The sequence below is a fragment of the Rhododendron vialii genome, chromosome 12a (genome assembly GCF_030253575.1).
Source record: "Rhododendron vialii isolate Sample 1 chromosome 12a, ASM3025357v1".
NCBI lineage: Eukaryota > Viridiplantae > Streptophyta > Magnoliopsida > Ericales > Ericaceae > Rhododendron > Rhododendron vialii.
The window spans coordinates 17954945-18027033 of record NC_080568.1 but is presented as its reverse complement, the minus strand read 5'-3'; the positions used below and the strand labels follow the sequence as shown (position 1 = coordinate 18027033).

At 37.5% G+C, this 72089-nt stretch overlaps 3 protein-coding genes across 13 annotated transcripts; all 3 read right to left on the bottom strand.

Annotated features, from left to right (window-relative positions):
* Positions 1-12232: 12232 nt before the first annotated feature.
* LOC131310037 (DNA polymerase zeta catalytic subunit-like) lies at positions 12233-58592 on the bottom strand. 9 transcript variants are annotated; one of them, XM_058336823.1, is made up of 16 exons: positions 57972-58592; positions 57337-57889; positions 56692-56715; positions 55073-55558; positions 54869-54949; positions 54304-54425; positions 54127-54214; positions 53933-53998; positions 53578-53653; positions 49555-49656; positions 48910-49054; positions 44210-44376; positions 43157-43264; positions 41847-42052; positions 41101-41401; positions 38479-39334 (listed from the first exon to the last, which is right to left on the bottom strand). In XM_058336823.1, the coding sequence occupies exons 12-16, from the start codon at positions 44351-44353 to the stop codon at positions 38930-38932; spliced, it is 1164 nt and encodes a 387-aa protein (XP_058192806.1). In that variant the 5' UTR covers positions 44354-44376; positions 48910-49054; positions 49555-49656; positions 53578-53653; positions 53933-53998; positions 54127-54214; positions 54304-54425; positions 54869-54949; positions 55073-55558; positions 56692-56715; positions 57337-57889; positions 57972-58592; the 3' UTR covers positions 38479-38929. The 9 variants fall into 9 exon arrangements, 5 of the variants coding, with proteins under 5 accessions (XP_058192806.1, XP_058192807.1, XP_058192809.1 ...); XM_058336824.1 differs by lacking the exons at positions 53578-53653; positions 56692-56715 and having other exon boundaries at positions 54304-54949; XM_058336826.1 differs by lacking the exons at positions 53578-53653; positions 54869-54949; positions 55073-55558 and having other exon boundaries at positions 54304-54442; positions 57972-58591.
* On the bottom strand, positions 29024-33515 carry LOC131310038 (uncharacterized). 2 transcript variants are annotated; one of them, XM_058336828.1, is made up of 4 exons: positions 33236-33515; positions 30474-30719; positions 29596-29719; positions 29024-29433 (listed from the first exon to the last, which is right to left on the bottom strand). In XM_058336828.1, the coding sequence occupies exons 1-4, from the start codon at positions 33346-33348 to the stop codon at positions 29260-29262; spliced, it is 657 nt and encodes a 218-aa protein (XP_058192811.1). In that variant the 5' UTR covers positions 33349-33515; the 3' UTR covers positions 29024-29259. The 2 variants fall into 2 exon arrangements, with proteins under 2 accessions (XP_058192811.1, XP_058192813.1); XM_058336830.1 differs by lacking the exon at positions 33236-33515 and adding an exon at positions 30949-31114 and having other exon boundaries at positions 30474-30747.
* Positions 58593-65398: 6806 nt separating the features above from the next.
* LOC131310036 (uncharacterized) lies at positions 65399-69515 on the bottom strand. Of its 2 annotated transcripts, none has more exons than XM_058336821.1 (2): positions 69094-69515; positions 65399-65713 (listed from the first exon to the last, which is right to left on the bottom strand). In XM_058336821.1, the coding sequence occupies exons 1-2, from the start codon at positions 69440-69442 to the stop codon at positions 65697-65699; spliced, it is 366 nt and encodes a 121-aa protein (XP_058192804.1). In that variant the 5' UTR covers positions 69443-69515; the 3' UTR covers positions 65399-65696. The 2 variants fall into 2 exon arrangements, with proteins under 2 accessions (XP_058192804.1, XP_058192803.1); XM_058336820.1 differs by having other exon boundaries at positions 65631-66273.
* Between the last annotated feature and the right edge of the window lie 2574 nt (positions 69516-72089).

Genomic DNA, 72089 nt, shown 5'->3' with positions numbered 1-72089 from the left:
TAATCTGATGGAATTACTTATCTCATAGGATTATAGCCCCTCGACATTAGTCTAATCAAACAAACGGAAGCTTAGATTATCTTTCATGTAAAGGAAACCTTGAATAAGTCAAAAAGAATTGACAGAAACCTTAATGCATAAAAGGGGGATGTACAATGAGGACACTGGAATTGCTTCCCTTGCTTTTAAAACAGAACTTCAACCATTATTTTTCTGGCAGGATATCAAGCATGATATGATATATAGAAAAGGAAGACCATTGAAACAAAGAACAACATCTAAAATGACCAGAAATACAACCATATGATTGAGAAACACCTAATCCAAATCCTGACTGTCGTAAGCTTGAAAGTAATCACATAAATAGAAGTCAGATAACATACAACAATATAATAAGCACCAAAAGCGGATGGGAAGCAGAACCACTAGGTATCCAGCACGCCTCTTTCTCAATCCATGTTCTAATAAGATGAGTTGGGGCACCATCTCGGAACCATGCAATTATGCAACTTGGATACAAAGTAGAAAGAGTCTGCACTTGCTTCTGCACTTCGGACATCTCAAAGAACACAAAACTTGCCAGTCTCTGCACAACCTCACTTCCAGGGGCCATTCCCTAGCTCCATGATGCTGACAAATCGAGAAGAGAATAAACTTTTTAACCATCAAGTAGATAGTTTTACTAAAACCAACAATCTTCCCAAGAAGTTAAAAAAACATGCATGCAGTCTACAAGAGAGAGAGAGAGAGAGAGAGAGAGAGAGAGAGATGGAAGAAGGAATTAGACCCAAAGGCCAATATTGGGAAGGAATTCTTTGGCTAATGAAGATTCAAGAATTATGCAAGGCATTGGGAAAAATTTGGCCAAATTGAGCAGTCCACAGAAAATTGCTCAATTCACCAGAATCAGTACAACTCGGTATATATATGTATGTGTGTGTGTGTGTGTGTGTGTATATATATACATATATATATATATATATATATATATATATATAGAGAGAGAGAGAGAGAGAGAGAGAGAGAGAGAGAGAGAGATGGAAGAAGGAATTAGACCCAAAGGCCAATATTGGGAAGGAATTCTTTGGCTAATAAAGATTCAAGAACTATGAAAGGCACGAGGTCATTGGGGAAAAATTTGGCCAAATTGAGCAATCCACAGAAAATTGCTCAATTCACCAGAACCAGTACAACTCAGTATATATATGTTACAATTCAGTCATCAACACGTGGTATCTAATGCAAAGTCTCACTCTCACTTCAGGATTTTTGAATTTCCGAATATTCTGTCTTGGGACTTCTTATAAACGTATCATAACTTTTCACAAAAGGTTTGCAGCTTAAAAACGTAGAAAATTAACTATGAACAAATGTTGTCCATAGTTCATGAGAGTACGCAGACATTGCAATGAAAAAATAATATCCTAGACAAAGATAGTCAAAATGAAAGGATGAACTACCCTTGTAAACTGCTTAATCGAGGGTTCCATTATTGTCGATAGAAATGGAGGTGTTTGATCTCTCATTCCATTGCCAAGTTCATCCGATGATTGTTGTTGCATAGCATTCTTTGAGAAGTTTACCCACATAAGAAGGCTAAAGCTTGGATAAACCCACCGCATAGCAAGAACCAAGTGCCTGCTCTCATTTTCAAACATGCATTCTCTTTTGACAGCCCAAGCATTTTTCCACTACAACAACAATGGCCCCTGTAGATAACCAAATGACAATTTAGAGGAACTATGTTTTGGGCCTTCGTTATGCTGCGGTTAGGTTTACATCTTCAAGGAATTCCATGGTGGATTGAAGGGCAATAAAAATCTTGATAAGTACAGCAAAAATACACTGACAGGAATTAAGACTGAAAAACAATGAAATCTCTGTAATAGTAGTAGTTTTTCCAAACCCATAGGTTCCATTAATAATTCATACTTTAGTGAGAGGAACTTTTCCTTCAAATATAATCTTCAGGCCGTCTTTATGTTGCACTGATGCATATTGGTGTTAAAAGCTTATCAATTATATACACAGATATACACAAAACTTCTTATAAGGGCGCCCTTACCGTATTAAGGTAAGGGCGCCCTTATAAGAAGATTTGTGTGTGTGTGTATGTATATGTATATATATACATATATATGTGTATATATATATACAGAAATCTTCAAGTAAGGACCTTATATGCGGACCTCCCATTTCTCGCCTTTCCCGATCTGATATCGATGATCCGAGCCGCTCAATGTGATCAAAACGTGATTTTAAAGGTACCCAAGAGAAATTGGCAAAAAAAAAAAAGAGACCGGGAAGAGCTTGATTTGAGCAGTTTTTATTTGAACTGTTAGATAAAAAACAAACAAAAACTGCTCGGATAAAGCCCTTCCCGGTCTTTTTTTTGCTGATTTCTTGCGGGTACCCTTAAAATCACGTTCTGAACACATTGAGCGGCTCGGATCATCAAAATTTGATCGGGAAATGGAGGTCCGCATTTTATTAAAATAAGGTAGTGCTTATAAGAAGGGGGCTCTATATATATGTATATATATATATATATATATATATATATATATATATATATATATATATATATATATACACACACACACAGTCTGGATCTCCTAAGGGGTCTCACACGGGCTTACCGTGCGGGACTCCCCTTTCCCAATCGAATTGCGACGATCCGATCCGCTCAAAGTGATCAGAACGTGATTTTAAGGGTACCCGCGAGAAATCAGCAAAAAAAATGATCGGTAAGGCTTGATCAGAACAGTTTTTTATTGAACGGTTCAGTAAAAAACTGCTCGGATCAAGCCCTTCCCGATCATTTTTTTGCTGATTTCTTGCGGGTACCCTTAAAATCACATTCTGTACACATTGAGCGGCTCGGATCATCGCAATTCTATCGGGAAAGGGGAGTCCCGCACGGGATCCCTCATTATATATATATATATATATGGAGGAATTTTCAAGTTAGGGATTTTCATTTCCCGATCAAATTTTGAAAATCCGAACCGTTCAATGTGTGCAGAACGTAATTTTAAGGGTCCCCGCGAGAAATCAGCAAAAAAAATGACCGGGAAGGGCGTCATCCGAGCAGTTTTTTTTGAACCGTTCAATGAAAACTGCTCGGATGAAGCCCTTCCCGGTCATTTTTTTTGCTGATTTCTCACGAGGACCCTTAAAATCACGTTCTGATCACTTTGAACGGCTCGGATCATCGAAATTCAATCGGGAAGGGGAGTCCCGCATTTTAATAAAATGAGGGATCCCTCACCGGAACCTAACTCTATATATATATATATATATATATATATAACGGGGCGGTTCAAGGGACACCCAAAAAAACACCTAAAAAAACACCCAAAATCTCAATCTCATAGTTCCCGGTCGAATTTTTATGATCCGAACCGTTCAATGTGTGCAGAATGTGATTTTAAGGGTGCTTGCGAGAAATCAACAAAAAAAATGACCGGAAAAGGCTTGATTTGAACAATTTTTATTTGAACCGTCCAATAAAAAACTATTCAAAACTGTTCGGATCAAGCCCTTCCCGGTCATTTTTTTTGCTGATTTCTCGCTAGTACCCTTAAAATCACGTTCTGATCACATTGAGCGGCTCGGATCATCAAAATTTGATCAGGAACTATGAGGTGTTTTTTTGGGTGTCCCTGGAACCGCTCCGTATATATATATATATAGAGTCTTGGACTTTAATCCAAACCAAGGGGATGCAATACAAGGTTTTGAGCACGATGGTATTGCATTTTTTGCCTAACCACAAGGCTTAAACATAACCAAAGCAAAAATAGAAAACTACCAAAACCAAACCAAACCAAACCAAGGTATGTGAGTTGGATGTGGAGTGAGCACTAATCCAGCAGCTGTATATCCATACGTTACAGTCTTGCTTAAATGGATGCTGCCTTTGCCTGGAAAAAAGCTAAGAAAAGTAAGGAACTCGTGTATTCACATGCACTCATAGCTGCAAACTATCCTTGATAAGATACTAAAAAGTAAGATAAAAGGACAGGCTCCAACTTCCAATGGGCATAAGGGGAGAAATACTCAAATTACACCTTAAGGTACTTACCAGTTACCACAGTTGCAAGAAGCAGGGTGGAAGTAATGGAAGTTTCAAGGGTGGGGCATCTATCAGAGTGTTGCATTATATAAAACCTATACTACATACATGTTTTCTCGCTCAGTTGCAACATAAAGGCTAAAATATCAATATAAATTGGAGATTTTTCAACAATCAACAATTGTTTTTCTGTAAACATCAAGGAAACAGGAAATCAACGTATATGTTGATGTCAATATAATTGTACGGGTACTACATGTTCTTTCCTTACAAGCTCTCTTCTTTGTTTATTCAAAATGGATGTATATTAGAATTTCCATCCTATTTGGGAAATGCCATTTTGACTTGATGGGAGTGGGAGTGTGAAGCGGCCTCCCAACATGAGGTTTCTGCAACTAAAGCTACTTAAGAAATAAAATTGCATGTAAACGAGCAACTATGCCTAATAGAAACCTAGAACTGGAAAATCACAAGAGGTTATTCTCCACTTTGATAAGAAATATAATTCATTCATTGTTGTGTTTATATATCTTTCAGAGCCAACAAGAAGTTATTCATAAAATACAGGAGGGAAGCAAGCAGCATGTATGAGTGACCACATGACTACACACTACAAAAGAACAAAAGCCAAGGGATGTAATAAAAAGAAATAAGGAGAAGCTAAAACAAAAAGAGAACAAAAATGAGAAACCCTCTTATTTCACCTACCATCAGATTATTTCCAACTATTATCTTCACTATACATAGCCAAGTCTCGAACAATATTCTCATTCTGAATAAATTTAAACTCTCTCATTCAAGCTTATGAAATAAGCATTAATTTCCATTTAAGGCAAGGGTGAAGAAGTGAGGCTGCACCTTGAGAAAAAACTTGCTGCAAAGGGGACCAACTTCAACATTGCTTGCTTCAACATAATTCTAGCGGATACTACTTCATCTTACGTGTGGTAGTAACACTTTAAAACCTGTATCACAGAATGGAATATATGTTTCGCAGGTATCTAAAATACAGAATATTCTTAAAAACCAGTCAAAAGCAAGGGTCGACACGACAAAACACATTTCTGAACAACAGAAGAAGTGAAGAACCAATGGAGAAACAGAAAACTTATTAAATGAATCAAACGTGTTCACCTGGACAAAACCCACCCAGTAAACAGCAAAGTCAAATTACTTTTGGTAATTTTTTTTTTGGAAGGCAAAAAAAAAAAAAAAGACGTGAATTTTTTTACTTTTGGTATTAACCAAATCTAACAGTATTATCGTTCTAACAAGACGTGAATTTTGTTTTAATCATTTCTTTGCACCCATGCAAGGGTGAATTCCAGAAGCACTAAAACAGGAGGAACTACTTTCCTACCTTTTTTCCGAATCTTGTTGTTTTTCTCCCTTCAGTTGGGGGCGGAGGGGGCAAAAAATGCACAATTTCTTTCCCCTGGTATGAAAAGGGAAGAATACGGTAAATGTGAACTTTGGGGGAAAAGGAGAACCCAAAATTAGGTCTCTCTCTCTCACATTTTGTATTTATATGGACAAGAGTAAAAGTACAAATATATCCCTAAGTAACAAATACATAACAAAGTAAACCCTAACTTAACACTCCCCCTCAAGTTGGTGCAAAGATATCTATCAAGCCCAACTTGAACACAATGGGGTGAAAAATCTTACTACTAAGCCCCTTCGTAAATATATTTGCTAACTGGTCCTCACACCTTACAAACGGCATACATATCAAACCCTTGCCCAACTTCTTTATGAAATGCTGATCAATTTGTATATGCTTCATTCTATCATGTTGCACAGGATTGGGAGCAATATTTACAGCCGCTTTGTTATCACAATAAAGCTCCATAGGACCACCATCAGAGATCCCCAAATCCTTTAGCAAGGTTTGGAGCCACAAAAGCTCACACGCCATGAGCCATAGCCCTATATTCAGCCTTTGCACTTGATCTAGCTACCACTGACTGCTTTTTAGTATGCCAAGTAGACAGTTTCCACCCAGAAAGGTGCAATAGAGTGACAATAATCCACTGAACTAGCCCAGTCTGCATCAGTGAAGGCTTCCAACCTCACATGCCCATGATTGGAGAACAAAATTCCTTTATCTAGAGCCGATTTGAGATATCGCAAAATACAATAAACTGCATCCACTGCATCCAGGTGCGTTGTACGTGGCATGAATTGGCTGACAACTCCAATGGCATATGTAATATCTAGTCTAGTGTGAGATAAGTAAATTAGACGGCCCACCAATCTCTGATATCTCTATATCTCTCCTTATATGTATGCTCTCCAACATTTCCACTAAGATGATGATTAGCCTCAATGGGAGAGTTTGCAGGTTTGCATCAAAACATACCTGTTTCTTCCAAAAAATCAAGAATATACTACCTAAAATAGAAGTGGTGGCAATCTCCACCAACTGAACCACCATCTACAATAGCCATAGACAGGCACACCATAACTTTGACAAGTCTAAATCTAATAACTTAGTTTTTCTTCATGTTGAGCTTGTATAATGCGTGATGGGAACGTGGTCTCTACATTGGGGTAAAGCTATGTCGAATTATCATCAAAATAGATTGGTGTCAACTTTTAGTGGCATAGAGAATGTATCACAAACACTTCTTCCAAGGAGTCCAATGTTTGCATATCACAAATTTGTATCAAGAAATAAGCCCAAATACAAGTGGCAGGGGTATGATGAATTGTGCTAACAAATCGAATATGTTCAAATAAGCAGCAGAAAGTATAAAAACACCAAGGTTGCCCAAAACTATAAGATTGAACTGGTTCCTTAAGATCCATGAACCTAATGCTAATTAACAAATCTATATAATAAGGGAGAACGGTTTTTGAATCTTATGTCCTATATAAATCCTAACTGTCACGATCCGCTCCAGCTGACATGCTTAACTCTTAGCCTAACAATGTGGCTCAAAAGGTTAACCTCACGTTATACAGTAGCCCGTCGTAACCGTTTATATCCCACATCAGTTTTCCCATAACCACCAATGTAGGACTCGCCTAGGGTGGGTTCTCACAATCTCCCCACCTTGGCTGCAACGTCCTCGTTGCACCACATGGTCCATCACTTCCATTCACCAAGCGATGTGTGACAAGTCCCGCCTAAGCACATCAAGCTCGTCTCATGTGGTACCCGCCCAAGCACGACAAGCACCTCACTTAACAGGCACACCCAAGCACGATAAGCACCTCACTTGCGGGACCCGCCTCACACTTCCGGTTGGTGTCGACTTTAATACCACCTGTCACGATCCGCTCCAGTTGACCTGCTTAACTCTTAGCCAAATCACGTGGCTCAAAAGGTTAACCTCACGTTATAGAGTAGCCCATCGCCCAGGGTGGGTTCTCACACCAACCATTAATTTGCCCCATAAATCCTATGGCTCTCTCTCTCTCTCTCTCTCTCTCTCTCTCTCTCTCATTTTCTTCTACGTTCCCTTTTTGGTCTTATGCTCCCAAATTTGACACCCCTCCTCAGCCCTTTGATTTTCTTCGAGAATGAATACTCTCTCAAGATCAGTTATGGTCACAAATCCAAGGGTAGATCAATGACTCCTCCTCCTCCTCCTCCTCTCTCTCTTTACACACACTTCCAATCGCAGCCGATTTGAAACCAGGTTGACTCCATTTTTTTTTTCTCAATTTAAATGGCTATTGCGATTGCAAAGCTCCCACCATTGTCCAATCTATCATGGGATTGTTTAACTTTGGGTCAAGGTTTGACTTTTCAATTTTGTTTTGATTTCAAATTTATTTACATTGTAGTCCTCTGTGATTCCCCCCACCCCAAAAAAAAAGACGACAAACCTTCCACACTCTCTGTACTATTTTTAAATTTTGAACATTACAAAGAGAGAAACCAGATCAAAGGTTTTCAAGTTTCTACCTTGGCTTCTATCCTATGGGTACATTTTTATTTAATGGTTATTTGTAACGTCCTCTCATATGGGGTGAGACATACACATATACGGAATTCACCCCATATGAGATGGAGTTAAAAACAACCATTGTATCCAAATCGAAAAAGTGTTTTTTTTTTAATCCAAAAACAACCGGTGTTCGATACTTCATTTAGATTGTTTAATAAGCCAGACCGTCTTTTGATTTGTTTTTTCATGATCCAGTTTTATGGAATTTTTCTCCCTCATTACGAGTTCAACTTATTAGTCTTCTTGACAACTTAAACAAATCATGTAAAAACAGAGGCGTAGCCAGGATTTGGTCATGGGGGTGGCACCGTTCAATGAAAATTTTGTTACATATTGTGTAAAAAAATATGAAGACAAAAATTTTGAGTGGAATGTCAAATAAATATGTTTTGTCGTGGTTTTTTTTTTTTGAAAAAGAAATAAATGGTTGGTTAACCTCTCTTATGGTATGCAAATACAAGACATTACAATATTAATTTTTCTTGATTCAAACAGGCCATTCTTTAAATACCTAGTCGATCAAACCATGTTATAGTTAATAAAAAATGTGCGTTGGAATGGGTCACGTAAAAATTTAATGTCCAAATAGGTCATGTTGCTTTTTCAATTAATGGGAAAGATTGAAAATTTTGTGGAGATCTATGCAAAAATATAGAGAGACAGATATGTTAGGGGTTGCTATACCAATTAGGCCCTGGTAATAGTAATAAAACTGTATAGGGCCAGAAATTGCAGTATTTAAGGTTGTGCTGGTGGTGAGTTTTAGAGAACCAGAAAGGGAAAAGAAAAAAAAAACCCAAACAATGCCGACAGGATTCGAACCCCAGCGTCTAGCTTTGTTGACAATAAACTCTACCACCACACCTAAGCATTAGGTTGTGTTTCCTTCTTCACTTCTTTTATATATATAACATTTCTATGTGTATTGTTTTTTATGTGTAAAAACAAAATTGGAGGCCAAAGGATCTAAAATTCCAAACAAATGAAATCGTGAAAACCATAAAAGAATCTAAAAAGAATTATCCAAAAATTAACTTCATGAAAAGAGGGATAAAACACCTCAAACTATCTAAAAGATAGACTTTAAAGCTCAATAGAGAAGAGAAAGGCTTGGGTAAGTATCTATTTGTCTTACTACTCTGTTCACAATTCATGCAATGCTTTTAGAGGCAAACCACACTCTAACAAACACTAAAAATGTTTTTGACAAAAGAAATGCAGACATAAGGTACTTACATGAGTAGATCTTCGGAGTAGTTAGCATCCCCGTCACTTGTCTTACTCCATTTCTTGTGGCCATAGAGACCAGACTAGTAGCTAGAAGAGCTAGTGAGAACTTGAGCATCTCATGACAGAAGATCTAGCTGGTTTAAGACCATTCCAAAAATCTGCCATCGAATCATCCTTTATAAAAGAAAGAAACTGGTAAACATTAGATATGAATATGTCCGATATTTCCTACACAAACGGGTTTATTAGATTGAGTGACTTTAAGAAGCCTCCTTGTAAACACATATGGAGTTGTCAAATAGCTATATAGCTCAATTTCGGTGTCGTTTTATATAATATTGATGCATATAACTGTAAGACCTACACCTTTATATACCAAAAAGGGAGGGCCAAATCGTAAGTGAGTAGTGCCTTACGGATCTACACGTTGCACAACCTAGAGCTGGCTGAGAAATTATACAGCATCTTAAAAGTTCAAATCCACTGTCCTTGTTTTCCAATATTATGGCTGATCAAGAAGTGCAACAAGTTAGTTCGAGGGAACTATCCATGTACAAATATGCTTACAAGAACAATGGTAATAAATGCAATGTAAGTAGAACAATCGCAGTAATACAATTCTTGTACTCCCATCAAGATAGTATCACAGTTAAAAATTCGATGAGCAGCATCTTGATCGCAAATTCAAAAGAGAACAGTTGTTAACCCAAAAAGAAATATGTAGCAGCCATCAGACTATAGAAACCTACCAAGTTGAGGAGAGATAATGCAAGTTCGAAAGATGTGAACTCATATATGTTGTTATCATGTGGCAATTGCTTGCAATGAGAAGAAAAGATTTTCATGTGTCTATGTATAATCGTTTATTCTTGCGAAGAATATACATTACAATGCGGCACCAGGACCGGTATCCACTAATTTTTCATTGCTAAGTACACATAATTGTATGAAAACAAGTATTATTACGCCAATGCGAAGCATGTGTCAGTTCCTCTAAAGCGATTCCCGTATTAAGTGCTTTATGTGCTTTTCTGCAAACATTCCCGTTTCAACTCTCATCCCCTTTTGCTACTATGTTCCACAAAGTGAAACCTCTCCATTGTATACAATCTATAAGACATACCCTCCCCTTTAGACAATTGATTTGTTCCTTCTCCTTTTTTTGTTACTAGTGTTTTTCCCATGGGCTATGCACGTTATTATTGTGCCCGTTGATTTTATAGTTAATATAAGCAAGAATACATCAAAAGTCGTAAAACTTATCTTAAACTTACCTAAAAATAAGTTGGTTTGTCATTATTTGAATTTTTTTGCATTTGTTCGTTTTGCGCCAAACTTTTATGGATTATTGATTCGTCTCGACGAGTGGAATCAAAACAGTAATTTTTTTTTTTTTTGTACTTTTACCCAACTATTTTGGGAAATAAGACTATTTTGGGAAATAAGCACTTATTTCTTAAAAAAAGTCAAACTTATTTCACTTTTCCAGCAAAACAATGGTTATTTCTCAAAATACTTGGATAAAAATAAAAAAAATTACTTTTCCGATTCCTTTCGTCCAGACGAATCAATAATCTACAAAAATTTGGTGCAAAACTAACAATTGCGAAAAAAATTCAAATAATGACAAACCAACTTATTAAAAGAACACAGGAGGACACTAAACCGGAAAACATACATTACAAGTGATAGTATTGATAACAAAGAGATTTGGTAAGTTTGATCATTAACCTTCCACAAGTTAATATAAGATGTTGAGCTCTTTCAGTAGGCTGCATAGGTAAAACTGTTGTAGCAGGGCTTCAAGTTTCCTTTGTGGACTGGGTTATATTTTTCGTAGGCTTTATTGGTTCTTTAGCTAATGTATCCCCTGCCTCAGTAGCCGATGAAGTTTTGTGAGATAGGGACATCATCTTTAGCTAATGTACTATGAAGGTTTGGGAGTGTTTGGTGGTATAGTCAAACTAGATACTTCCTGACAAATAATTTTACATATATTCAAACAATTATGAGTTTTGATCATAATTTTTTACTTTTTTTATTCTTCTCATCAAGATGAATACACAAAAATTTACTGTAATACTTACAAATGCAAGAAAATTTTGACAAAGACAAAACAATAATGTAAGCTAAAAAATTGATAAAAATGAAGTAATTTTGAACTATTTAAATTTGACTGAATTAGGGTTTGTGTTCAACCCAATGTTCTAAAACGCGGTACTCGGTACTCGCTCGGCCGGCCACCTTGTACCTTGTAGGCTGAGTATTCGGCGATTACTCGGTGATTACTCGGCGAGTAGAAATTACTTGGATTTTTTATTTTATATGTTTCCCAAATGATATTCATAATGCATAATGAGAAGTTCAACGTTCATAGTTCAAACCAAATGAAACTAAGTACAAAATTACTAGTCTATTGCAAAGTTTAACGTTCAAACCAAATGAAACCAAGTACGAAATTAATAGTCAATTACAAAGTTCGACGTTGGAACAGCAGTAGCCGCTTCGAACAGCAGCAGTAGCTTGATTAGTGTGTTCACGATTAGGGTAAGTATAAAACTATACTGAAATTACACTAACGACCCTTCAAATTTAACATATTATGCATTTTACCCCATTTTTCAGTTTTTTTTCGATTTTCTCCCCACTTCCGAGTAATCTCGTTTTACCGAGTAATCGGTACTCGCCGGGTACTCACCGAGTAATGCCGAGTAATCGCCTGGCCGAGTAATTCTCACCGAGTAGCCCTAACTCTACTCGGCTAGGCACCGAGTACCAAGTACTCGCCGAGTACTCACCGAGTATTTCCGAGTTTTAGAACACTGGTTCAACCATTTCCTCTTCCACTACTATTCTCCACATCACTACCACTATCATGCCCTGACCACCACCACCACCGCTCCACGACCCCAATTGTCAACTATGAATAAGAAAAATCGCATCAGACAACTTATATACAAAATTAAGTCGCTGGAAAAAAAAAAAAATCAATTACCAAGCTTCTCCCAAATTGATCCAAGTGGACAAATACAAATACATAAGAACGGATATCCAAGGTTTTGGATACTCTAGGTCACGTCTCAGAACAGCTATGCAATTGGAATTATCTTATAATAACATTAGAAATAAACACAACAATAGTTTTCCACCATCTTGCCAACTCCTTGGAGAAGACACTAACTTTGGACAGATTTAGCATATCATTCTTTTTTGGGTCAAAGATGTGTTCCATATTCCCATCCATGCTCTCTTTTCTTAACTGTACTTGTATCCATGCTTCAAATGGCAATTTAAAAACCGTTAACCTTCATAGTAGTTCATAACATTGATTTCTCACCAATCTTGTGTTGTTGAGTAATACAAAAATTAAATGTTACGAAAATATGTTTTTGACAAACATATCTAAGCAGGATCAATATCATATGTTTTAAGGTACTTCCATATCAAAGTATTGGTATCGTATCCTATCCTATCCATGCTTCACAAGAACCAAGTAATCCAACTAAGCTATGTTATGCCATTTCCATTAGTTTCAAGGTTCATCAGCAGGATCTTTAGCTCACTTCAAATAAAAAGCCCAGGCCACGATTTGTAATTCCAAATTTAACCGTCTATCGTTATCTTATCTAGGAATGCTCATGGTGTCCTTTTTGACATGTTGTGTCATCACCAAACCGAGTCTAAAAGCTTTACAAGAGTGTGTGTGTGTATTACACACACGCGCACGCTCTCATCACCAAACCGAGTCTAAAAGCTTTACAAGAGTGTGTGTGCGTGTATTACACACACACGCACGCTCAAAGAGGGGAAGATGCTGACAAATAACTCAACCTTTAATTTCTCAAGTTGCTGCTGCAGAGAGTGCAAATACTCCATTTCTCCAACTGTTTGGTTACTCCCAGCAAAAATCTCAATCACAATAGAATCAGGTTTACTGAAAGCAATCTTTATATGGTGGTGGTGGCAGGAAGTAATACTCTTCTATTGTTTTATCTGCATGGTAAATGTACCTTATCTCTAATAGCATAATGGTATTACAAATACTAACTAATATCACCAAGCTTCCCCTCTGTTTCCTCCCACTTCTGGAGGTGAAGTCATATGCTAAAAGTGATTGCACTCTTCCCCCCTCCATTACCCTCTACACCCATCCCTTCCCCTCCTAAAACACAATCCAAACAAAAAAACAACTTCTTAACCTCCCACTTTTCCTCGAAATCGCTCAATATAATTTGCAATAGACCAAGATTGTACCATGCACGTAAATAGGACCAATCTCTCCATGATAGGATGGAGGGGGTACGGCCATATGCTAATGAGCGATTCTTTTGTAATTGCATAGTTGACTTTTCTGTCCAATCTTGCTACTTCAAAACCATTGATTGATTAAAAACATTGATAGCCTACTTTTGTAATTGCATACTTGACTCTCCTGTCCAATCTTGCTACTTCAAAACCATTGACAGATTAGAAACATTGATAGCCTTACTATTCTTAGTTACGCATACAAGAATGAATTAACATTAGGAGGTGCCAACAGCCCAAATATACTCTCCAAACGAAATCCAATAGAAATTCAAAGTTTTCAACACATCAAGAAACTTAGTGGGAGGGAACATCATTTTGGTCTATCCCCATCCCTACAATGGTAGAATAAGACAGCTGAACAGCCACAATCAAAGGAAAGAAAACTTATCAAAAAAAAAAAAAAAAAATCAAAGGAAAGAAATATTTTCAAACAAAAGAACAAAGTAAAGAACATGGAACTTGCAAAAATCAAGGTAGATAGGCCTCTGGAAGCTCAAGACCCACACTTGCAGCAGAGTTTCCAAGTACTTTTTCATTTCCTCCAACCTATCCACGACACTGTTGTAAGAAAACAAGTACTGCACTAACCGGTGATCATTCCATTAGAATTGTAGACGGAAATAAATTAAATTCTAGTAAGTAGTTTCCTCTACTCTAAAAATGAGCCCAAAATCGCCAATCGCTCATCTTATTTTAACTATTCATCTATGCAAGGCGACTCATAAAAGGAATAAAACTAACAAAGACCTAACGATCAATCAATAGAATGACATAGGAAGAACCAAGGTACACTTCAGATGAAGTGAGATGGGCAGTGAGGTATAATGGGGGGAATGGCCTGCAAATTTTTGTCTATAAATTGTCTTTGGCAGCATGTATGTATCACATTTGAAGGGAGAGAAATGCTCGTATTTTCCAGCGGGTTAGCTCCATTGGGACTCAACTTGTGGCTAGAATTGAGAATGATGTCAAAGCCTTGCTTAGCTCATGTAGGGCTTCTAGAAGACTTTTGCTAATAGGCTCATCTGTTTCAAGTGGTCTATTAGTGACGGAGTCTTTTCCCACAGAGTGCAGCCTTAGTTTCTTGTTCTGCAATCATGCCCTTTTGGATGTTTTGCTTGTTCCTTCTCTTGTTTTTTTCCAAGTGGTCTATTAGCTCTTGTATGGTCAAGTTTGTTTTATAAACTCTTTAACTTACCCCATAAAAAGAAGTCTACAAAGACCACACCTTGTCACCTCTAAAATAAATTAGTAATAGTTGCAAAGAACAATAGTAGTTTCATAAGCAAAATAATTTGTAGAAAAAAGGGCATGTGATAAATCGAACTCGAAGAAAGGAATGAAACTTATAGTGCAGATTAACTCAAGGATAAATCAATAGCGTGATAAATAACTGACGTACAAAAAAGGGGGAAAAAGATATTAAACCATTTGTATAGGTGCGTTGAACACGGAAACTGCACAACACAAACGGCGCACGAAATAGGAGATTCGTATAAACTGTAAATATAGTGGGAACATGAAAAGTCACTAAACTAATGCCTAAGCAGATAAACCATTCGATATTTAGTAGTGTCTCGGATATGTCAAATTGGAAATAACTTAATTACGAGGATGATATATAAAGAGGTGGTAACTACTGTTAAGTGAATTGAAAATAAAACTAACCTGAATCTGCTATTGATGAGCTTGGAGATCTCAGTTTCGTAACCCTCTGCGTATGACTTAACCTTCAAACTTCATATATTTAAATGAGTAATTAAAACTCAAAAAACTCAAATCTAAAGAATAATTAAGCCAGGAATAAAATTTAACCGCATGTGAACTGGAATTCAATGAACTGGTCATCACCTTCAGAACCATGAATCCTAAGTCGGGTTTCATCCCAATCTCGGTTAAGACATGCTAGAGCAACAAAACACCAAGCCCGATCTGAATCCTCCGAAATCGCCAGTGGTGGAAGTGCGAGGCTACCTCACTGGAGTTGTTTTCTCAAAGTTGATGTCTGCCGGTTATTTTGCTCCGGTCCCACTCCACAACTAGAAATCCAAAACTCCTGTGGCCTTTCCCCTAACACCAAAAAAGCATATATTAGAGCCATATTGTTAAACCACAAACCCACAAACACGATGGGTTGTTTATTCTGATTCTTCAAAAATCCTGATGGAAAAATAGCCAAAATTGAGCTCAAATCCTTACTCACAAAAATCATGTGAACACCTAAATTATAGTTTTCAATTGGTATCTCCCAAGCATAGATTTCATTAGATACATTTCAAAGTTTCATTGTAATAAAAATAGCACACACTCCATAGCAGCCAGCTACCTTCCATTTAGATCTCAAAATAATATATATATATATATATATATATAGAGAGAGAGAGAGAGAGAGAGAGAGAGAGTCCGGTTCCCCTAAGGGATCCCGCACGGGCTTACCGTGCAGGACTCCCCTTTCCCGATCAAATTGCAACGATCCGAGCCGTTCAAAGTGATCAGAACATGATTTTAAGGGTACCCGCGAAAAATCAGCAAAAAATATGATCGGGAAGGGCTTGATCCGAATAGTTTTTTATTGAACGGTTCAGTAAAAAACTGCTCGGATCAAGCCCTTCCCGACCATTTTTTTTGATTATTTCTCGCGGGTACCCTTAAAATCACGTTCTGAACACATTGAACAGCTCGGATCGTCGCAATTCGATCGGGAAAGGGGAGTCCCGCACGGTAAGCCCGTGCGGGATCCCTCATTGGATATAAAGTGTCTATATATATATATTACATTTCATCCAACATGCTTTCTATTTCTTTTACAAGAAAACATCCACTCATGAATTGGCATCGTAGGCCGGTCAAAATGGGGACCATGCTAGGTCTTGTGATACCCAATAGAATCTCTTAAGTTTTTTTGCAATCTCTTATTTGATTCAAAATATTTGACTTTCCTGAACAATCTCGACCAGTAAAGAAAGTAAAACTTTTGACTCAAAAGTTCAGAGTTTACTTAAGGACGATAGATAGGCGCTTGTCGAAGTGTTTAATTATATACAAGGCACAAGCTGAATCTAGAAATCATCAGATTTCAAAAGCATCAACATTGATGTTTCTCACCGTGAGCTTTTAAGCAAGCTTTAAAACCTGTTCTTAGCCAAAAGTAGGAGTAAAAGAAAACGCTATAATCAAAGTTCATTATCCTAAAAGCTAAGTTGAGAAGAGATTACCATTAGGCAGGTTTCCTGCATTTAGGCGGCAGCATACAGGATACTTGGGCTTGGAAGTTGCTGAGAGTATGCCTGGACATTATCTCATACCCATTATCACCAATTTAGCCTTGAAGTTAAATCGACCAATAACCTCCTCTATTTTTGGATATTCTCGAATTATTATCTCATAATGATATAGATCAGGAAATTCTCTCAGCGGATATAAGATCATTTCTTCCCTCTTCCACTATCAAAGAGAAACTTTCACATGGAGTAAATTAAAAAGTAGACAACTGCTATTGATGAACAGGGTTGTCGTAACTGGCTAGAGCATCTTCTATTAAAGGGTTTAAAGTCCGGATATCACCGCGTTTACTTTCTCAAGACATTTCAGGGGAGAAGAAACTCGAAAGATGTATAGGTAAGCCAATACATCTTGTACCGTGGATATAGTGCCTACAGTATTAGCGTGGATATAGTGCCTACTAATACCCCATATTACACAAAGTATCTCTCCTACTCATACCCCTACTACAACTTCTACTCCTACTACGATTTCTGATTTATTTTCTTCCCTTGATGCCCATATTACACAAATTCCCCCATGAATGGGGTTACTTATTTAGTTGTTTGATCCCTTAATGAGATATCAGTCGGGTTTAGCATGGTTTGTGTGACCTTGAAAAAGTTTTTGACTGTTACAACGAAGCGGAGAAGTTTCGACTGTTACAAAAAGCTCGAGGGTGATATTCACTCATCTGCGTTTCCAAATCGCTCCATCATATTTAACAAGAAGCCCTAATGGCCTGTTAAAAGCAAAACAGGTACCTAATTCTGGAATCACGGGATCAAAAACCCTTAATTATTGAGTACATAAAGGTAACTTTGCATGTTCGTACGTGGTGAGATATTGTGTTTTCAGTATTCTCTTGCTGATTATCTATATAGAGAACCAAAACTGAGTAACCAAGCAAACGGTGACACAAAATGCTGACAAGAATTGGATGAATATAAGATTTATCTATCAATAGCATCCTGAACGCAGCAGTGAAGCTGTAATCTTTCAAACAAGTTTTATGTTGATGTATTGCAGACACTCACCTCGAAAGGCCAAGAGCAGTACTTGGCATCACAGTGGGTAACCTTTTTCACATTTTTCTCAAGTTAATGACTCCCTATCCTTTTTATATCACTTCCATGATTCCATCCACAAGTTAATGATCCAAACACAATAAAAAGGAGCAGTGATGAGTTTACAAGAAAGAGTCTATCTCACCTGCAGGTAAGCTAAGTGTCCTAAGGTAGGTATGGATGAAAATTCGTAGCTGTCCATTTGTCAGCTTCTTTACCTATCTTAAATCTGCTAGCTGGCTTTTCTGCTTGCAAAGCACCTTTAGCAGCAACATCCATGAGACCTGGACTAGCCCCCCGACCATGAAGTACAATTCGAAATATTAGTGATCTACAGAAAATGAGAATAAGTAGGCTCATATGATCTTTTCAATTTTCTGGCAGAACAAATTTGTATTCTGTGTTACTGTACACTATCAGTTCCATACCCATATACGTTTGAAACAAAAAGCATATATATGGATGTGTGTTTTGAATGTAATTCAGGTATCGTACGGAGTGCTGAATTGCCTCTCTTCCTAATTCTTGTGGCTGCAACTAACCTGTATGACTTGGTCCCATCCTTGAAGAACCCAAATACATGGCTTTCCTTACAAGCCAGTGACTGAGCTCGTAGGACCCTTCTATCTTTTTCTTGACCCTACCTTAAATTAGATTATAATAGTGGAATAGTTTGTTTTTTTTGGGCAGACTTCTGGGATTGTATAATACATCATGTATACAAACAAAGGCCAATTGGCTAATAAAGCAAGGGAGAGGGAGACTGACTCTTGAGTCTTTCTGTCTCTTGTCTTAGTGTGGTGATCTGGTTTCTTTTCCTGATGAGTGTAGCAATGAATCTTTTCTTTCGGATGACTTCCCAATCCTCTAAGATTCGAAGATAATGGAGATAGGTCTTCTTATCGTCTGGAACAAAGAGGCTTCAATTTGGAAACTTCAATCATGCACAAACATTACATCATTATCAAAGGCAGACTTCCTTTTGATTTTGAGCCTCCAAATTCAGCTCAAGACCGTAGAACAATATGGGAGGACCTGATTTCAATCAAACCATCTATGCAGTTTCCGTGGTGTGTGGGTGGTGATCTCAATGAGATAATCGCAATCAATGAAAGAACCGGATGCAACAGAGTACACAGAGGTATGAGAGGTTTAACAGATTTCATTAACAAAATGGAGCCGCAAAACCTACCAATGATGAGGAGAAGATAACTATGGACAAACTTCCAAGATGCTGCTATTCATAGCAGAATTGATAGATTCCTTTTGTCTGCTGATTGGATCCAAAAGTTTAAACAAACTCTTTGGGCTTGCCAAGGCCTATTTCAGACCATTCCCCTATTATGATTGCTCGAGACCAAAGAGACTTGGGCCCTAAACCTTTTAGGTTTATGGATGCTTGGGTGTCCAACCCAAAATGTATGATTCTAGCCAAGAAAGCTAGGAAAGACTGTCATGTTCAAGGATGGGCTGGATTCAGAATTATGAGGAAACTTCAAGCAGTAAAGTTGTGCCTACAGGAATGGAACAAGTCAGAATTTGGAGATGTTAACACCAAAATCCAAAGCATAGAGAACTGACTTCGCTCATTGGATACTGCTGGGGAACAAAGACAGTTACCAAAATCCAAAGCATAGAGAACCGACTTCACTCATTGGATACTGCTGGGGAACAAAGACAGCTTACCAACGATGAAATGAAGGAAAAGAACAAGCTGAACTCATAATTTTGAAAACTTACAAAGCTGGTAGAAAGCATACAGAGACAAAGTCAAGAACGAGATGGATGAAACTGGGAGACAGAAACACAATTTTTTCAAGTTCTGGCAAACAACAGATTCCATAGGAAGTTCATTGGGGCTATAAAGGCTGATGGCAGATTATGAGAAGAACCAAACCAGATCAAAGAAGCAGCAGTAAACTATTTTTCAAACATTTTCAGAGAAGAAAGAAGATCAAGATCAACACTGGGTGATGTGTTCCCAAGACTGATACCTGTTGACATGGCTGTGGACATTGAAAGAACTTTTGAGGAAGCAGAAATAACTGATGCAATCAATCAAGGAGTGCAGCAACTTCAAAGCACCAGGACCTGATAGTTTTAATTTCTCATTTGTCAAAAAGGCTTGGAAGTTCATGAATGCTGACATATAGGAGTTCTTTTCCGAATTTCACTCAAATGGAATGTTAGCCAATGATATACAGAACTACAATTCATGGGTCAGCTTTCCTTACCAGAATAAGATAGAACTTATCCCCGCTTCCATGGGATGCAAAACGGCAACAAATTTCTAAGAGGCGGCTCACAAAATGCAAGTTAATTGTCTGCCCTAGACTTCACAATCAGCCTCGCTACGACAAGTCCAACGTTTCTGTTGTTCTTTAAGATGCCATAGAGAAAAAGAAATGGATTTTAATCAAAAAGACTTTAACCAGAAAACCATTCTAGATTCAAGGATTTTCACTTGGATTGGTCACTCAAAATGATCACATGCGGTGTCATCACTTTTTTCTTTCTTCTCTAGAGTTAATTAATTGTGCCAAAATAGATTGCCCTGCCAGGGAACCTAGTGGAAGGAAGAAATGGAGAGAGTATTCAAGGATTTATCCCACAAAAAAGGCTCACTACAAGCACACATACGAACATCTTTTGCTGGTTTAGTTTCCAATACAAGACTAACAGACTAAAGCAGCAAAGAAATCTTACCTTAAAATCCTTATAGAAGCATATCTAGAGTTCCTCCACTGCACCATTAGAGAAAGACAGCAAAGGTGTAGCATGGAATGGAAGGCATTTTGAATAGCAGAAATAACAGCTCCAAGAGGATACTTCTCAGTTTTTGAAGGCACATATCCTGCTTCACTCAGTACTTTCTGTTGTCATAAATTGCACGATATAGTTATTAGTTCAATGAATAAACTTTTAAGCACAGAAATCGCAACATAATATGAATGAGTTGCCCAATATCAAAGCTAAACTGCACAATATCATCAACATAAAAAAGAGGTTGCACAATCAGAAATAATGACAAAGCATGAATGTGTCCTTAAGACTAACTTCCACCCATCATCACCTTCCTACATACAAGGAAATATTTTATCCCACGAAGAAAGGGATACTTAGGCTCCGTTTGTTTTGGCGTAAAATGTTTTTGTTGCTTTTGTTTTTTGGTGTTTGGTTGACACTTGAAAATATTTTTGATGAAAAAAGTTTGAATCAATTTTAAGTATAAGAAAAGGCATTCTCTGCCTCTTTGTTTACATTGAATATGTATATGTATACACACGCACACACAGATATATTTGTACGTACTGTTATGCTCAATCCGTAACTTTCTCGTGGTGTTTGAAGCAATTTGGTTGATTCTCAGTTGTAGAGAGAAGAGAAACATGTATTCTATACTCTCAATTGTAGAAAGAGAAGCATACATAGAGATTAAAGAATATTGTTCCCAGGTCCCATTGTACAATGTAGAGAGAAACAAAAAGAGGGTTGGAGAGAGAAAGTGAGAGAGTTCTTGTTTAGATAATAAGCTCTAAAGACTGCCTTCTGCACTTCATTACGCATCGGGGACATCTAGGAAAAAAAGGACTTACAGGGTTCGTGGGAGTAAAATATTTTACAGCCGATGGGGTACAACATTGCAGACTTAAAATTGTTTTGCTTGATGAATATCCAACCAAACACCGGAAAATGAGGAAAATATTTTTGAGGAAAACATTTTACATCGAAAACAAACGGAGCGTTACAGGCCATGGACTACCAACATGAAAGGGAAATTGGATGGTGATGGTAGAAAACTTTGGACGACAAGGAGAAACACTAACAATTGGCATCTCACTCAAGAATTAAATCGAACAAAAGCATTAATTTTAGAAAGCCCCCGATTCAAAAGAAAATACTCTGAGATTTGGGGGTTTTTCCATAAATGTTTGGCAAATTGATTTTAACCAAAATTGAAAGAATCTAGGAAATGTAACAGAAAGTTAGGGAAGAAATTAGGGCAAATCAGGTGATTAACTGATTTCGATCAAAGCTTCAGCTTCGAGATTTTTGCGTTGAGTTTCTTCAAGCATCGTTGGAAGTTGCTTCCAAAGCATCGCTGGAAGTTAGAGAGAGTTGTGAAGAAAGGAAGGGAGTGGCTTCATTGGCGGGGCGTCTTCTGTGTTGGTGGTGGTGTGGAACTGGGTTGAGTAGAGAGAGAGAGAGAGCAACCTCTCATGAACAAAGAAACGGGCATCATAACCACTGACTAAGAAGATTACCTAAAAAATTCGAAATGCTACGAACTTCAACTTTTCATTCATATGGGGAGTGAGGGACTATGTAGGATATTTTGAAAGGCCAACTATAAGAGCAATGTGTTACTATTTCACCACCTCACAGCTTAAGCTTGCGAAAATTGATTCTCTAACGTGGTATCAAGACTGGTTTAAGTAGGTCATGGGTTCATGTTTGTCCACATACAGGATTCATTCTGAGTTATAAAATCATCAACGCCTACTTTTGTGGGTGCAATCAAAAATGTTAGCTATGCCTCTGCATAAAGATTTTTAACTTATGGCCACTTATCTTAATATCAAACAGAGAGCATTCACTTTGAATGAATGGGGTTCATGTCTTGGCAACTCAAGTGTGTCAAGACATACTAGGCTTTTCTCAATCCCTTGTGCAATAATGGATCCGCAAGGCACAAGGTTCTGGATGCGCCATTGTGTGAATAAACCTTCTCCGTGCAATAGCTTTTGCATATGATGAATAAAACGATTTCCAAGGATATACGGCAGAGGTGGAAATGGTGAATCACATGACTACACATCTTTTATGTGTTTGCAAAAAGGCATATTTAAAGGAGTTCGATTTGCAGAATTCTGATCTCTCGCCAAAGTTGGAAGTCCTGGTTTCAGTTCCACAAGTATAATATATGTGGGGAAAGAATGGTAATTCCGATCTCTCGCCAAAGTTGGAAGTCCTAGTTTCAGTTCCATAAGTATAATATATGTGGGGAAAGCATGGTAAGGTTATGGCCTCAATTTGTTTCGATTTCTGACCAGCAAATACATAAACGGTAAGACTGTTAACACGAAAATCCTTTTTACTAGTCACAGAGATGTGAACCAGGCAGCAAAGGCTAACTACCAATTATTCATAAAATCACTTGTAACTAACTCCCTAACACCAAAAAAAAACTTTCCCGAGAAATACACGACTTGATAGCTCATCTGCATCCCGAATCTGATTATCTACTACTAATTCTTAGGCATCCTTCCAACGTGAAATTAGGGAGTAACTCAGATGAGAGCTCGAGTACAGCTCCTATAGTATAGAGGGTGTGGCTCCATGCAAAGTTTCAGTTGTAGGTACGAGAGACACTTTTCGAATAAAAAATAACAGAAGAAAGAAGATGAGAAGTAACAAAATGGCAAACGTAAAACAAATATAACAAAGCTTACTTTTTGAAATCAAATCATGCCAAAGGAGTATATGTAAGTGATGGAAGGTGCACTATAATTCGAGTGGGATCAACCCAAGGCTTAATCTGTAAAAATGACAGACATTGTAGGTTATCAATATTGAATGTGCCGCATGGACCAGATCATATGCTTTCATGAACTTTACAAAAATAGTTTGCCCTAAATAAGAAAACAACCAAGACCAGATTAAGGGATTGCTGCTTGCCTGGAGGAAATAAGCAAACGTGAATTTGCATGCAAAGATCACCAACCAGTAGAGCACATGCCTGCAGTAGTCAAAACAAAGTTCAGGATTTCCACTCTCCCACATAAACAATGAGGCCGTAGTTTCTGCTAAGGCTACTCAAAGCTTGAAAGCAGAGTTAAATCAGACAGAATAAGTTACTCATGTTCACCTGTCAATTGAATCAGGTTCATTAGGTGAATAGTAGACCTCCTACTAATGAATACTTACTTGTGTACGCATTATGGCTCTGAAACCTTCCTTTCCCCCCCCCCCCCCCCCCCCCCCCCGGCGTCATGGGACCAATACCCAAGTGGCCCCAAAGTTATGGCCTTTTCACTCTCAATATTATTTGAAAATCTCAAAGAACAGTTGATATTTTCCCTTTATTTAAATTTACAACATTTACATCTCGCTCACTCAGCTACAAGAAGCTTTCAACAATCGGCAAGTTTCTATGGTGGACAGATGTCATATGATCCACCTAAATACCTAGTGATACTGACCATGCCCACAAGAGATGGGGCAAATTCAGAACCTTGGAAATGATAAATTTTAAGACAGACCCTAGGCTCGTGAGGTTTTATACCAGCACCTTTCCAACAGGATAAGAAGCAGAAGAACCTATAACCGCTGAGCTTCCCCTAACAAGAGGTAGCAGACCCACCGAAAAGCACGAATGCTGAAGTGAGCCAAATGGCTAGCGAAGCAACAAGACAGCAGCAAGCCAGAACAACTGCCCTGAGCCAGCTAACTTAACTGCCAGAACTCTGGACCACATCAGGGCATCATGAAGCATATTATGAGATTGGATTTAGGTCCTAAATTGCATGTGTATTTAGTATGCCTCTAGGAGGTTTTATGGCGTTATATTTGGTGTTAGTATACAAGGACGCAAAGGTAATTTCACAATTTAGTAATTTACCATGAGTTAAGTCTTCAGTCCATTTGGTCATAAAGTGGCCCAAGTGAATTTTCTTTGAATCCCTAGTGGCCTATGTTATTGGCATCTAATTTGGAGTGTCACTTCTCGTACAAGTAGAATACGAGTTAAACACATAAATGTTTAGGCCCATTGATTCACTAGAATTGTTCCTATGAAGGAATGACAGTGTTGTGTGTTTGCCTAACCCTTTACGTAAAGGTACCTCAATAAACCCAGAAAAATTCATGGGTTTACTGATTGATGCCCTCAAAATGTACCTTTTCAGCCCTAAAACCCAAACCGTAACCCTTTCTTCTAACAATTGGCCTTTCTTTTAACCACTAAAATCCCAAATTACTCACTCATTTGGACCCTTTTATGCTCTACAGTAACAATTTAGTGAACTGCTACTTTGATCGTCAAGCAAATCTCACAGTTGTTCAACAGCAAACCTTGAATCTTTCTTCTTCCTCATAGAACCCTGAACTATAAACTTCCTAGTTCCCACCACTCAAACCCCCCACAAATCCAACCGTACTCAGCCTTAGGCCAAATTCATGAAAGATGCCCTCCGTCATTCGGCTTCTTATTTGGTCATCCCTAATGTAAGCTTGGAATGTCATTTTTCACTTTATCATAAAAGATGTTTGAAATTTCACCGACAGCATGAAATATCCAACTCACTCCCATCTGCTTCAGAAGGCAAACATATACAGAGAAAGCTACACCAAAAGCAAACAGGTTCCTTTTAAGGAAAAAAAAGAAAAGAAAGTAGAAGGTTAAAACACCAAGAAATGAAGGCAGCAAAGTACCCGGAATATAGCCTCTCCGGGAAAGTGCAATGTAAACAATTAGTTCCAGTGTTTTTAAAGGCCCAAGATGCATCGAAGCGCCAAGGGCCCCTGAAGCCAAAGCGACAAAGTGCAACCCTCAGTGAAGTGAAGCGGCATTGAAAAAAGAGAGTAGATGTACCTTACCAAGTGACCAAATGACCCAATATCATAAAATGGGAAATCTACTATTGAAAACAACATATGTAATAAGCCAAGTACCATACTTTGAAGTCCAAAAAGGTAGAACGTCAATAATCATACATGGCGTTCAAATGACCATATATGAAAAAAAGAGCATACTACCCTTCCATCAAAACTAATCTTTGAAGTTTGAATATTTAGCTTTAGTAATTAGAAACGTGATGAAGTAATAGTAGGCTAGTTATGGTCTAATTGAAGGAAGCGTCGCAAAGGAGTCAATTCGAAGGAAAGGCCAATGCAGTCGAAGAGGAGAAGAAGCGTCAGTGGAAGATCATATTAGACGATTACGGCTTTTTTTTTAAAAAGTTGTTATCTGGTCTCATTAAAAGCTTTGATCTAGTGCGTTGGATGAGGTAGATAGACTTTAAAAAATGGACAACTCTGATTAAATACACAAATTTCTTAAGAGTTAATGGTTAAGCGTGCGCTTCATGCGCGTTGAGCTTAGTCCCAAAGCTCGCGCTTTTTGTGCCTCGCTTCTACACATTGAAGCCCCATACCCGTGACTCACTCCGCTTAGCGATTTAAGCACGCTTTTTAAATCACTCATTAGTTCCTTCGCTACCAAGAAGAGATAGAAAATTCCCCTCTGTTCATTTTCCACCCCCTTCAACTTACTACCGCCATTCAATCTTCAAGCATTATTCCTCTACCAGACTCTAACAATGAGGCCCTCTCAAGCATCGACATGCCTCCTGCCGCTCCTCTACCATGTTTCCATATTTATTATTGTTCAAACTCCCTTGCTACCAGAAAGCCACACTTGACCATTACCAAAAGAAGGTAAAAATTATTCATGTTAAAGCATCCAATTCAAAACCAATTGGAAACTATTGTGAGGCTGCCGAGACTCATATACAGGTTTTGGAGGTATAGTAAATCATGATGGGACAAGCTCTAGCAGTGCCAATTGAACTTATTCATTCGCCAGTTATATATGGATTCCATATGAGATTAAATGTTCACTCCAAAGCAATTTCTCATGATATGGATATTAACTTGTTACTTCGTAGTAAGTTTAGGTTATCCCTCCTATGCATGGGAAATCTTGTTCTTTACTCATGCTCCATGGATTTAGCTATGCATTAAGAGCATGGGTAATCGGTAATCTGCTGAACTTAACTACAACCCTCTCATGGAGAAGATCGGGCAAAAGCCAAAGCCTTCAATTCTTCAATTTTACAATTTATAACTAAATGAAGCTTTTGTACAACGAGTCTTTAAATATACACAACCACCATATAGTCAACCATACAAATTTTAAAGCATCTCCCACAGGTTTGGTCTGAACTCAAGCAACAGGTCATGACAATTAAGTAGCAAATAGTTATTATTCACAAAATGAGGGCAATAGTTAAGCCACCCACATCAAACAATCAATGTTCAAACATTGCAGATGTTAATTATAGAGGACACGGTTTTAAAAAAAAAATATGATACAACAATAGTGTGTGAGACAAATATGATGGACATGATGAATCGTAAGTGGTATCCGCATAAGCAATAAGAAGTAGGCTGTGCAGCTAGTGGCAAACAACAAAAATGAAAGCCCTATTACCAAGTGCAAAATGACTAACCTTAAATAATCAGTGGTCCTTTCATAAAGGCTCCACAAAGTATCGTCCCTGGAACAAACAAAACAATTTTGTAAAACACATTACATGATACTACAAGCCATTCTTGGAAAGATTCAAAGCTACATTCAACAGTAATCACCTGATAAATCCAATTGAAAGAATGATCGATCGGAGATTTTCAAGAATCGATGACAAGCTGGAAATTAAAGTATGTAGCAAAAACAATGCACAAACCGGCATAAGCACCCAATACGAGAATATATATCCGAAAATAAGTTGATTGAGAAAAAGCTTGATTCCTCCTTTCTCCCAAAACCTTCCTTGTCACACTCCCGATTTTAAACATAAACAATAATCATTTTACTTAATAAAAATACCATTCTCTCGCCCATAAATACTCCATAATTACATGCCAAGGCCAATAACGGAACTGCCAACATTTCAAGTTTACATCCAAAAGGAACCACAACCCAGTGTCTTATACATACATAGAAAATCAAATTGGTTTAAGTTTTACATTCATCCAAGTCAATAGGAAATAGAAGTTTAATACAAATTATCTCAAATCCTGATTAACAAAGTAATCTCCCCAAAGTAAGCTTTCCAAAAATTTGTCCACAAATGCATGCCAAGAACCCCATGCTAAAGATCTTGAGTAGTACTGAAAAATGAAGGGTTGAGCTACACTAGCCTAGTAGGAAAATCTCCACCAACAATATGAAAATGAGATGATAGTTGCCAAGAAAATATTTTGATAAAAGCAAAGACGTTTGACAAAAAAGTTTTACATCCAACACTTTCTTTACTTTGGGAAAATATACACACATCAACATTTATTCTAACACGCAAATCCTTTTACCCTAAAAGAAAACTCAGCTTATATATATATATATATATATATATATATATATATATATATATATATATATATATATATATATATATATATATATATATATATATATATATATATATATATATATATATATATATACACCTTTGCATTTCAGTGACTCTAAAATCATCCGAATTCCTTAACAAACTATTTTCTCTTTCTTTTCTTGTTCCACTTGCCAACCTCTCATCAAAATATACAGACTAGGCATATAGAGAAGGAATTTAAAGCAGGCAATGATACGTCGAATAATACCGGACCACAACAACAAAGAAACTCACATGTCTACCCAATTAGTCTTTTAAATTCTCAAGCTAATAGCTATCGTATCCTCCATTGTATCCCTTTATATCACCTAGTGCCAACAAATTATGGTTTACCCAACTTGATTTTATTATCTTCCCACAACTCCTTTTTTTTTTTATCGAGTTCCCATTATAAGTAAAAAATGCAAGTATCAATAGTGCCACACATAGGCACTTCTCTTCTAGAAGTCTATTCCATAGGCATCATATGCACTTTATCTTCCAGTTGGACCTAATTGGCTTGTCCAACTACAATGTGTTGGTTAGGAACTAAGATGATTTACGGGAATCAAAGTGTTGTCCTCTTTAGAGAATCACAATATTGCCAACAGGTAAAATAAAACAAGAAAATGCAACATGCAAGAGGGAAGTCGACGGGGATCTTATATGCTTGGCACACCAAGAGTCTGTTCTCCATTTTGTACTAGCATTGCTATTGATACCAGTCGATTCAACAATCCCATCAATTCTCATACAATAGACATGAAGATTAAAACACAGTGGACAAAGTAATCATCCAAATAAAGTGTCGAAAACAGGGCTATAAGAACATGCAACCTAAAAGCCAAACACGTATTCCAGAAGATCAAACATGTCCACATCCCGCAGTGCAGGAAGTTCAAAACCAGCTGAAAACCTGAAGTTTTCAGAGTATCTAAGAGCAGATATTGCACCTCTAACCTGGACAGATCACAGAAAAAGAAGTTTACTGAGACATGAATTCATTAATTACGAAAGCATATGTTTAAATAGCAGAGCTGACAAGTAGAGGTCTGTAATATAGCAACAGACAATCCAATGTTTATCAGGTACAAGAAATCTACAAATAATATGATATGTTTTTGTCCACAACTCTCCGATGAAACAACCAAAGACTGAACAAAAAACTAGATAGAGGCTAAAATTAGTACAGAACATGTGAATCACGTATACAAGAGCAGAAGCAATGAATAAATGCACTGTAAATAAATCCGGGTTTGACAATGTTCTGGAAAAAATCCAATAGCATTTGTTAATGATGGTGCTTCCAGAGGGACGATGTTGTAGGGTGTGAGCTCCCCTGCTAATGGGGCATCTGATTTTTTTATCTTTCTGATCTGAATCATACAATTAGAACTAAAACATTCAGTCTATCAAGTTTCCATGATGACATATATATTACAAATACCAACAGTCTCTGCATGGAAGACTTAGATCAAAGAATGGTCAAAAACTTAAAGCCAGAGTAATGAAACTCAACACCAGAAGCAAAGACTTACCTCCTCCACAATAAGTCTTCCTACACCATCAGGAGCTGCATCTTTGCTCAGTGCTTCCATCACCTCAACCAAGGCCCTCCATGTAGAAAAAACCTTTTTCATTTCTGAAGATCCGAGTTCCAACCTGAAACAATAAGCAACGGCCAAATTCAAGTTTTAGGTTCCCTAAGAACAAGCGGAAATATGAAGGACAACTTCTTTAAGAAATTTCAAGCTAACAAGCTGTGATCGAATTTGTCATTTCTGCAATTGCAAGTTCAGGATCATAACTAACCAAAATTCCATACAGCGTTTTCCAACCAGGACTTCCGGTGTTAGGTGTACAAGCCACCTGAAGGTGACTGAAATATGGACGACCTATACAGGGAGCAGAATGCTGCTGCTAAACCAAACCAAACTAAGCCATAATGCCCCAATCAATTCGGATAAGCTACATGAATCTTTTTTCCTTCATAGTAGAATGTTGCTTCTATAATAAGCACTAACCCAGGCCAATAAGGAGTACATAAAAATAGTAAGATACCACTCCTCTCTTTCTAATTTATTTATTGATACAGGAGCATTCAGGCCATGTTTCTTTCTGCCAGAACCCTATGTAGGTTAAAGAAATCCATAAGGCTTCCATATATAAGAAGCTCGAAAAGGAATAGAAAATGGAAAACCACATCGCCAGGCTCTTTGAAGCATGGAAAAGTTTTTTCTTAATTTCTATCCCTTCAACTGACACAACAAGCATCATAGCAAACAGCACAAACTTGACAGAGTAAATACACACGCCTCTGAGTGGAAAACAAATTGAAATTTCAAAACTAAGACAAATAATTTAAGGCAAACTTCCCTTTGACGACTGTGGTGCAGTCAATGTGCATATTGCCCACCTGCCCTCCATTATCAGCACGGAAATCCCGGTCGTTTGAGGACTTGTAAGCACAATCACAATGTTTATCCCATTTAACACAATGTTAACTGCACCAACCAATTTTGAGACTGGGAAAGATCCACTCGTTACATTTCTACCCATCTCTTCCTCTTCCTCAACTACCCTAAGCTTGAACCCTAACTTAACACTAGTGACCATTTCCACCACTTCCACCACGAGGATACAACGCAGGCCATCTCCGCTGCTGTGCCAATTTACAATACCCATCAGAACTACCCACAATACAAACCAAGAACAAAAAGGATGTTAGAACTAATTGAATTTGATTATATTTCATGACAAAAATTTATTTCTTAAAAATATATTTTCAAGTTGGCCCTCTTAAGACATTTTAAACATTAGCCTTTGGCCCAAATTTCTTTAGAGCCAAATAGGCCCGATTCTGAGTTTCACTACAGCAGACCTCCATTTACCATGGGCAGTTGACCGGCTTCCAAAGGAGTCGACCGATTGTCCAACCATTTGTGTATTCTAAAGCTCTTTCCGCCATTTTTGACTTCTGAAGCTTCGCAGCTAAGGCATAGGAACATGGCAAACTAGTTTTTACAGTGATAGGGCTCCATGGCAAGATTATATTAGCTGCTCTAGAAGATTTATGACTTAATGGATAGATCTCACACATTCATATTAGTGGCTATAAAAGAGCTTCTGCAGATGAAGAACTCGCCAAGTTATAAGATCAATATAGAGAGCAATACTCATCTTCTTCAAGCAAATTCTTTCATTGTATTATTTCTTAAGACATCTTTGTGAGCCATCAAATTTATTATTCACTCTTTCAGAGAGAGAACCATTTTACCTTATAATTTAATCAGTTGCAAAGAGGGTTTCATATCCTCTGTATTCAGGGGGTTTTCCTTCAGAGCTGGTCAGAGTACTCGAAACTTGGTTTTAGAGTTTGGGAGAGTAACTCTGGCGGTTGGGCCAACTCCTCGGGAAATATAGCATATTGGCTGCAAAGCTTAATCGGCACACGAAGCTGGTTGGTTGATTAGTGAAACAGTGACTACTTAGGCTAGTAGACTAGGCTGAGCAGTGGACAAGTTCGGACCGAACCACTATAACTCTGTGCTATCTCTCTTTCGTAACTCTTCTATTTCCTGTTTATTGTTACATAGTTATTTATTTGGCTGATTCATCATTTTGGTATTTTTTTTATATAGTAATCCAATTCGCCCCCACCCCCCCTCTTGGGTTGCCGTTTGGGTAACAAAGGTGAAATGGAACAAATCAAACTTTCATCAAAACCATGCAAAGTCGCTAGTCATAGAAACCCAACCAATTCCAGCCACTGTTACTAAATACATTAATTGCATAAATTGCTGCCTTTGAGAGGGATTTGAGCGTTGGTCTTCTGCTTGGTCGCTTGATTCTCACCCTTTTAATCAGGACTGTTATTTGCGGAGTTCTCGCCATGTTCACCAACTCTTTCACCATCATTAAGTTCATTTTTTTCTTCTTTTGAGACTTAAAATTATAATTAGGTTGAGTTGTTTGGCCTCCCAGAATACTAATGCACAGATTACAACTTTCCAACTGCGCCACAATTTTTAACAGAATCTCGTCACGCTGGAAATCGCTTAATCTTACTCTAAACAGCCTGCCAGATTGTGTAGACATGATGCTACTCACTCCGATACCAAAACTGATGTAGGACAGAATTGAAGAGGATTAAGATGATCAAGGCACAAAGAAAATGGGTTGTTTTGGGGCTGTGAACAGTAGATAGATAATAGAATTCTTGGCCTCAGTCACACCTAAACCACCTTAAGCATCACACCTAGGGCCTCTTTAGTATCACACCAAAGAAAAAGGATTGCATCACACAACCTTAAAAGCTTAAAGCTGTAGGATATTGTACATATTCATTCATACCTTCATACTCTTGACGTACATCAATTTATAGGTTCCTAATGTGTTTAATACCAAAGACTATTTACTATTCCCTAGATGGTTGGGTAGGATGAACGTGTTCTCTAATGGTTTCATACATTGAATATGTGGTCAAAATTCCTAAATGAAAAGTCACAAGGCTCATGAAAAGTCACAGCCTTTAATGTTCCAACCAATATCTACTTAGCCCTACATCATCCAGCATATATTCCAACCAATATCTAGTCACAGCCTTTAATGTTCCAGCCAATATCTAGTTAATATCTAGTTAAGGCTTCGGCATAAGAACCATCCAACCAATGCCTTTCATAAACTTTTTTTTTGGTGCCGCCATTTTCCATCAATTTAATAAGGTAAAAGCCAATTACCCCTAGCAGTCCATCTCATGATGGGATAATGCTTTTAGTTGTACCCAATAAACAATTCAATGGTCATATTTATCAGGAATTGGTCGGAAATTTTGGCGTAACTAGGCATCAAATCATATAAGTGCATATCTTGCTACATATAGTACTATACAAAAAAGAGATAAGAGAAAAGAAAAGAAAAAGATAACGAGAGCATTACAGTAATTTTAGATTTCTGCTAGCAGTTTTAGTTGTGCACATACACAAGTCCACAATCACATGGATTTAGGGATTTATGCGAGATAATTGAAGGTAAGGGGCAATTCACATGTAAAGCATGTAACAATTTAAGTAGTAGTGTAGGACTAACTTTCAAACAAGTTATGGATGAAATTATTTTCCCGTAAAAGAATCATACTAGGAAAAAAGGAAACTAAAAAAGCACATAAGAAGGCCATACTCTCCCAAATTAGCACGAGAAGGTCCAGATTCCCGTAATTTCTGCTCCTCTCTTTGCATATCATCCACTCTGCCTCTTATACAGTTGATAGAATTCCCACAAGCGTTCCACATCACGGTTACAATCTATTTTAGCGCCATCCCTTTTGGCAAGTTTTTGCTGTCGCATATGATCAGATTCTCAAATCAATTAACGAAAATCAAACATAGTCATGCGGCGACTAAGTTAGTCTAGTTAAATAACAACTCTACGGGGGAATCATTCTCCATCAACCAAATGGTAGTACCTTGATCACAAACATCAGACCAGTCTTAAATTGAAGAACACCTCTACCATAACTGTTAGGGTCCAGATTTTGTGCCATCGTATATGCCTGCTCAAAAACTAAAATCCAAAGAGAATAACAATAACAACCGTGTCAGATGTACCATCAGATTTATCAAAAGTTTAAGAAGTATCATAAATCCATCATACATTATCTATACTTCATGTTCTTGGTCCCCAATTCCCAAAATATGCTAGTATAACCAGAAATGTACGTTGCATAGGAAGTAACGTTTTGTAATGTATCCTTAGTCTAAACTAAAAAGAAAACACATCCCATCATAGCACGTAGGAAGGAAAATGCTACAACCACACACAACACACAAACACTTACACATACTCACAAAGGAGGTGGGCCCCGCACACACTGGAGGTGTGCAGTGTGTGTGGGGCCCACTCCCTTTGTGAGTGTGTGTGTAAGTGTTTGTGTGTTTATAAAATTAATGCACGTAGAAAACAAGTACTTTGAGAAATTAAAAATAATAATAATCCCATCCAATTGTTGATAGGAAAACCAAAGTTGAAAGGCACCCCCTTGAATCCTAAGAAAATAATTTTGAATTCTCTGGAAAATCTTTTCACATACCACTCTTCTCACAAAAAACTCCATTCTTCTCTCGAAAGCTCTCTGAAAATCCCTTCCAAAACTCAGTAATCTTACTAATTTTTGATCTACTACAGCTCAAGTCATCCCCCTTATCCATCCTTTATCCACATTCAAGGTTTAAAAAGGTATAAATTAAGTTCCTTGAGCCAAGCTTGGTCTTTGCCCTGAGGGGAGCTTTTTGCAGTCGCTTTTAGTCTCTTCATACTAAGTGTTGGCTTACAAATATCTTTAAAGCTAAAAAAAAATAAAACAGTAACTGCACTGGATACACTACACAGTGTGGTGTTTTATAAACACCGCACGGTGTAGTGTATTACAACGTGTGGCGTTTTATTTCCAGAGCACTTTCTTCATTTTGTTATTTTGTTCAGTCTGCTGATTATGTTTACCTTCTGTTATTTCGGCTAATATTACTGAAAGACTGTGCAAGTTCAGTTCAGAGCCAAGCTTTGTGTTAAAAGTCATTTTTGAACTTTGTTGGAACTTTCAAACACTTAAAAAGGCTTTCAACATCGTTTTACATGATAAAATGAACTGGAAGGGTCTCATAAACTATTTTACAGAGACTCAGAATACATATAAACTATTTTGCTGACCTACGATTTGTTTTATCTTGTAAATGTGAGATGTTCTGAAATGAGAGGACAGGTACACCGCACGGTGTATTAGTTACACTGTGCGATATACTTGATCCACCGTGCAGTGTTTCACGTGATATCAGCAGATTGCTGCAATGCTGTTATTTCCATCTTGTACATTGTCCATCCATTCATACTGTACAATGAGCACAATGAGCACGTTTACGTGTTATATCTAATCCCATGTCCCTATCCCATACTTATTTTTCAAGAGTTAAATTTTTGAAACGATATTGAAATCCCCCATTTAAAGTGTTCAGTAGAGACCAATTTTTACCAGGTGAGCGGGGTGCTTTTTCAACAAAATCTTTCCTGTTTGTAATGTGACTCCCGAACCCATAGTCTCAGCGTTTTCACTAGACTTAAAGCCTTCTTTTTCGAATCAAACTCTCGATTTCTCAGATCATCCATCTTTAAAAATCCAGGTGGCGACTCTCGAGCGTTCTGGCCGGGGAGCCCACAACCACTAAAAGATTAATTAATCTATTGTTTAGAAAATAAAAGATATCAAAGCATAAAATAAAAAACAAAAAACTTTTAAGCTCATAACATTATCTCTACAATATATCATCGTATGTACAAGCTTTATATCCATTATAAGTGTGTGTGCGTGTGTATATTTTTACGTTGTCTATAGCATTTTTATTCGGCATGAGACCTTAAACATTTATCTTCTGTGATTTCTCAGGTTAAAAATGACAAATTATTTTTCAAGTCAAATTTGACACAAATGATAAAGTCATGTATGATCATCTCAGTATATGTGTGTTACTACATTTGTATTCAAATTTTTGACACGATTCAAGTAATCATCAAATGGGGGTGATATATTAAAGTACAAATGATTTCCCATCATTAGAGCTACTCTCTCGAAATTTGACTAAATACTAGTATAGCAAGTCAAAAAGAATAACTTTTGTTGGAAAAGAATGACTAACAAACCATTAAAGACGTTGTAATGGGACTATTCTGAGTTTTGCAAATGCATTTTGAATTGTTTGACACAATGAAGTAAATCGATTTACAATAAAGGTTTTCCAAGAGGGAGAGAAAGGCCTCCGCACAAAAATGCATCAAGGCAAAGAAGTTCGATAAAACTGAGTATTGAATTTTTTAAGCAAAAATGTTATTTGATAAAAATGTTAAGAGCTGAACTAAACTAAATCAAATGGTCTGACATAAAGAGAAAAAAATTGATTATACTATTTGAAGTTGTCTCTTTTAATCTTTTCACAAATGGTGGTGGTGGTGTAAGGATGGTGGTGGATGACGATGACTCCATGTGGTGGTGTGGTGGAGAGATGGTGCTAGTGGTTCTAGCTGGGTGGTGGTGGGAGGATGGTGACAATGGTGGTGGTGAAAAGATGACAATCGTAAGGGATGATGCTGGTAGTGATGGTAGCAAGTAGTTTATAGTCATGGCAGTGAAGAGGTGGTTTTGTTGTAAGGGTAGAAAATAGTGGAGAGATGAAGGTGGTTGGAGTGAGGGTGGTGGCAGTGATAGATAGTGGCGGTGAAGTGTTAGAGTAGTGGTGGCAGTGGTGAAGTTGTAGCAAAGATGGATATTGCAAAAAATAAGATGGTAATGGTACTGATGGTGCTGGTGATGCTGTAGCAAGGGTGGTGCAGTCATGGTGGTAAACAGTTGGGTGATTACAATGGTGGAATGTGTTTAGACATGAGAGATGGTTGATGGTTGGGGTGGCGGTGATGGCAGTGGGGTGGCTTTTCAATAAATAATAAATAATATTTGTTGTTTATATTGAATTGGTGGCATAAATCATCCGATTTTGTAATATCTTAGTCGTGGTATCGCTACAGATTGTAACTTAATGCTTTCTATTTTAAGTGCTGAATTAATGATTAACCCACACAACATAGCCTGTCGAAGCCCTCGCCACCACTCCCCAACCCCCTCCCACCATCTTTACAATTCAATTTTTATTCATGAATGCTCCACACATTAGCCAATACAAGTAGCTGCAGCAAATACTTTAAATGTGTCATTAAATTAAATAACTATTATGTGCAAAATAGTAATCGATTAGAAACCATTTTATCAAAAACACTACTTCACTACCACAACCATCCTAAAAATGTGAAAACAAGAATGGTGAGAGGCACTAGTGAAAAGAAACCTAGGGCTACTGTTGGTATGTCGTTGGGTATTGAAAGATTTTCTTTTCAATTTTTTTAATGCCTGTAAGTAGAAGTTGGAGTTAGAGAGAACTTGATTGAGTTCATATAGAATCACTATTCTTATTATTATTCTTCTATGAAAAAAGAGCACTTAATTTATAGAGAACAAAAAATAGGAAACAAAATTGACAATATAACCAGCAACCTCCCGACGGCACCCTTTGCTCTGTTTCAGCAGACTTATAAAGAGGCGCTTCTGAGAGAGTACCCAGATACACCACTTCTCCATTTTCATTGCATAACAAACATAAAGCTGAATGAAAGTACAATAAAAAGAAGACAATTGACACACTTACAAATATATACAACAGGTATTTATAGAAACTGTATATAAGTACAACAATAACATACCAGAATCCACCATAAGAAACGGGGGCAACAACCCTCTATGCATCCAGAGGATGGCCGAAAAGCTAAGGACCCATTTCTCAATTCATGTTATGATACGGTGCAGAGGGTTACCATCATAAACTCAGAACCACTCAACCATACATCTTGGATATAAACCTGCCTCTGTTGCGACGGTAGAAAGAGCCTGTAGTTCCAGAAAGTCCAGTCTCCACCTCGACAATGCCGACAAATCTGCAAGAGAATTTAACCGTCAATACAATCTATTATATTGGATTTCACTCAGAGCAAGAAAATATGCAATGATGAAATTCAGCACAAGCACATTCACATGTAGACAGGTGCACCCTTGCACACGCGCGCGCACACACACAGAACTTGTAGTGGTAATTGGAAGCGGAAATCAGAATAAGCAACAAAAAAAGAGGGAGCAAGGTATCGGGGTATTTGAACTATTAACAGCAATACAAGAATTCGTCATAGAAGGTGATCATTGTAGAATTATTCGACCAAAGACTTCTTTATTCACCATACCATCCACAAATTATCACAACGAAGTCGAATGAAAAGCGTTGATGCATTGCAAGTTCTTCAAAATTCACGAGTCCAAAATATCAATGATCTCAACACCCCAGACATCATCTCGCAGACACAATGGAAATCATCACTTTCTGGAGAGTTCTTCAAACTTCAATACAATCTCATATCAAAATGTTTCCCTGGTAATAATTCAAGGGAAAGTGAGGTACAGCCTGGAATAAAGGGTTAATGTCGGATCTTGAGCAGCTGCACCCTTTAATGAGGAGGTGCAAGTGAACCCAGTTTAAAAAATAAAAAAATAAAAACAGAAGTGAAAAACATACTTTTGCATCAGAGATTAACATGAACCCCGTGCGCTGTTCAAGTAACCTCTAGCAGCCCAAAAAATCCAACCCACACTTCATTAAAAAAACCCCAATCCACTAGCTGGTACCCACCCCCAAAGGACCAAATTCTCTGTCTGCTCTTGCAAACTGATCTCACTCTGGTTACTCATACCAAGAAGTATGAGTAAAATAGTGCTGATAATGAAGCTATACTACACGATTTCAGAATATGAAACTTAAACTTAAAATATGAATGGGTCAAGAGGTATGAATGGGTTAAACTTAAAATATTCCTTTTGCTTATGTTACGAAAAGTTCATTATTGTTAGCTGTTCTTTATTTCGTAAAATAGAATGTGTAGGATTAACTTCTTGTATGTCACTGCTGACTCAAATTCTTGAAGCCACCCCTTGTATGGATCATATCTGATGCAAGCAGTCATGGAAATAAAGGCGACCAATCCCATGCTACAGTTGACGATTAAAGTAACGATACTCACAGCAGCAAGATGTTGGATCTCTCGTTCCAATTTTGAAGTTCTTCCAATAATAGCTATCGCAACAGCAGCTTCATTCCTTAAACATTGACCACATAAGTGGGCTGAACCCTGGACCAACTCACCACAAAGGACACAATGCTTCGACAGATAGTAGTAATCAATTCTAGTTCGATGAGCATTCGGAACATAAGACTGATGTTTATCAATAAATTCTCATCCTAGGCGAGGCATTTCTGAAAACCACTGGTTCAAGTCCACTCCAACAAGTCCAAAAACTCTCTGCAATTCTGGTATTATCTGTTTCGTAATGTAATAAATATCATTCAATCTAACGGGGGAATCGATCACCAGAAGGTCCAGGGGGTCCACCACCATATCAACCAGGCGAGACCCAGGTTCACCCTGGACTACGACATTAGGTATTCGATCTCCATACCGTGGTTCGGCCCTAGGGTCTGTCCTCATTGCTTTAGCCGCCACAATTGCAGCAGGTGGGAGTGATGAGGAAGCCCTTGTGCTGTAGGTACCTAATCGGACCTCCTTGGCAAACACAAAATCCTGAAGAGAAACCCTGCTAGATAAAATCCGTTTCCACTGACGAAGCAAGTAGGCTTTAAACTATATACAATTTCCCATTTATGTAAGTAAGGAATAAAATTTACCATTTATTTCATAAGAAACAAACCGATATGTTTCCATCTTGTAAGAGACTGAAATGAGACACTACGGGAATAACAAAGCGTTTCAAATGAAAAGAGGCATTGTATAGTGAGACACATCAACTACATAGCAAAACAAAACTTGTATCAACTCGAACATGAAAATTATTTGACAATACTTGATCATTTGCTTTAAATAACTTTTTACTCCCTCTGTCCCAATTTGTTTGTCCAATTCTGATAAACCAACTTTTTAAGGGAACACAATGATTGCACCTAGACATATTCAACTATCCATCATGTGCCCTTCAACTCTTTTTAAAAATTACTTTATTTTTCAAAAGAAAGAGCAAAAAAGGAATCTGATCTATCGACAAGTCAAAGGGAAAAACATTTTGGGATATGCAAAAGCCAAAAAGTAGACAAACAAATTGCTACAGAGGGAGTACAAATTAGCAAATCTATATATAAATCTAACAAGTATTATTACCAATAATAACGCTTTTATGCACTTAGGGAAGTTCTACTCCATGCGTCTAACCATGGGAGTAGAACATGTCAAAAGGTCATGCAGAGAGCTTAATTTACCTTAATTTCATCTATTCCTTTTCTTATCAGGGGGATTCCTATACTATTAACAGCAACGGTAGCTCCAAAGCAAAAAGCATTAGAGTTAGTCCATCAGCTGAAGACAGTACTTGCAGTATCTTGTTAAATACCAAGTATTGTTCATAAAGTGTTGCAAAATGTGGAGTGAGTGAGATCTATGTTAATCTAATTTATAACAGGTTATATTTTCATTAAAAATAACCAAAAGGCCAGGAAGATGGTGACACTTTGAATTTTCAAAGTGCTTAACTCAACTGCCATGCTTAGCTAAGATGCCATGCACTGACCTGGTGCCATAATCGCAACAGGTTCCCAGAAATAATATGCAAGGTATAGACGGTCACCTATACACAAATGAGCTCGAAAATTTTGGACCACAAAGGGAATGCTTTTCTTACCTTGCCACATTTAGCTTCAAAAAAAAAGCAACACCTCAAGCAAAATCAAACTCAGAATAATATGCCGTCGATACTAAGTATGTATCTCCTACTGAACTACACGGACATCACCAAAGAAAAATCATGATGCCCAAGATTACTCAAAAAACAGCAATATCAACAGAAAATGTACTACTAAAAGGAACTTTTGCAAGATCTTAGGTTCACTTTCGGTGAACTGATAACTCGGTTTTACTAGTTGCTGTCAATATCATTTTAGACTGTCCTTTTTAAATCATAACAATTTCTCCCTTTCCAAAACCTTTTTCAACTAAAATAAAATAATTCTCTCTCTCTCCCGCTCTCCAACTCTCTCTATTATATTCTAGGGAAGGAAGAAGATATTGTATTGCAACGCTTGAGTTTTAATTGATATTTACCATACACATACAAACTTCATGTGTAGGCAGGACGATTACAACTGATTCATAAATGATCAAAACATCATTAGTGGGTGCGTCCTTAATGTCAAAATGTGTGTTGTATTCAGCTCGAGGTGATCAAAGCATGTAGACTATTAAGTGAAAAGATACATAGTACCTGTAACACTCTCATTTAATATCCTATTGACAGATATGGAGCTTCGCCTTAATAGCTGATGAAGGTAGTCAATGATTCAACATGCATAAGCTTTTGATAGAGGATTTTACAGACATCAAGTAAAAAAGTGCATACTCACCTGATTTATATCTTTGCGTTCGAAAAAGATCCTTAGTGACTGCTCCATTATCTTGGCTACAGTCCCACATGTATCTTTGCAGACCATCTCAATACCTTTAGCATCGAACACGGGTTTGACTTGGTCAGGGCTCTCATAATTGTAACCCACGTAGCGCTTCTTCGTGAGGAGGAAACAAGAATGATAGACCTTCTCCATTTTCAATGTGACAGGATATGGATTCGCAGTTACTGCAGATGCAATCTCACGTCCTATTTCAAATGATTCTTCCACAGTGCGTCCTCTTAGGAGAACAAACATACTGCACCAAAGAACCCGTTTCCACAGATAAACCGTCAAACACAGAACAGGAAATGCAAAAGCAGCAAAAAGATGGTCTATGTTAAATAACCACTGATTGTAACTCAATAATTCGCCAAATACATGAGGATCACCTTCTTAGATAGAACCAACACCACAAGCTTTCAGTCTCTAAATAGTTTTCATGGAATGGCTACTACTAGAGATATCATAATCAGTATATTCTAGAAACACAAAGCAATCAGCACATTCGGCCAAGGATCAGCAATTAACAAGGTCAAGAAAAACATTGGAATACAGACTGAAATTCATCATGGTAAGTACGATGGTGCAGATTGTTGTCAACAAGTGGCTTTATCATCAAAGCAAAAATAATCTACAATCACAGACCTGTTTCATTTGTCTGGATCTCGAATCATGATCAGTACCAAAGGATAATTGTATACCTGTCTGTGTCACCATAGATGACTTTAGCGTTCCATCTATCATGGGAATTTACAAAGGATATAGCATTTTCCAGTGTTCTATGGCCACATTGAACGATACTATCTGCAAGTTCTTCACAAGGCATGCGTCCACTAAATCCGGCAGCCATATAGCCGCATGTCACATTCGGTATTAGCTTCAAAGCAAGCTGTCTTGCATTAAATATCTGGCAACAATAACCAAATAAAAATAAAAATAGAGGAATGAACTCAACAACTTATACATGCCTAGAAAGATCAAAGGGCAGTTCTGACCAGCCATTCTACCTATATAACAGCGGATTCTACAACACCCCTTGAAGCTATATGCAAAACAGAAAGTAAAACAAAAACAAAAAAACAAAAAAGAAAGAAAGAAAAAGAATAGGTAGCTCACACAAGGATGGTAAAATGTCCCCTACAATAACCTAACGAGGAAGCCCCTTGTCTTGCCAACGAGTCTGTCTCCAATTTTCCAGCAAAGCCATCCATCCACATAATCCCTGCTGCAAAAGGTCAGATCAGACACTATCTCTCTTAAAATAGGGTGTGTTCAAGACTTCCAGTGCATTATCCCATTGAAACGTCAAAATCTCTCCCCCGCCACATATTGGCACAGAAGGGTGGCAAGCCCATATTTAGTAATGTTTTGATCAACTTGACTTTATGGACATTCCGAACTGTTTTCTTTCCCATCAGTTAAGATCAGATTCAGTATAGCATCATGCTAGCTAACTATCTTCCATTTCTTTATGACCAGTCTTGCTTGACTTTTCCAAGTTCAAACTACTCGTACGTTCTTCCAGTCCAACATGGAGTTTGTGCTTTGAACATTGTATAGCAAACTTCTAAGATTAACCAAAAGAGCGAAAAGGTCAACCTCCTGAATTGTATAACCCAACCACCTGACCGGAAGGACTTTGAATTCTCATCTTTGACAGTATCCCTAATGACACCACTTGATGCCTAACCTTCCACCATTTTCACAGGAATGGAGTCTACTGTTGGGGACTGAGATCATATAAAACTAGGGGAGCAAAAGAAAAAAAAAATTAGAACAAGAGAGGAAAAAAGGAGTTTATTTCGTATTTTATGCATTTGTCTCTTTCATTTACACCGTAATGGCTATAATCCTCCATAGACCGTCCCTTAGTCAAAGCAAACAATATTTATCTCTTTTGAAGAAAAAAAGAACAGCTTAATAAAACATCTAAAGAAGGCATAAAGATAGTTTGTCACACGAGTCTAGAATGCATGCAAAATTCAAAGTCGGATTTTAAGTGTTCCCGCACCCGGTAACGAACTTGTTGTGATGGGGCCAACTTCTTCATAGCTTGTTTCACCATAATCCTAGTAGATAATATTTCCTCCAATAAGCGAGGTACTACGCCTTTGCGAACCTATAAATAGAATGAAATGGAGGTTATTCAGAAAGAACCAGAATGAACGAAACCATGAAAAAGCCTTAGATATAGAGGCCAGTGAAAACAAAGGATACTGGTAAAATAAACATCCCGAATGTGTAAGAGTAGAAAGCCTACTTGTGAAGCAAATGAACAAACCAAACATACACGTACGAGGGTGAACATCTTTTCCAAAATAAAACACAACTAATTTGACAAAAATTATAGTAGCACTATTGACAATGAGATATTGGAAGCCATAACTGAAGAAGGAACAGCATTCATCTCCAGGAACCCATTTAAGAACTGAACTTTATATTTTGATATTGGCATTGGGAATACTATCATTTATCAACATTCTCTACACCCATACAACACTCCCATACAACACCGGTAAACAACACTTCTACCCACTCAGAAAAGAAAGGGTGCGAAAATAATTTCGCTCGTTTACTGCTGCCTGACCTTAGCTGGTATTTTTTTTCCCCTTACGTCTGTTTATGGAGGAACAGTATAATGCTGTGCAAGTAAAGGCTCACGAGAAAAATTAACTCCCAGGCCACACAACTTTTCAGTTAAAAAAAAGGGGGACTTGTTGTGGGGTGGGTGGGTAGGCTAAGGGTTTCAAAGAAGGCTCAGGTACAGATATTGCATAAGCAATTTGCTACTTTTAGCATCAAACAAAGTGAACATCGCGACTATCCGATCTCACAAGACAATTAACTAGAGTTATGATAGATACATAAAGATCAATGCAGAAATCCATCAAATAGTACTCTGATTTGCATTCCAGATATGAGAACCAAAAAATGACACAAACAAGAACAATATTCCATTCCATGCATGTTCAAGTCACTGCAATCTATTAAACTGAAGAAAGTGATCCAGAAAACATAGATAATATAGAGCCTGTGAAGGATTTCCGCCTTTGAAGGAGCATACACAACAACATTTGAAGTGAGCAAAATTTCCTGCTTCCCTTAGTATGCAATTATCATTGACAGATAAAGAGATTGAAAATCTAAAACAACAACCAGATCTGCATAAAAACCAGATTCCGGCTCCATTACAAGGGGTAAGCAGCATTCCATTGCAGGTTGAGAAGCGACCTAATTAAGACAGAGCCAAATCAGGTTGTGGCCACTGACGAAAACACCTTTTGCTTACAAAGAGGATTTACTGGCAACATGATGAATATAAAACATCAGCCCATGCTTCAAAAACCCACCAAAAGCCAACTAAAAACATGTGGCACAGACAGCATGCAAAATCTTCAGCAAAATCAAATCAGCAAATTGAGCATAACAAAATAAAACCTTCTTGTGGAACAAGTTATCCCACCTATCCAACAAACAAGTTTTTATAGCTAGAGGACCCTTTTCAAACAAAGCAAAAAGAAGAAAATTAAGGACGATCTTTTGTGAAACACGCTGCACACACACACACACACGCACGCACACACACACTCACTCACTCACTCATATAGGGGCCGGTTCAAGGGACAAAATTTGACACAAAACTAATCGAAGCCCCACGCGAACAATCAGAGTTGTAAGCCGTTCAATTTGTTTAAAACATGTTTTTAAGGGAACCTGTAGAAGTCAACTCATTCGGATATTAGTAAGGGATTAAATGGCTCATTCAATTTTATCCAATCAAATTTGACTGGAATCAACTAAATGAACCGATCAAGCCCTTACCAATATCCGAATGAGTTAATTTTTTAGTAAGACTAGTTACACTACTTTTGTGCAACTCCACTTCCCAGGTATTAATCAACTAAATGAACCGATCAAGCCCTTACCACTATCCGAATGAGTTAATTTTTTAGTAAGACTAGTTACACTACTTTTGTGCAACTCCACTTCCCAGGTATTAATCAACTAAATGAACCGATCAAGCCCTTACCAATATCCGAATAGTTAATTTTTTAGTAAGACTAGTTACACTACTTTTGTGCAACTCCACTTCCCAGGTATTACTCATGCAGGCTAATTCGATTCAAGATCCTAACAAAATGTATCAAAAGAACTAAACTAAGTCTTGTCCGCACTTAAACAATCTAACAAGCAGAGAGAATTCCAATGTGATAGACCCCACTTGGAAATCTTAAAAATTACCATCCTAAAAACTTGTTGCAATAGATTTTTAGTTTGTGAATTGGTGTAAATAATTCTAATTGTATATTAATTTTTGTTAACGTATCTTACAATAGGCGATATGTATCCCGATACAATTCAAAAAATGAGAAAAACAATACACGATACGTAGCCCGATTTGAAAACTTTGATTGCACATAAAAAGTATTACCAATCGAAAAATATAATCAATTTACTACCCGTTTAGGATGGAATGTGGGACTAATAAATGGGGACGGAGGGAGTAGTTCCTCAGAATTGGTGTTTGAGGAACTGTGGATCCTTTACTTCCCCCTACACGTGGGTTTCTGGAGTTCCTTATGCTCATATTACTAAGTTTTACTTCACAAAAATGATTTTCGTATTCTTTGTTTGACAACGATTTGGGTTTAAGGTTCTTCATTTGTTTAATAATGATAATAATTGGTAGAGTATTATTGGTAGTATTATGTCTTACCCCGTATTGGCTTATGTAATCTGGTACTGAGTAATAACTCTTTGCGTTAGGGTTAATTAATACCCTAAACACTTTCTCTCATCTCTGTCAACATGGTATCAGAGCGGCTAGAGCAGCTATATGGGCTTAAGAAGACCCCTAGGGCATGGTTTGGCAAGTTCAGTAATGCATGCAGTATTGAGCTTCGGCATGCATCTTAGTATCATTCTGTACTCTCTAACATTGGACCGAGGGAAAGGATTGTTGATTGCCTACATAGACGACAATACCATTACGGGTGATGACCAGAGAATGAGTTGAAAACTTTCCTACATCACCAATTTCATACGAAGGATTTGGGAAAACTATGATATTTCTTGGGCATTGAGGTGGCACGATTCAAAGATGGTATTAGTTAGATTTATCTCAAAGGAAGTATGTGCTGGATATTCTTAAGGAGACTCGTTTGCTAGGGACTAGACCTGTTGAGACACCTGAGGCTCAGGTGAGGTGAGGTGCCCTCAAATCCTCATTAGTATAGTTGTTTGGTTGGTAAGCTAAACTACCTTACGATTACATGTGCTGATATCACATTTGCAGTTATGGTGATGTCTACTCGTCTTCCACATTGGGAGGTCATTCTTAGAATTGTGAAGTATCTCAAATCCCATCCAAAACGTGGTCTATTTTATCAAGCTACTGGACACCTACGTTTTGAGGCTTTCATAGATTCCGATTGGGCAGAGGACCATCTGACAGGAGATCCACTACTAGATATTGTATCTTCCTTGGTGGAAATCTCATCAATTGGAAGAGCAAGAGGCAGATAGTGGTTGCCTACTTGCCTGGTCTAGTGCGGAAGCAAAGTATAGAGCCATGGCTCACACGACGTGTGAGATTGCATGGTTGCGATATTTTCTCGATGAGATAGGATTCAATGTGCAATTGCCTATGAATGTGTACTGTAATAATCAAGCAGCAATTGCCTATGAGAGGACTAACAATATTATTGGCATATGGTGTGTGAAAGTTAGCTAGCGAGGGGGATAGCTACTCTATTTGTTTCATGTCACAGTTAGAATTGTTATGTAACAAACTGGAACTTTGTGATATCTATTCTCCAGCTTAAGGGGAAGTGTTAGAGAGTTGTTAGTAGTATTATGTCTTATCCACGTTGGTTAATGTACTCTTGTAATGATTAATAACAATCTTTGTGTTAGGGCTAATTAATACCCTAAACAATTTCTCTCATCTCTGTCAACAATAATAACAAACAAAATAAAATAAAATAATAGGGAAAGAAACACACACCTGAAATAGAACCTGAAAAGCCATAGTTTGCTATATCATTAACCTAGGTTGAAAATTAATCAGGGGCAAAGTTTTCATAAGCGAAAGCGCAAGGCAAGGCTGTGACCTCTCATGAGGCGAGGTGTAAGCCTCAAAGCGTTGAGTCATAAGCCTTAGGACTTTTTACTTTTCATTTATAAAAAAATAAAATAAAATAACATAAAAATACCATAAAAGAGGGGATAGTTGTCTTAAAAATGCCATAAAAGAGGGGATAGTTGTTGTGCCATACAAAGGTGCCTCACGAAACAAAACAAAAAAAATAGTGAATGTTGAGGCATAAAGCAAAGTGCATTAATAGATCCAACTTTAGCACTCCAAGACTCCAAGTTAGTGTCGCAAAGAAGAGCAAACCCTTCGTGTAAGCCGCAACAACTCACAATGAATCGATTTTTCACTTCAAAAAAAAAGAGTGAGAGCATCTCCAATGCATACTCTATGTGTCTCCAAATCTCCCTCTATTCCTCCATTTTTGAGGAATTATTCAATCCAACCCATCCTTCATATTTGCCTCCATTTTGGAGGATTGATTTTCATCCTCCATACTTTTTGAATATAAAACTAGAGAAATAATTGAAGTTGACATTTAAGTACACAATATTGGACTCAAAGTGAGATAAATTTTGAAATGAAGATGAAAGATAGAGATTTATGGTTGGATTGAACATGAATAGTAAACACCTCTAAAATCACTTTTTGAATATAAAACTTTATTTTGATCCTCCCAAATAGAGTTATAGAGGGCATTGGGTTGGAGATGCTCTGAGAGCTTCCATAATCTGGACGAAAACAGCATGAAAAACGTACACCTCCAAAGGATGGGCGAACACCTTTGTGATTCTCTATGTAAAAATCAACGCCCAAGAGCATTTTTTCTGTGCCTCACCTTGAGGCAAGCCTCAAGCGAGTCCTAGAAGAGCAAGCTAAAACTTTTCTTATAACCCATAACAGCCATAAAATGCAACATTAGGCTCTTAAAAAAAAATCAACATGAGCAAAATAGAAGTGTGGCAGCATCAAACCACGAGCATTAAACATACCTCAGAACGGACCAGAACTTCAAATGAACCTAATCTTATTGTTCGATTAGTTAGGGTAAGAGTTTTCATAAACACTATAACCTAAAAAGGATCCCAACTGATCCACTTAGTCAATGGCTGAATTAAAAGTGATGGTGGTGATCCATTTGGCATAATCTGACCTAATCCACATTATTATCATTAAACAACCAACATAAACACGTATGGTCTACTTTTTATCCCAACAAACCATTACACCACCAACCCCCAAACCCCTTCTCACCTCTACCATGAACCAGTTGCTAATTTATCGTAATGTCATGTCTTAGTATTCCAGGTCTCCTCTGGTAATGCACGAAGGCCATGGTTGAACTAGTTAAGAAGTGAGAGCCCAAAGACTTCAAGAGTAATTGGTGAACTTAAAGCAAGCATTATGCTTTTCAATGCCTACTTCTGCTGCTCTCGCTCGGTGACAACCCTCCCTGAACCTCTCCAACTTGGTTTCTTACAACTCAAATAAGAACAAGAAGTCATTGCACCCCACAAAGGAAATTATCAAAGTAAACAGCAGATTGTTTCCAGAAAGCAATAGAAATTGTTAACAAATCATGAATATGATGATTGTGCAGCAACATTCTCGTAGTCAACAAGGATAAATGCATCATCAGAAACCATCAGAGTTAAACAGGAGACAAAAACCTGTTGGCTCCTAGGAGAAATGGCAACATAATTTTGTGTGCACGCCACTCATAAGCATAGATTCAACACGATACTGTGAACCTCGAGAAATAGCAGAGAAGAAGTCAATCCCAAAGACACGGGCAAGTTCTAACGTTCGGTTTATCTGCAAAGTCATACATCAAGTAAGGCAACATTTTTACTTTTCTACTCACACTGGCTAAACGAAAATGAAGGAAAGACGAGATATGCTTTCTTTTCACCTCAATTAACTGAAACTAATCAACTTTAGTTCTTAAATCTGCTAAAAATAAATAACAATCAGACTCTCAGATGGAGTGCTGCGGAAGAAAAGGCAAGTTAACAATGAAGAACCCCCATAGATTTCCAAAACAATAACTTGAACTGACCAACAAATTAACAGTGACCAGTTTTTTATTATCAGTTAAATATTTCACTCGGATAAGGTAAAGACAAATTGAACAAAACGACCTTTGTCATTTAGTTTCAGAGGGCTTGGATAAGGCAAAGACGTTGGTCATGTAGAATAACCAACTGTTAAGACGTGTAAAACTAGAATGTGCAAGAGAATGGTTAATGTTTTGCAAGCATCATTTTAACGGATTGCAATACTATATAAATAGGCAGCAAAAATAGGAACATAACTTTAGATAAGGAAGCAAAGCCCAGATTGATCCACTCAAATACAAGCACCAGCAGCAGAAAGCAAAGCAGAAATTCCAAGGCATTCCTCTTGCCATTGTGTATCTGCATGTAACTAAAGAAACTGTATAAGATCCTAACTGTGACCCTTCTATACCCCCATTGAATCTGTCCAAAGCTCAAACAAAACCCTCCAAACTATTGTAAGATCCTGGATACATGCACAACCAACGAATGAGATTTTGCCATCATGTTGAGGGCAGAAATCTAGTGGAATGCATGAACTGAAACATTAAAAGAACACCCAAGATATGAGTTGTTTCATCTTCAATGTTCAGACTGGCTAGGATAATTAGATTAATTAATTCGAATTTTAATAGTCTTTCTAAGGCATAATGAATCATAAAATTTGTCACCCTTGTATATAAAAGAATAAAAAAGGAAACAAAAGGAAGCAAAAAGATAACCAACACGTGGACCTGGGGGACTCGGATCCTTTTCCCATATTCCTCTCCAACCATCTTTCACAGCTTTTAATCCTGAGCTGCCACCGCATTAATAAATACGACGGTTGATATGAAGCCAACATCACCACTTCCACGACGCCGTTTTGTTTTTCCTTCAAATGCAAATTGACGCTGAACCGTTCTTCCGTCATACTACAACCCACTTCTCTCTCAAGCACTTTGATATTATTTTCCGTAGCCATTTTTATGCCCACCATGTTCTATTTCTCCCGATCCAAAAAACAAATTCTCTCGCAGATAAAGAAAGCTCTCTCTCTCTCTCTCTCTCTCTCTCTCTCTCTCTCTCTCTCTCTCTCTCTCTCTCTCTCTCTCTCTCTCTCTCTCTCCCTCTCTCTCCCTCCCTCCCTCCCTCCCCCCCCTTAAGTATTTGATTTTAAGTATTTGATTTTACATATATGCTCATGTTATGATGACTAAGTTGGTTGTATGTGGTTTTCAAACAGTTCCCATCCAGGTTAAATTTGAGGGAAATAGTACTCCTTCCGATTAGCGGCGTGGAAATTGAAACAAAGTCCTGATCTGTTTCCAAAAGATCCGAACAAAATCAAATTATATGAAAATGACAGCAAAAAAAAAAGTTAATTGATTGGAGCTCGCTCCTAACTAAGATGGGAGCTTATCGGGCTGTTAAGAAAATTATTCTCTAGAGAGTTATGTCATTGTTGAAATAAGAATATGAGAATCATATTAGTCAAGAAGTTTTGCAAATTGAGAACATATAACTTCCAATAATTACACTTTAAGATTGGGAAAATTTTCAGAAAGTATCACTTTTCCTTTAATGGTTCAGTATTTTACATCCATATTTTTATATAATCGATATACGCTCTTTAGGTGCTCCCAACCTTAGGAGCTTCTAGGTGCCTCCGCTCCCCCGCTTCCACTCCCACTCCCGCACCAGCACCCGCCCCCGCTTCATGCTACTAAGATCTGGACTGCTCTCAAATCTATACACAGGGTTAAGGCTCCCTGCCCCGATGGGTTCAACTCTGCTTTTTTACAAGACAATTGGGCTACTGTGAAAGAAGATGTGGTGGCTGGTATCCTTTGTTTTTTTGACACTGGAGTGATGCCCAGAGGATGGTACTCTACTGCTATTACATTGATTTCCAAGGTTGCTGCTCCAATTTCTATTAGGGACTACAGGCCTATTGCATGCTGTAATACAATGCATCTCAAAAATTCTGGCTAATAGGCTCCAACCAGTTCTCTCTACAGTGGTTGGTCCCTCCCAATCTGCTTTTATTAAGGGCAGATCCATCATGGATAACATCCTACTAATGCAGGAGTTAGTGAGAGGTTATCATCGCGATCAATGTCCTGCTAAATGTGCTATCAAGCTGGACGGGATGAAGGCTTATGATAGTGTCAACTGGGCTTTTCTTTTTGAGATTATGCAAGGCATGGATTTTCCTTCACAGTTTTTCAACTGAGTTCGGACTTGTGTCTACTCCATGCTATTCAGTAGTCATTAATTGGGAATTGAAGGGCTCTTTTCCTGGGAAGCGAGGGCTGAGACAAGACGATCCAATCTACTCATATCTCTTTCTTTTGGTTATGGAAGCTTTCTCTGCCATCTTGCAGTCAAGAATTAACCTTGGGGGTTTTCTACATCACCCTAAGTGTGCTAATATTAACATTTCTCATCTGATTTTTGCTGATGAGATGTTCATTCTCTGTGGAGCCAGCCTTCAATCTTTTTCTACTATTGATGTCCTCTTAAAGATTTCTATTCCTATTTTGGGTTGCAGCCTAACTACCAAAAGAGTGCTTGTTTTTTCGCTGGAACTAATGAAGACTTAAAGCTGGTTTTAAGAGGTATTCTGGATATCCCTGAGGCAACATTAGCAGTCGAGTACCTAGGGGTCCCTTTGATATTAACTAAGGTATTCTGATTGTGTGGTTCTAAAAGAGAGAATGCTCAAGAGAATTCAATCTTGGTCCAATAAGTTGTTGTCCTTCGGGGGTAGAGCTCAACTAATAAGTTCTGTCCTATTCAGTATCCAAATCTACTGGTCGTCCATTTTTATCTTGCCCCAAAAGATCATTAAGGAGATTGAAAGCTTACTTAGTGCCTTTCTTTGGAAAGTCCTGGAGTTGAATCTACAGGTTCAAAAGTTGCTTGGGAAGCAGTTTGTAAATCTAAAAATGAAGGTGGTTTGGGTTTCAAAAGTCTCAAGGAATGGAATGAAGCACCTATGATGAGGCATCTATGGGCTATTTGTAAAAAAGAGGATATTCTCTGGGTCAAGTGGATTCACTCTTATATGATCGAGCATCATTGTTTCTGGTCTATGAAGCTTCCCAATGACTCCTCTTGGACTCTCAGGAAAATTTTTGGACTAAGGCAGGAAGGGCAGCAGTTCATTAAAGTTCAGATTGGAAATGGTCTTACCTTTCTTTGGTATGATAACTGGAACTCTCTTGGTCCCTTGTACCCAAGATTTGGAGATAGGGTTGATTCTTTGTTTGGTAGATTACTACATGCAAAGGTCAGTTCTATTATTCATGATGGGGAATGGAGTTGGCAAAGGGGTAGAAGTGATCTTGTTAGGGAAATCATTGCTTCCACTTCTCATGATCTTGTGCCTCATATGGATAGAGAAGACAAGAGTTTTTTGGTCCTTAAATGGCAATGGCTGCTACTCAACTAAATCTGCCAGGTCAGATATTCGGTCATGTGCTCGAGAAGTGGATTGGCTCCACATGGTCTGGTATCAGAAATCAGTTCCAAGGTGGTCTTTCATTCAATGGATTGCTATTTTGAATAGGTTGTCCACGAAAGATAGGCTATCTGCTTGGGGTGTTCTAAATGATAGGGAGTGTGTTTTATGCACTGGGGGTTTATAATCTCATGCCCATTTATTTTTTGATTGTCAGTTCTCCTCTAGGATTTGGCTTAGCATTCGAAGCTTCTATGGGATTTTTCCTCGTGCTTGGGATTTACATTCAGAAGTTCAATGGGGCATTTCCAATTGTAAGAGAGGTTCTATCCAATCTCTCCTTTTCAAACTTAGCCTCTCTGCCTCTATCTATTACATTTGGAAGGAGAGAAATAATAGAATCTTTCAGCATATTGGACATGATTGTGCTGCTGTTGATAAGCAGATTGTGAATGAAGTGAAAGCCTGTGCAGTCTCATGGAGGAGGATTCCTAAGACTACTGAAAATATTAGGACTTATCTGGGGTGGGGCATTCCTGAGATAGTGTTTGGTCCAGCTTAAATCTGCTTTCTTTTGTCTGGCTCCATTCTTTAATGGGCTATGTTTTCACTGTTTGTATTTGATTTTCAGTCTTGTATTGTTCAGTTCCTTCTCAAGGCTTTTCCTTGAGTTTTTGGGCATTGTCCCATTATAAAATTGCCCTGTTCCAAAAAAAAAAAAAAAATTGAGCATGTATTTTCAGGGTGAGAGGAAGGCCAACAGAGGTAAAACGAAGGCAGTACCATAACATCCTCACATGAACAAAGAAAAAATAGCTAGAGTATCTTGTTATCACCTGTAATAGCCACATATTCTTTGAAGGTGGCGGTCAAGGTAGAAAAGATAAGAATACAGGGAATTGCCCATTGAATCTGTGAAAAAAAAACCCCTCTTTCATGTGGGAGAAACATCTTGAACAAATGAACTAAATAGATAAAGATAGCCATATACTGTACGTTTGCGAGACAAATGAACTGAACAGAATCACGCCAATAGTACAACTAAACAGAACCTGATATGTACTGAAAGTAAACAAAGAATAATAGAGAATAAATGTACTGAAAGTAAACCTGATATGCATAACCTTCTTTAATCAAGCAGATTTATCAAATTTTTGAAGAATAAACAACGGGTAACACAATGAAACTTACATCATCGTAGATGAATTTGCATTTCTGGCAAAAGTACTTCCCCATGCAAACTATGTCCAGTGTGTTCTGTTCAATCTCATAAATAAGAGAAGGGGGTATTAGCAGGTAAGAATAAGGGAACAAATCTTATCTCATCTCAACAGGGTAAAGAAGAGCAAAAGAGGAAATAGCAAATAAAAGAATAAAGACCACACCTTTGCTTCATTATGGCTATGCCTACATTATAAAATCTCATCACAATAGGGTACCCTGATTTTGCATTTCCTCCTGTAATGAATGCAACTAAACATCCCAACCCATCACAAAATTATCAAGGAAAATACACTAATCCAAATAAACACGAATAACATATCGAATTCGAAGAGAAATACCCAAAATTTCCAGATTCAAGCTCCATTGGAGACTCATTTTTGGTGAATATCTCTAACCCATGAGAGGAGGATGATTGATGCTCAAATTCAGTCCCCATTCTCTAACCCATTTGAAGAAGTCTCTGTACAAAGCAATCATCTAGCAAGTAAACCAAAAAAATACAAAGCTTATCTAAACCAAATATGCTTATTTCCGAAGGAAAAATAATAATCACCTAGTAGGGCATTCTTTAAAAAATCAAAATCAAAATAAAAAATCAAACCACTGGTACAAATATATCTCCATAGACTAAATACTTTTTTTTTTGGCCATTCGTTAAACCTAATCTACTCTATCCTAGTGGAATTGGGGATGGGTGCACAGGGGAAAAATATATCTCCATAGACTAAATACATTAATTCACAGAATCAAATTTGTTAACCAAATAGCATTCTAAACTATATATTCTTTGATTAAAAAAAAAATATCAAATCAGTCCTCATCTAGGGTTTAGGACCCAGAATCAAATTTGTTAACCAAATAGCAAAAAAAGAAGGAAAAAAACCATCTTTAGAGTTCCATTACAGGTACAGGGAGCCTCCATCTCATGCTCTTCATCTTCTTCTCGACAAATCCTGCACTCCCTCACAATCTTTTTCGAACACCCTTTGCCTCCGAAAAAAAGAATAACTAATTAAGTTTAAATATTGATACTTTGATTAAATGATACACAGAGATTAAAATAAAAAAAAAACTAATAAAAAAAAAACTAATGACCAAAACCCTAACCTGGTATGCAGAACCTTCAGTAGTACCTCCCAATCCCAAAATCATCCAAAGTAGTCTTCCAAAAAATAATAGCCCCACTCTCCCTTAACTTCCTCACCGCCATGGTGTCGAACAGCACTGGATCCGACCGTCGTCGGCATGTCCGCTGTACAATCCTTGATGGCAACCAAAACTCCAGCCAGTGGGCCCACCTCTTTGTTCCGCTCAATCTTCCTGTCGATCTTGTCAGCCTCCCTCAACACGGCGTCGGACACGTGGAGGAAGCTGTGGACGTGGGGCTCGGTGCGCGGAGGAAGGTCGAGGGCAAGGAGGAGAGAGGGGTGTGACAAAATCACAGTCCACACTTGCGACCATAGATGGCTTGAGATTGCGTCAGAGAGAGAGAGAGAGAGAGAGAGAGAGCGCTCTGTTTGAAGTTTGAATGGAGAGAGAGAGGCGTGGAGTATTGAGACGGTTGTGTGCAGAGGAAGCTCCTCTCTTTTACACCTTTATGATCCCACAATCAGGAGCTAACAGAAAACTATGGAACAGATCCAAGGGCTGAAAAATATAGGGATGCATATTTTCAAAAAAGATGAGCTCCCTTATTATAGAGATTCTCACAACAGGCTACAGAAATATCCGAATTTTGATTCGCAGAAGTAAAAAACTCTGACGGGTTACTAGGAAATGAGGTGGTAATTACGTAGCAACAACGCACTTACCCTTCAAGCTCACCTTCCCTAAACATATGGTAATATCTGTTGTACACTACTGCACCCTTTTATCATCTTTTTTGGCCAACCCAATTGCAAGAGCGCAAGTAGAAGCTCCACCAACTTCAGCACGGTGAATAAGGCAAATGCCAAGGGACGAAAAACTCTTGCCGGTTTTCAACATTTTTTCCATTTTTAGCTGCCAATAGGGTACCTTTGCTTCAAGAAATTGCATGCATTGTTTGGGAACCTTCGTAATCAAAGAAGTATCCATGATATTTTTTCCTCCCATACTATTTTCCTCAGCTTCTAGGATGCTTTCCAAGATCAAGGATGGAGGGTTGCCCATACAAGGGTCACTTGGTCCTATCCACTCCTCTACATACTTATCTATCAGTGGGGTCCATTCATTAACCAATGACCTATCCTCTTGTTCCATAGCCCAAACAGTAATCAGAACAAGAACGCCCTTCTTAACAACTCGAATTAATTCATCTATTGCTTTTTTCCTTCTACTCTCCGTACTTAGGTGATGTAACACAGCAATAGAAATTGCAGCATCACCAAGGCAACAACATTCTAACCCATTCCTAGTCCTTCAACCCAACCACCGATGCTACCAATCCAATTCAGAACTAACTTCGTAAAAAAATCAAGTAAATCTGTATGAGAAGCTATAGAACTCCATTTTTGAAGAATCCGATAGCACTGGAAAGGAGTCAGGTTGCATTACTCACCCAAAAAAAAAAAAACTAAGAGTGCCTTGGCTGCTTGGCAAACAAAATAAGCAGACCAACCAAAAAGTATTTTCCCATCTTAGCATTGGGAAGAAAGCCAAAATGACAAACTATGAGTATCTGTACTGTAAAGTCATTAGTTCTAACTCATCAAATGGAAATAAAAATACAAGAAATAAAATCATACCTCCATCGAGTTACCAAAGCATACCTGGACAAGACAAAAAAATCAAAGAAAATTACTTTTATCACAAAGCTAGATTTCTGATCTAAAGGAGAACTAACTATCAGAGCGAACTTTTTTTTACAATTCCCAATTTGTGAAAACAGCAAAATAAGTGGTGGTGGTGGTGGTGGTGGTGGTGGTGGTGTTGGCCAAACCAATCGAATCCTCTTCCTATCATAACATGTGAGGGAAAATAAGAAACAATCTATATCCAAAGAAACGACACACTACATATTTTCAAATAATTACGCAACTTGAATACCATGGTTGTAACTATCTGCCTGTCTTTGTTGTTTTTTTGAAAAAATATATCAGTACACCCCTAAAACCGAAGGGCGTGGTTTCTTTCCGTCCTTTAGGCTGGTTTAATGACATCTTAACAAGTATTAAGGACATACAAAAGGGAAAAAAGTAACCATAGCACATGTGAATTAGACCAAAACCCTCAATAAAAAGAAGAAAAAAAAAACAGAAAGTCACTCACAATTTGCACTTCCTTGTTTTGTTTTACCCTTCTTCTTCACCAACCCATCGAAAATATACAAAACCCACCTAAATCACAACTTGAATCCAGTCGAAATCATGAAAAAGAACTCAAAAAATTACCTTTCGGGGGCTTTAATCCTCGATCTGCATCACCCAAATAACAATAGAGCTTTCGTGATAGAGAGCGGTACCAACCCGCTGAAAATACACAAAACCCACATCACAACTTATTCCAAACAAAATCATGGGAAAATAACTAAATCTCGTAGGTCAAACTGGAAATCCTCATGGAGATTCTACAAATCAAAGCAACTTGAAACTTCATACTTTTGTTTTGTTTTGGGGTTGTTTGGTTGGCAATAAATGAAAACAAGGAGAAGATGAAGAAACCAAATCAGAAAACGAAGAAGTAATCGAAGAAAAAAAAACACAATGAAGCAGCAGACAGAGACATCCAGTCATATCCTACATTACAAGCAAAACTATTGAAAAAATGTAAGAGATCGATACCTGTGTTTTTACGGAAGAGGAGGAAATACATAGAAACCCACGGATTCGGCGACATAGTGTGCAAAGTCAGAATCGATCCTAAAAATATTGGCTGCGTCGTCGCCGTCTTTTTCTCCTCCTTTCTCTCCCTCTTTTCCTCCCCATCCAGATTCCTTCAAGATTTCTGAAATTCCATTGTAGAACAATGTTTACATCAAAAGAAAACCCTAATAGAAGTAGATAAATGTGAGGTTCTGATCAAAAACCTTTATTATTTAAATTGAAACTTGACTGCAAAACCGCTCCCTTAAAAACCCACACCTATCCAAACAGCTATGCCTAACCCTTCTGGCGATGTCGTCTCCAATTTTCTGGCGATCTTGGAAGCGAGCGAACTCGCAGCGCCGGTGGCGCGGACGGAGGATGCATCGCCGCCATTAGCAGAGGTGGTGGATGTAAGTTTGGAGCCTTGAGTTCGTCGATACCATGGGAGAGGGAGAGAGGAGGGGGTTTTGTCTGTGAGGGGTTTCGGGTGTGGGTGTGGGTGTGGCCGTTGTGGGTATCGGTTCAACGCCACGCGGTTCGCGATCGGGAACGGGAGGCAGAATCGAAATCCAGCCATTCAAGTAGTTGGACGACGACGAGGAAGGCGAAGAGAAACGAGTTAACGGAAACTGGCGAAGAGAGGAGCCAGAGAGGCCGTTAATGGAGGCGGCAAAATTGAGCGATTGAATGCGGCGGTGTAGATATGGGATTGAGCGTCACGGTGAGAAAGCCTTGGAGGAATCGATGGAGAGAGAAGGAATGCAGCGCTCTGCGTTTAGAGAGAGAGAGAGAGAGAGAGCTGGAAGAAAGGAGCGCAACGCACAGACAGAAATATGAAGAAACCGTTGGGATCCCAACTGCACTTGTAATACAGTATTTCCTTATTTGTAGGGATCCGTTTGTTTGTTTCGTCTGTGGTTTCGGGTGTGGGTGTGGCGGTGTATGGGGCTGAGAAAGAGACTGTGTAAAGATATTGTTAATTACGGATGATTTTGAAATTTGAATGCCAATTATTAGCCAATAATGTTGTAGTAAGTTCTTTTTTGTTACTCCAACAATTCTTATTGTAGTAGTAGTAAATGCGCTATTTTTCTTGTTTCCAACAATTTCTTTTTTATCGGTTCCCAATAGTTTTTTTTTTTTTAAATCCGCAACAGATCTATATTCGACATTTAAAAAAATCTATATTTGAATCAACTACAACAGTCATTCATTACTCAACTTTTATTGCACTTTTTATACTGAACTAATTTCGTGGTTATTTTTATAAAACTTATTTTGTTTGGATAGTCCACAAGCAACAAATAAAAATTAATCTACTTGTGTCACAGTAAACCAACAAAACGGACAAGTTGATTAAATTCCTTTCCTTGAGTTGATGGTCTTTCATTGGCAGCTCTAAATCTTATCTCATGTTTGGTTTCGGTTGCTCTCTCTTTGAAGAAATATCATATTATATATCAATTTGGATGTCATTATTGCAGGTTTATGCCAGCCGATCACCAATGGTCCAAATTGTTAATATTTGATCCGCTGCAACAGTTTGTTAAAAAATATCATGGTAATAAGTACAAAACTTTATTGTTTTGGAATTCAGTAGGTGATCAATTTGGTTCACAGCAGCTATTCTCTTCTCTTTTTTTCTTTTTCTTTTTTTATACTGCTATGAATTTTGTGCACCTCCCTCCATCTGGATTCAGCAGCAATTGGTATTCTGTTATTTGGCTTCATTGTGTATAGACTTTTTTTACTCTCTTCATCTCCCTCACCTCACCTAGAGACATGAAAAATTGGAAGAAGAAATTGTTAGGACAATTTGATTGTTTTCCGCTGGAAGTTCGATTGCTTAAAGGAGGAAGCTATGGTACACAGGGTATACCGTATGTCTAAATTATGACAATTTGTGATTTTTATTATGCCGATTTTTGGTTTTTGAATGCATATTTATGATTCTAGTTACAACTTGTACATTAAAATTTACCTGTTGAACAGGTCATTAGCAGGTTACCCATAATTAAAAAATATTGTTATTATGTAACCATAATTATTCGTACCGAAATTCAAAATATTTATACCCTAACTAAATATATGCGTACAATATCAAAAATTAAATAATGTTACCCACAAATGTTATAACAATACCATAAATTGGCATTATCTTACCACAATGAATCGTACTAATTTTTTTTTGACTCGTATGATATTCCGTAACAAAATCAAAATATGTCGTACCAGAATCAACAATTGTTATACTCAAGCCAAAAATATTTGTAAAATGTCACAAATTTTATAAAATATCCACAATTATTATGACAATGCCTAAAATTGTCATTTTCTTAACACAAGGTGTCGTATCAAAAGAAAATATATTTAAATATCACAAATTATATAACAAACCATAATTATTATGACAATACCATAAATTGACGTTTTCTTACTACAATGTGTCGTACCAAATGAAATTAATTAAAATATTCCGTAATAACACATGTCTAAAATACCCCAAATTTAGTAATATAATCAAATTTGTTATGACAACACCATAAATTGATGATTTCATACCCACAACGTGTCGTATAAAAAAATTCAATCAGAATATTCAATTAACGAGTTATAATCAACAAAATATCATACCACAAATTCAGTAATATAACCAAAGTTGTTATGACAACACCATAAATTGGCGTTTTCATACCCACAACGTGTCGTATAAAAAAAATTCAATTGAAATGCTCAGTTAACAATAGTTATTATTAAAAAAATACCATATCGCAAATTCAATAATATAACCAAAATTGTTATGATAACACCATAAATTGACGTTTTCATACTCACAACGTGTCGTATAAAAAAATTCAATCAGAATATTCAATTAACGATAGTTATAATCAACAAAATATCATACCACAAAATTTAGTAATATAACCAAATTTGTTATGAATACACCATAAATTGGCGTTTTCATACCCACAACGTGTCGTATAAAAAAAATTCAATCGGAATGTTCAGTAAACGATAATTATAATTGGCAAAATACAATACCACTAATTATTTTCAATTCCCGCCACATTAGTTTTTAAAATTTTAAAATTTCCACCATATTATCTTAATTTTCGATTCCCTCCATATTATTTTTTCAAATTCTTATTTGTCCCTACACAATACCTCAATAATTTAAACTAAAAATGAAGTTCTCGCACAAAATTTTCATCCAAGAAATTCACCAAAAAGTAAGTACTATACCCAAATTTTTTAATACAACTACAATTTTCTCTCAAAATATTGTCTAAATCAAATTATTTCTCCACAAAATTTAATTCAAAAAATCAAAATTCCTTCGTGGAAAAATGAAAGGTCACTAAAAAAATAATTATGCTACTGTCTCAAATGCATACACTTTCGACACTAAAATGGAATACAAAAAACTAAGTGTGAATATCAAAAAATAGATTGTGAAAATTACTCCCCTTTTTTGTAATTGGTGAAATTAATTACATTAATACCCAATCTTATTAATATTCAGGGCAATGCACTTAACAATTGGCACTATATATATTTGACACATGGATCGGTGTCAAACCTTACATTATGCATACCAATCAAAATTTAATGGTGGTCCTTGAAACTAGGTCGTGAAAGTAAAATCTAAATAATTTTGTAAGTTTATTGTCATTGTATTTTCTTTCAAAAAAAATTATTATAGTCGACATATTGATTTACACCAATGACATAGGCTATAATATGATCTACAAGTGTAGGCCCAGCACTAGGACAGAGGCATTTGAGGTCTCTGTCTTCTCAAATTTTTAGCCTGAAAATAAAGCCCATGCATACAAGAAAATATTATATAACTAATAACCTTTAGAATTACAAATTCTAAATTATGTACCATAGTGATAAAGTGTTGGAGTTTGGACATTTATCTAAAAGATTTGGGGTTCATGTCTTACACCCTTCGTTCCTATTTTTTTTAAAAGAATGTTGTTATTTTTTAGAATAAATTTTATAGTTAATCCTTAAATTTTCATACTTCAACAAATCTCATCGTTCAATTTCAATACAACATTAAAATATAATAATGCACCATCTGAGCCCCACGTAAGGTGTTTTTTTTATTTTATTTTTTATTTTATCAAAATCGTTTATCTTTTACATAATATTAATTAGGTCATTCGTACCAAGAATGAAGTTAATGGCTTATAGCTAGACACTTAATTGGATGAAAAATATCATTCTATTATTCAATTTGTGTGCCGATGATGGAGCTTTCTAAACCTGATTGAGAAAAAAATTTACGTAGGTGACTTAATCAACAAACATAAAAAATTCAACGGATTTGATCGTTATTATTGTGTCACAGTCGCATGGCTACATTACATTCAACTATAACAGAGGACTAGATTTCATACCAAATACTATAAATTGACTGTACAGTTTAAATGTCGTTAGTGAGTGTATTTTTAAAATGATCAATCAGGACTGTTAGGATGTTAAGTTATACAATATTTAATTTGTGATATTTTAGACATGTATTTTGTTTGGGTATAATAATTATTGATTGTGCTACGATATATTTTAGTCGTGTATCTAGTATTTTTTGATCGATTTCTTTTGGTTCGACACATTGTGGTAAGAAAGTGTCAATTTTTTGTGTTGTTATAACAATTGTGGTTATGTTATATAATTTGTAGTATTTTACACATGAGGGAGAGGGAGAGAAAGTCAAGGAGGAGTGAACAACTTGTTACCTGCTGAGCCCTTTTTTTATTTTATAAATTGATTTAATAAATGGGTGATCCGGATTATTTACTTTGAAATCCAAAGGTTTAAAATCATGATGCGTACGGTACACCTCCTAATAAGAGGTGTGTACCATAGAACTACCCTTGCTTAAAACAGTGAATGACGTTAATGATTGGTCAAGATTTTGGGCCCATTTTTTATGCATGAGATTCATGATGGTTTGAATCTTCCAGTTGATGATGATGGAGTATGTTCCTTCGGAATAATTTATGTGAATTTTCCAACTGATGGACGAGAACATTTTGCTGGTATACTACTACAACGGTAAAGAAACTATCGAGTATTTCGGTGGTTGCTCTTTGCCACCATATGGAGTGACTTTTTCTAAAAATTGTGTGCCACTTTGGATTCCAGGGAGTAACAGAACTTTAGTTTCATCCTATATTTAAAGATTCCAGGATCAATTTCATAGAAAATTTTCAAATTGACCGAAAAAAAATAGTGTAATTAGTGAAAACATTTTGAGTTGTGCAGCGACCCGAGCATCTTTTAACAACCCTTTATGTCCGCATTCGTTCATGATTGCATATGTACCTCTTAGCTTGGTGCCTTGCCACCCTTATAACTTTTCCAAGTCATAGATTGCTCATGTTTTGGCTGGGAGAAGTTCCAATTTAGTTGGAATGTCCTAAGTTTGCTTTTGCTATCATATTCCCCTAACGTTTTTTTCCCCGAACTTACGACTGAACAAGACCGTCAGCTCCAACTTATATAGCCTAAGAATAGGGTCCCCTATTCTGTTTATATGCTATAGGCCCATAGGTGAAGACAAAGCCTGAGTACATGATGTTGGGGATGTTAGGGCTATGGCAAGTTTCGCTGCTCATTTTATTCACTAACTTTCAAGACAGATTAGTTCTGGTTTTGGGTTAGTTGACACCTATGAATTAAGCACTATGCTTTTGAGTGATCTTTGACGTCAGGATTGGACATGCCGACAACACCGTCACGCCGGGTACATATGGGCTACTCCAATTGGCATGTCCTGTTAGTTTTTTTTTTTTTTTTTTTTTATCAACAAAAAATTTTTTAATCACCGAATTCGAAAATTTCAGAGATTATAAGGACAAAGGCACAAGAAAATTAAAATTACTTAATCTCCATAGGTACCCGAGACCCAAGCGCTGGTCAAAGACCAATAAAACACTAAAAACACCCCAAACCCGAAAAACTACATGTCTCTCGATCTGTCACCACACCTGAAACACACCCATGCCCAAACCACCATTCCACCGAAGAACCGGAAACTAAAGCACTGCCGTCATCGCAAGGAGCCGTGAACCGGCCGTAGCAAGCATGGCATACATATAAAGCAGATCGGGTACCTCGTATCTCAAGTCAAATCGAACCCCCTATATACTGTTCCTATTGGAAATATAATTGACTACGATTTCGGGACAATAATGGAGACATGACATGATATTACTCGATAATGTAAATAACTTTTTCTAATGGTTAAAAACTAAAACAAACATCTCTTACATGAACTCCATGATCCAAACACAACATTAGAGTCATGCTTGAGGTCAAACTCATTGTTCCCTTGTGAACTTCATGAGATCATTCACGCAAAAGATAAGGCATATCCAACAGTTTCTCTATTATTATTGTTTGAAGGCAAAAAGATTTGAGCGTGAACATATTTATGAAAAATGATAAATACACTATATGTGTCATTTTAGTTTATCATATATACAGGTAATTGAGGAAACTACAAAGATGGATATACTTCTCAAAGTCAAGATAGGAGACAAAGAGATGCAAAGATCAGGTGCACAAGAACAATGATAAAATCACTCTCAATCGTCGGATGAAATCAATCTCAGCCGTCCAATGCTAAGGGTTGAATAGAGGGCGGAGATTTTATGCAGGGAAATGTGTGTTAAATCCAACGGCCAAGATTTATGTAGGGAACATATGTGTGCCACCACACCATCACGATTTGTATTATAGATGCTTTGGATATGTATGTATTAGTACAATTTGCAACTGCCAATTGTGTGTAAGAATGCCTTCTGTTTTTCGCTTGTTATACAAGATTATCATTTGAACATGGATGTAACAAAAATCATCATCATTGATGTTGACAGATCTGATCTGTTCTTGCTGGTTAGTTGGGTTGGGTCATTTTATCCACACGATGGAGTAGTCTTGTTCATTATGGAGGATCTGATCTCTACGCTAGCTCTGCCCTTATGACTACATGAATTTACTAGCACACGGGTAGGAAAAGGCTTTATGAGGCCCCTGTTTGCAAGGTGGTTGCCTCTGTACTAACCTGATAATTAGACTAGGCTCTTTGTTGACACAAGTCTCTCTCTCTCTCTCTCTCTCTCTCTCTCTCTGTGGTGTAAACTTGATGATACAAAAAAACATGACATATATACACGTGAAACAAATCGAAGCTATATTACCGGGAAATGTCGTTAAAGTTTCCTCCTCATTCCATCACCAAATCAACAAACAAATTGTTCCTTCCAGTCTGCTTCTGTTTCTTCCACCTCAGTAGACAAAACCACCTTACAGAATAACAAGCGAGAATAAATTCTTTACACCGCTGATGTAAACATTTGTTACCTCCAAATCAATTGCATTGCGCCACGTCGCCATGTTTTATTAATTGGGACAACTGTTTTGACACGTGTCGCGATGCAATTGATTTGAAGGAAACAAATGTTTACACTGGCGGTGTAAAAAATTTATTCTCATAACGAGCACATGTTGCAAATTCCCATAGGATGAAGATGCCATTTGGGATTTGATAAACAAAGAAGACAAAAAATACGCCAAGATCCTATTGAGACATATGACTAATAAGTAAAACAGCAAAAATAAAAAATAAAAATTGTCTGTAAAAGAAAGGAAAACTTGATTAAGTGGAAATAGAGAACAATCAATATGTTTCCATAAGTATATTAATCAAGACATTTCTCGAAAAGCTTCAACAGTTCACCTTTTTCCCCTAACCAAGAAACCATATACATATCCGTGTATTCTATAATCTGACGAGCATCAAAACACAGCTCCTGCAGCATATTTTTCAAGGAAGCATTCAAGATTTCTTTTTCCTTTTTACGTTGGCAGAAGTAGCATTAGTGCTGCTGAATCCTCCATGGAATACTTTAACCACTTGTAAACCATCTTCACAAGAGCTTCCATGCTACAGCATTGAAAAGTTAAAAGCAATTAAAAAATGATCGTATTGACATACATACCATAGCACGTTTCTGTGCATGAGACATGAAATATATTTGAGAACTGGTAGACCAAAAAAAATAAATCCACAAAAAGAAAAACAGAACATAGAGGATGGACAAAGGCTCCAGCCTTCCAGGGAATTCTAAATCATCCTTGAACCATGATTACTTCCGGTGCTAAGGTTTCTAAGACTGTAGGACAAAACAAGTCTAGTCGCAGGCCAAAGTTAATTAAGATCCCATGTTTTAGTAAGCAAGACCAACATACACTTGAAATTGAGCCTAGTGTCAAGTTCACTTTTTTGGATTGGCTTGAGAAGGGAGGCACCTACTTTCAGGGCTGAGCTTTTCGATAGGCCAAATTATGTGTGATTCATGAAGTGAGACCAACGCACCTGTTTTCATGCCAAGCTTATCGTGACTAAGAATGCAGAAGCTGAAACTGAAACTAGTATGCCGACGAGTCACCAAAGTTGCATTCTTCATTATTCCCTAACTCCTATAATCAGAAGCTTGGTTCTCTCTACATTCCATAAGTTAATAAGCCAGGATTTACAAGTTGGATAAAAAGATTCAAAGATCGATAATAACTTAGAAATTAATCCCCGAAAGAGAATTTTGATGAGACAAATGAAAACACAATCATTTATTGTTCCTCTTAACAAACCTCAGATTAGCCATCTACCAATGTGAACGCACCATAGAAGCATGTTAATCTTTTTCTTTCCACTATCCAAAACATCTCAAAACGAACTTTTCAAGCTTCAAAACCAGATTTTCTACTACCATCAGTTTTTTATAAGTAGAATTTTATACCTCCTTAAGCCTATTGCATTGGGAAACCTCAGATTGGTCTCAAAAGAAATGGAACTTCACCAGCAAACATGTACAGACCACAATCAGTTAACCCACCATAAAATTGTTGTAGTCAGCAGTCGAATTTCACCAAAAAATATGGAAAACATAAGCAAGCAGTCCCATTCGAAGGAAAAATCTGGAGGCATCAACTTAACAATAAGCAACAGATAAAAAGACACTTCGGTTAATAATTCAGACATGCCAAATTAAGGATAAAGCTAAACAAGTAATAATGAAATGGCTGCAGGCAGCCACTGCAATTCATGGGACCAATGGTTGAAGATGGAAATAAGTAACAGAGCGAACAAAATAATACTACGAATATCTATTATAGCTTAAACAGGAAGCCACTCTATAAATTAGGAAATCTAATTACCCTAAAGAAAACATAGTATGATCATAGTTGCACAAGAACCAGAAGAAGAAAGAAAGAGGCAGAGTAGGTTAAGATAAGTAGACAACAGAAAAGGAGAAACATCAGTAGAGCAGTGCGTGACACAAGAGGTTCCACTGTGCATCTTAGATTCCCAAGAATAGGAGAAAAACAAAAGTAACATAGTACACAAGCAAAAATTTTGCGCATCAATGAAATCATGAGCCAGAATGGTAGTTTTTTCAGATTGAAATGACAGGAGCACAAAATTTACAACATTCTTTATTTGGAATCCTATCTGTATAGCACTCAAAAAAAGCTTTAAACAACATAGGAGAAAATACAAACACCAACAAACTTTGCATTAGCACTCAAAACAAAAAGCTTCCAAGAACATAGTAGGAAACACGAACGTTAATAACTCCACATCCTGGCTTTTTGATGTTCCCAAAATAAGCAATGGTTAGAGAAAGCTTCCAAGACAATTTGACATGTTTAGAATTGTATCCAAATACTCCCTCCGTCCCATAATATTTGTCCGGTCCACAAAACAGAGAGGTAAAAATAATGTATTTTTTTCAAGAAAAAATTCAAATTTTTTTCATAAATTAAAAAAACTCGTCAAGATCTAGTAAATTGTTGAATTTTTTTCCAACTTTTCTTACAAAAATTGTATTATTTTTACCTCTCCGTTTTGCGGACCGGAAAAATATTATGGGACGGAGGGAGTAACTTGCAACGAGGATCCTCACAACCTATACATTGATTATCTCCATAGATTAAAGCAGTAAATGATGCATCTATGTCACAATTTCATACTGCACCAAACACGTGACTGTCCTAACCCGAAAGGGCAAATAAATCAGGGAAAGACATGCCAAACCACTTCTGTATGTCCTTAACTAGAAAACCATGGTTAAGGTAGTCTGTTCACCGTTGACACGTAAATTAACATTTTAACAACCTTACATGAGTTAACATAGTCCGTTGCCAGATTGATTACCAGCAGCACAAATAAGAGGACAATAACCATAAACAACAAAGCCAAGGACCCAGGTACACATCAAACCATCGAGTAGAAAGAATATCAATACAAAAGCTGAAAACACGAATAAATCACTAACTTCATTGTTGGGTTTGTGGAGCCTAATATGCACCTCATCACAATTTCAAAGCGTGGTAGTATTTTGCCGACATAAACCCTAAAATAGGTGACCCTATCTTCCCTAGCAGCAAATGTTGTACTCTTCTCCTTCATTCAATACAATTATGCATCAATAACTTATGTAGGCTGTACATATGTACGCCATGCTCTTTTACGTGCGTGTGCCTTTTTTTTTAGTCACTGGTGCGTTAACATATAGATGAAGATAATTCAAACACAACAATGCCAAGAGGCCACATCAGGGCACTTATGCTAATCTAACTGTTTTAACAATACTGACTTTCGTCAAAACAAAATAAGGCTCCGTTTGTTTCGACATAAAATATTTTCCGATGTAAAATATTTTTTATGTAAAATGTTTTTGGCAAAAAGAAAAGTTTTCATTTTTATTTTCTGATGTTTGGTTGATAGGAGTAATTGTTAAGTATTCCTTGAAAAAAAAAACACATTGAACAATCATTATCAATCTAGTTTTTGTTCTCATTACTAAATAAAATAGATGTTGATACTCTGATAAACTCTCTCTCTACCTTGTAACCACACATGTTCCTAAGTCCTAACCCAATTACTGAGAAGAACCCATTGCTTCCATGTAAATTGTATGTAGAGAGAGAGAGAGAATCTAATTGGGGGATTTGAGAAGTAGATACTCCATTCAGGTGGTAATCTAATGGGGGCTTTCAGTGATAGAGGGTTGGTTCGTGGAATGGGCAGTCCGGACAGAGTCCTGGAAATTGACTTACGAAAATTTCCGGAGTAAGTCATTTTCCCCTGATTGAGGGAAAAGATTTTACCAGAAAAATGTTTTACTTATAATTTGTGCAACCAAACACCGAAAAATAGGTACGTTAAAACAAAAAGAGCCCAAGTACAAAAAATGAATAAGACAACAATGACGCAACAACTAATTATATCAACCGGTAAAAATTAAAGATAGGAAGCCCAACCTCGAACCTCCTTGGGCTGTGCAGCCGGTGACGTGGCGTGACAAAGAACGGCGCGCCCGATAATCGACAAACTGGAGAGAATTCCAGCCACGTACAAAACCATGACCAATCCAAGAACCCAAGGCATCAACATGAATCCAATGAAGAAGGTGATCGATCCGCAGAGCATCAGAGTCAGCGAAATGCCCAACAGCAACGACGCGAAACCCGTTGGAGATATCTGCGGCAGTCGCCTTGACGGGGAACCTGACGGAGCCGCCGGCGTAGGAGGAGGAGATCGGAGGATGTTGAGAATCAGAGCAGAAAGCTCCAGGTAAACCCTAGATTGTTGGTGGTCTTGTCGTCTCATCGCAATTTCCTCCTAATTCATAGATATTATCCCCCCCCCCCCCCCCCCCTCTCTCTCTCTCTCTCTCTCTCTCTCTCTCTCTCTCTCCCGCTTTGAATTTCAATTAACAATAGTAGTATAAAAATCAAAAATTCTAAGAGCAGGGAGAAAAATATGGAAAGTTAGGAAGCGACGGTTTGGTCGTTTTTCAGGAATGTTGAATTGAATTGGAAATGCTTGTAATAATTCTAGAGAGAGAAAGAGGAGGGGGAGTAATATTATTGTTCTGTTTGGTTGGAGGGAAACACAACTGAGATTGGGCCGGTTTAGATGACGGAGATTGGGCCTTATCTGTTTGGGCTCTTCAATTAACACGTCGGGGGAGCGCGTGTGTAACACCATTACTAATTTATCTAAGATCATGTACATCAAGGATAGCAAAAATACCTGCTCAAAAAGGTACCATTTAGTTTTACCTATCCACTTTCCTCTTTCACCTTGCATTGGACTCTCTATCTTCTCCTCTCTATCCATTAAATATTTATAATACATAAATATATAAATATATATACACACACATACACACACCTCAATGGATATGCTTGGTTCAGCCCGTTTATGCCATCGCCATCGTAGTGGAGGTTGTCGGAACAAGTGAAGCGAGATTGAGGTAACTGGACCAAAAGTGATTGAGGTCGTCAGACATCGCCGTTGAAGAATATCGGTGCCGATCGTCTCTTTAAACCTTCCATCCTCAACTTTACTGGATACAGTTGATATAGTTCGAGAAGAGAAAATCTGAGACTACAAATAAACTCCTAAAACAAGGGCTCCTCAATTGTTGATTTAAGAAAACATCTCTGATTCATGTTGTAATCAGCCAAAACATCATGGAGAACAAGGTGCAGAGAGGAAGAACCAGATAGAAGGGGAGAATGGTTAGGAGGAGAGAGAAAATAAAATAATATTTTAATATATTGCTTGTGAACAGTTGATCGATATATGTACCGAGCTAATTTCGTAAAGGGAAAATACCTCTATGTTTCCCGAGCCTGGTGCAGTCTTGTTTTTGTGTATTAGTTAGGTAAAATACCTAAAAAGGTTTTTTTAGCTACTCTAGTGCACATGCCCTTTTTTGCTACTCTGGTACACATGCCCTAAGTGTTTCTCGCTCCCCCCCCCCCCAACTTTCCTCTTTCACCTTGCACTGGACTCTCTATCTTCTCCTCTCTATTCATTAAATATTCATAATACATAAATATATATATATATATATATATATATATATATATATATATATATATCAGTCCGGATCTCCTAAGGGATCCCGTACAGCCTTACCGTGCGGGACTCCCCTTTTCCGATCGAATTACGACGATCCGAACCGCTCAAAGTGATCAGAACATGATTTTAAGGATACCCACAAGAAATTAAAAAAAAATGATCGGGAAGGGCTTCATCCGAACAGTTTTTTATTGAACGGTTCAGTAAAAAACTGCTCGGATCAAGCTTTCCTGATCATTTTTTTTGCCAATTTCTCGCGGGTACTCTTAAAATCACATTCTGCACACTTTGAGCGGCTCAGATCGTTGTAATTCAATCGGGAAAGGGGAGTCTCGCACAGTAAGGTCGTGCGGGATCCCTCATTTGGATCCTGAGCTCCAATGGATATGCTTGGTTCAGCCCGTTTATGCCATCGCCATTGTAGTAGAAGTTGCCGGAACGAGCAAAGCGAGATTGAGGTCACCGAACCAAGAGTGATTGAGGTCGTCGGACATAACCGTTGAAGAATATCGGCACCGATTGTCTCTTTAAACCTTCCATCCTCAACTTTGTTGGGTATAGTTGATACAGTTCGAGAAGAGAAAATCTGAGACTACAAATAAACTCCTAAAACAAGGGCTCCTCAACTGTTGATTTAAGAAAACGTCTCTGATTCATGTTGTAATCAGCCAAAACATCCTGGAGAACAAGGTGCAGAGAGGAAGAACTAGATAGAAGGGGAGAGTGGTTGGGAGGAGAGAGAAAATAAAATAAAATTTTAATGTATTACTTGTGAATAGTTGATCGGTATATGTACCGAGCTAATTTCGTAAAGGGAAAATACCTTTATGTTTCCCGAGCTTGGTGCAGTCTTGTTTTTGTGTATTAGTTAGGTAAAATACCTAAAAAGGTTCTTTTAGCTACTCTGGTGCACATGCCCTAAGTGTTCCCCCCCCTCTCCACTTTCCTCTTTCACCTTGCACTGGACTCTCTATCTTCTCCTCTCTATCCATTAAATATTCATAATACATAAATATACACACACACACACACACACACATACACACACCTCAATGGATATGCTTGGTTCAGCCTATTTATGCCATCGCCATCGTAGTGGAGGTTGCCGGAACGAGCGAAGCGAGATTGAGGTCACCGGACCAAGAGTGATTGAGGTCGTCGGACATCGCCATTGAAGAATATCGGCGTCGATCGTCTCTTTAAACCTTCCATCCTCAACTTTGCTGGGTACAGTTGATACAGTTTGAGAAGAGAAAATTTGAGACTACAAATAAACTCCTAAAACAGGGGCTCCTCAACCGTTGATTTAAGAAAACGTCTCTGATTCATGTTGTAATCAGCCAAAACATCCTGGAGAACAAGGTGCAGAGAGGAAGAACCAGAT

Excerpts from the sequence above, each read along its gene's own strand:
- LOC131310038 (XM_058336828.1), bottom strand. The coding sequence starts at position 33,348 with ATGTGGAACGCTTGTGGGAATTCTATCAACTGTATAAGAGGCAGAGTG. Across the intron at positions 30,720-33,235 it reads TCTCGTGCTAATTTGGGAGA|CAGCGGAGATGGCCTGCGTT; the intron begins GTATGGCCTTCT and ends AAATTGGCACAG. Across the intron at positions 29,720-30,473 it reads GTGCTGATAATGGAGGGCAG|GTTGGAACTCGGATCTTCAG; the intron begins GTGGGCAATATG and ends TTATTGTTTCAG.
- LOC131310037 (XM_058336823.1), bottom strand. The coding sequence starts at position 44,353 with ATGCTGCTTACCCCTTGTAATGGAGCCGGAATCTGGTTTTTATGCAGA. Across the intron at positions 41,402-41,846 it reads ATCTATGGTGACACAGACAG|TATGTTTGTTCTCCTAAGAG; the intron begins GTATACAATTAT and ends TCTTTGGTGCAG. Across the intron at positions 39,335-41,100 it reads AACGCAAAGATATAAATCAG|TTTAAAGCCTACTTGCTTCG; the intron begins GTGAGTATGCAC and ends AATTGTATATAG.
- LOC131310036 (XM_058336820.1), bottom strand. The coding sequence starts at position 69,442 with ATGAGACGACAAGACCACCAACAATCTAGGGTTTACCTGGAGCTTTCT. Across the intron at positions 66,274-69,093 it reads ACAGCCCAAGGAGGTTCGAG|AGAGAACCAAGCTTCTGATT; the intron begins GTTGGGCTTCCT and ends TATGGAATGTAG.